Here is a 72,089-nt window from a genome sequence, read left to right on the forward strand (position 1 = left end):
CCAATCATTAATACATTAATACAGCCCCTTCTTATACTTAGACACTGGTGCTACGGTGTCGTATACATCGATTATATGATTCATGAGAAGAGCGCTTTGGGACGCCTGATTGCCACAGTGCGGTCCTGCCCAGTTCCCTCTCACAGTCTCAATACAAGGTAAAACTTTATCTGTGTCATCACATTGGTCTGGTCTTCGCTTGACCCTGATCCTTATATCCATGAGTTTTCGAATTGATCCCATGAGGCAAGTAGACAAGTTAAACAACTTTCTCCCAACACTGAAGTTCGTTTTTGTTGTTTTGATTACACTTCATAGGGAATAATACCCATGTCCAAGAACGGGACCTACACATGACATATAGGCCCTCATTACGAGTTCGGCCGGTAGCCATGCCACTATTGGCGGCATGGCTGCCGCCGAAATCGCATCTGTGTCCGGGTCCTCGGAATGAGGACTTACCGGGCCATTCTGAGTTCAGATGGCCCGGTAATTCCTCCCTCAAGGACCCGGACACAATCCTTCCCCATTCCCATTTCAGCCCCCATAGGGCTGAATGAGAATGGGAGAGGGAGCAAACAACGGGCCATAACGAGATGGCCCGTTGTTTGCTCCCTCTTCCCCTTGCGGGACCCGGTAAGCACGGCTGGTTTTCCCAGGCGTGCTTAACGTGTCCCGCGAGGGGACCTCGTAATGTGGCGGAACGGGTTGAACAGCGCCGTCACCTTTTACGGCGCTGTTTAACCCGTTCCGCTAGGGTCGTAATGAGGCCCATAGTCTTTATCCCGCTGAGAGTCCGCCCAAGGGACAAATACTACCCTCCCCCCGGCAGAAGAGGCGTACATCAACACTGAATTGCCATTTTTCCACCCCTCACTTCAGAGGCATACTGTGGTACACATAGGTAAAACCACCACATTCCTTCTGAACATGTGTACATTTTACGAATATGTGTCCATCACTGGCTATATAGGCATGGAACTAAAAGGAGTCATTATTTGTAGATTGGACCACCTTTCATGAAACCTGGAGTTTCACCAGAGATCACCTAATTTGTGACAGGTGCCACCCTCTGTCAAAAGAACATGCAGCATTGTTACACTGACACAGTAAGTTATGTATACATTCAGTGGGATTTAATTTAATAATTAGTTTTACTTTCTTCTGACCCATTTTACTTGACCAAAGTTCTGACACTGCCGCTTAATTTTTTCTTGAAGGCAACACACACATAGAACACTCTACCTTTGAAGGTTTATCCATCCTGATGAAGGCCCGCCCAAGAAAGGCTTAAAACTGCAACCCACTAGGGCCGAAACACTCTTGTGTAGACCTCTTTCAACCTTAGTGCTTTCCATAGCACTATCCTCAATTTGCAACGTTGTGTTGTGTATTTACATTGTATAACTGTGACCCCTGTTTTGTCATTACAGAGCAGTAGGCCACATTAGAATGTTAGTATTGATGCTCAAGTCCCATGTAGCTCGATATTCCATGTACTTCAGCATTTAGCCTTCACTGCATGTTTGTTGTTAATTGTAATGATCAGTGTTGTGTATACAATTAGACCATTCGGTCTTGTCCTCTGACTATAAAAAGTCATCTGCTAATTCGGAGATGTGTCTTTTACACTAGAGAGTATAACTTCTTGGGTTTTGTGAATGGGGCAGATTGACCCTGTTAATTTTTTTTTTTCGACTATAGAGCCCTCCTGGGCAGAATAGGGTCTCAACCAGGAGCCTGTGTAGATTTCCCTTCTAGTTTTAATACAAGGACCCCATTTCTTGGTTAATGTGGCAGCCTGGCCCATCATCCTGTGGTTTAGATCTACCTGCCGTGCCAGCCATGAGCAAGGGGTCCGACGTAGTTGGTTGTTCTCCTAATGATTTCCCAGGGTGCATTTCGATTTTGATGCATTGCCATCCTCCAAGCACATATGGGTATAATACCTGGCGCACTGTCAGGGTTAGTTCCAGGTGCAAGTTGCTGGAGTGACTGCCGGGGTCCTCCATGTGTGCTTGGCATTCCACACTGAGGCAGAACAAGACTGTTTAAGAATGAAGAGGCTAGTGGCTGAGGTGGGCAGGTGGGGGAGTGGGTGGGCGGAGGTGAAAGGGGGGACTGCTGGCTGAAATGGGTGTGTGATGGGTAGGGAGTGGGCATGGGGGAGGTGGGGATCATGAGGTCTGGGGGAACAGCTAGGTTTTGAGGGCTTGCCTGAAGGCCAGGTGATCCTCTACGAGGAAGAGTTCAAGGGGAAGGGAGTTCCAGAAGCAGGCACTTCCTAATCTGTAGAACTTGAAATGAGGGACTACAAGGAGGTGTGCAGATCCTAATCCGAGGTTTCTGGTTGGGTGGTAGCGGGAGACCCTCTTTTGTATCAGGAAAACAGGATCGAATCCTGTAGTTTTGCTCTGTGTATCCTCAAAAACACAGGATCATAGCAACTCTAGAACCTCCAGATACCTTGAAAGAATTGCTCTCTGAGACAGAAAACAGGGTGCAAAGACTTGTTCAAACGGAGGTGTGCGCGACTAGAAACTAAATGCAGCAGTGACCCACTACGTTTACTGTTATTTGTAGAAAGAGCCGTTTCAGCCAAATCTCTCATGACGCAGGTGCACCCATTAGCCATAGCTGGAACTTCACCCTCAATGCAGCACCACATGAGCAATATTTTACAACCAAAATGACACTTTGGGAAACGTTCTTTTTATTGTGAAAGCACAGCTAATGACATTACTGGATAGACTGTTTAAAGCTCAGCACAACCAGGTCCCCACAAAACTCAAGGGCAGTCAAACAATGCTCAAAGCCCTATTAAGTTCGGTTTTCTGGCTCCTGCTCACATGTGCATGGGAGAGCAGAGAAAGCGTGTTCTGTTTAAAGAGCCACATTTTGGCAACAGTGCACACAAGCGGACAAGCACATATTCATCTGAATATTGATTATGTTGCTCTTCTGAAATGCCCTGACACCATGTTTTCTTCGGTGTACTATTGTTTGCTATTAATGTGTGCCCTTTCCAGATATGTGGTGACTGAAAGGTGCATTGCTCACATAAACACAACTACTCAAGAACCACTTTGGGGCATTATCAGCATCTTCTCCACAACCTCCCTGAAGACACAGACAAAAAGGCAAAGATTCAATAAAATCGCTGTGTTGCATGTAGGGTGGGAATGTTCCTGCTCCGCTGGAATGTATTGGTTTGAAAACATAGAGATCCTTGTACCACTTGTTTTCTTTACCAATGAACCATCGTACACCTTGAAATTTCCTTGGCTGTATAGGCACATTATGAATTCCCTATAAATATCCCACAAATCATACGTTTAAGGAGTGTGGAACTGAAGTACAAACATATAAAATGTCATTTTACGTTGGACAACAAAAGCAAATTGTGAATGGCTATCTCCACCACGCTTTTTCTTTAATTTAGAGAATTTGCAAAAGGGAAATATCCCTCAGCCCTCATAGCAGATATTCCTAATAACAATCTAGGGGATGCTCTCAATTGCCCCAGCCACCCTCTGGACTGTCTGCATGCCTTACCAGCTAACCATGTTGCTTCATGCTCCAGCAGACCCTTCCAATCCCCACTCATGACGGGTCTCAGTTCCACTACAATTTGTCATTACAGTACTACCTCTGTCTTTAATATATTAAATTATCCTAAGATGATAAGGGTGGTGAATCCAGCTGACCACCCCATGTTGAAATAGAAAACCTCTAGAGGAATTATCAGGTGCAGCATTCAATTATCATCATGGTGAAGTGTAAATACAATACAAAAAATGCCAGTTTGTCAGAAAGTCCCTGTGAATGCCATCAGCACCTTCACCTGTAGACATAGTACTTTGGGGTTAACAGAGCCGGTAGAGCATTCATAGGGCTCAATGGGAATGGGGAAGGCGCAAATTGCGGTACCGTTATTGGCTCTGATTTCCCTTAACGGGTCCCATCCATTACGCCTGGTCAGACCAGGCGATAAAGGAGGGACCCACTAAGGGAACTCATAGTAGGGCGGTAAGGGATTACCGGCACCAGTCTCCTTACTGGTGCCCGGTATCCCTTATTGCCCTACTCGTAATGAGGCCCCCTGTATATCTTTAACTAAAACATTGAAAGCCTGGTATTTGAAACAATGGGTGCCTATAGGGCTCAATGGGAATGGGGAGGATGGTAGCAGCGGTATCGTTCATAACGGTACCGTTACTAACATCAAGTTCGGCTTGCGGGTGCCAGTACGGCCACCTGGTCAGACCAGGTGGCTGCAAGGGCACCCTCGAGCAGAACTTATAGTATGGCGGTATGGTAACAACGGTGCCAGTAGCGATACCGGTGCCATTGTTGCCTTACCGCCATATTCCTAATGAGGCCCAAGTGTATCTCAAAATTCAAAATTAATTTCAAAGAAAAAAGAAACTTCAACTAAGGTGATCTCCAGCTTTACACCATGGCGATCACCTCAATGTTATAGGCTCAATTACAAATTGTCATTCAAACTAATATTGCCTGCCTATGAGAATCTCACTACTGGCTCTCACACATGCATTGAAGGCAACTTAATAAAACATATAAATTCTAAAGGATACTAGGCATTATAAACATGTGTATTGCGTCTGTCTAAACAACAGAATATATTTCAACGATAACATTGCTGCTTTCCGGCCAGTGTTTTCATATATTTCAACTTCATCAAAACATAATTTTCTCCAGTGTCAAAACAAGTATGGTATCAGAAAAAAGGTACATTTAATATTTATGAACGCCAGTACATTCAACTTGGCTAATTTGTATAAGTGTGAGATAGTGACTGTCTAGGCTATGTGCACGTTTTTTAAATTTAGAGAATAGCCAGCATACATTTGACTCACAAAGGTCAGAAATACTTTGAATACAGCTGTGTGTGTAGCTTTAAATGCACATGTGTGTGCCCACTGCTGTTCACCTATTCCTACTGAGCTTTGCTTGAGATCAAAATGTTAGGTCTGGAGATGTAGGGCCGATTCATGTACAAGTGTGCATAAACACTGAAAAGCTGCACGCAGAGAATGACCTTGTGCGAGCCTGCACGCATAAGATCCTCTGCGCTCTCCACGTATCTGGGATTCCAAAGACCATTACAACCAGACCCGCCATGAAAATCGAGCTGTGCGAGCAATGCCCACAAAACACCCCCACGCAAACCAAACACCAAGCCATATCCCAACCTAAGCACAAACCTCTGCATCTACCCCTGACCCTGACACACCATCAAGCACTTCTGCAAAAACGTGCAAGCTCTCTTGCAATTCAAGGCTACACCCCCTGCGTAAACATGGGCGCACCCTTGTAAGTCAAGGTGCAGCCCTACACAAACAGGTGAGCTCCCTCGTAAGTCAAGGCTGAAACCTCTGCGAAAACTCGTGAGCTCACTCATAAGTCAAGGCTGCCACAATATGAAATGTGCAAGCTTCCTTGTAAGTCAAGGTTACACCCCTGGAAAAACACTGGAGCTCCCTCGTGAGTCAAGGCTGCACCCCTGCAAAAATGTGTGAGCTCCCTCATATGTCAAGGTGCCACTCCTGTAAAACTGTGAGTACTCCCCAAACTCCCAAAGCACCCAAACTGCCACCATATACACCTACTGCACATAACCAGTCAAGTCCAGACACCACCCACCAGCCCCTCTCACCTCCTAGTCTACCTCAGGCAGGACGCTGACAGTACACCTCCCTCCCCACACCACTCTCACCTCTAACACTACCCCCAGGCAGCACTGTGACAGTACACAACCCTCCCCCACCACCCTCACCTCCGACACTAACCCCATGCATCACTCTAACAGTGCACACCCCTCCCCACACTGCCCTCACCTCAGACACTATCCCCAGGCAGCACCCTGACAGTACAACCCCTGGCCCACACCGCCCTGACCTCTGACACTACCCCCAGGCCGCACCGTGACAGTACACCCCCTCATCACACTGCCCTCACATCCAACAATACCCCAGGTATCCTCCTCAAGGTCAGAAACCACCCACCAGCCCCCATCACCAGCAACACTTCCCCCAGGCTGCACCCTGACAGTACACCCCCTTCCCCACACCACCCTCACTAGCCCCAGGCAGCACCCTGACAGTACACACCCTCCCCACACTGCCCTCACCTCGGACACCACCCCCAGGCAGCACCCTGACAGTACAACCCCCTCCCACATTGCCCTGACCTCTGACACTACTCCCAGGCAGCACCCTGACAGTACACACCTCTCCCCACACTGCCCACACCTACACCACTACCCCCTAGCAGCACCCTGACAGTACACACCTCTCCCCACATTGCCCTGACCTCTGACACTGCCCCCAGGCAGCATCCTGACAGTACAACCCCCTCCCCACACTGTCCTCACCTCTAACACTATCCCCAGGCAGCACCCTGACAGTACACCTGCCTCCCCACACCTCCCTCACCTTTGACACTACCCCCAGGCAGTACCCTGACAATACATCCCCTCCCCAGACTGCCCTCACATCTGACAATAACCCAGACAGCCCCCTCAAGTCCAGCCACCAACCGCCCTCACCTCCGACACTACCCCAAGGCAGCACCCTGACAGTACACCCCCTCCCCACACTGCCCTCACCTTGGACACCACCCCCAGGCAGCACCCTGACAGTACACACCCCTCCCTGCACCGCCCTCTCCTCCAACACTACCCCTGGCAGCACCCTGACAGTACACACCCCTCCCTGCACGCCCTCTCCTCCAACACTACCCCCGGCAGCACTCTGACAGTCTCCCACACAACCAGTCCAATGCATGGCTGCAACTCACCTGAACCTCTGTGGTCTGCCTCCAACATGAAGCACACCTCTAACATGTCCACCGCCAACATTAACAATTGGAATAACGGAAGATCAATCCAGGACCGGAGAATCCGCTGTCTCTCCCTGGTAGACATGAATCTGCAGCACCACAACCAGATAGCACTATATTGCTCCAACAGCACGTGGCAACCCCAAGCACATGTGACAAGTGAAAGCAATGCAAAGTGGCATGTGCATATTGGCCATGGGTCATTGCAACAGGAGTAAACCAAATCAAACATCAGCCTGATCCACAGATAATGACCGGGCACGTCACAGCCGAAGCATAAGTGACCCAGGTGAAAGGGGTGGCAAAGTCCCTGTCGGGGACAAAAACATGACTGGCCTGTGCATGAGTGATGGAAGGGCAGTCAGAGAGTGCATAAGTCACTGAGAGAGGAAATGTGGGCTGCCACACAGAAAGAACACACATGGGACACAACTGCATTCCAGTGGCAGAGGTGTAGCAAGACATGAGAGCAGGCAGTGTGTGATTGCACATGCTGGTGGGCGTGTGAGCATAACATGGGAATGGCACAGAAATGAAAAATAAAATGTGCAAGTGATGTGACCAGGCCACCCATACACTGTGAGCCCACTTCCCACTGCAGCACCCACACTGCCAAATACGCACTACAGTCAACAGAGTGTATACACATACACAATCCCAATCATGTGCAAAGGGGACACATGAACAACAGTGGGCCTGAAATGAAAACAATGTGAACAAGTGCAAATACACATGAACAGGTGGCTGTCCATTCACCATCAGAGTCAAACAAAAAATGCAAAACATAACCACACATCTTTTTTTTAATTTTATTTCATGTTTGTGATTAGTTTATTGCAAACTTTTGACACTTTTAAACATTATCTTACTGATAATTCTGATGCACTCATTATGACTGCTGTATATGTGGATATACATGAGAGCACAATTATTGGCAAAATATGAAGATTTCATTGTTAAATTCTCACAATTACGGTTAACACTTTGTCGAAAAAGTTTATGCCAGCGTACACCCGGGATGGGTTTTCTCCTAAGAGAAATAACCTCCAGCACTCAACGAGTGATAATGAGGTTACATTAACCATGTGTGTTTTTAGATATAGTGTTCTCTCCCCGGCTAAAGCAGGGCAAAATGTTATAAGGTGTTTCGTTGACTCTATAAGCTGGAGGTTTTTACAGAAGCAGCATTGTTTGTCACCCCAACCTTCCTGTTTTTCAGCAAATAGTTCTTTTGTGGGGTACAGATTTAGTCTTGCTCAGAAATTGATTGTGATGGTACCGGCCGGGAAACCTCATCAGATATCTTGCTGTTGTGTTGGGCTCTCAGGTGTTGAGTTTTTATTCAGTCTTATGTCCTCAACTTCTTTTTTTACGCACTAGGGTTACTCATTATGGTCTCCAAAGACAAGTCCAGATAATGCAGGTGGGCCAGGCATTTGTCACGCCACACTGTCAATGGCCATGATTGTTTCTCGTGCAACAGAGCCTTTAATATTTTGTATGTAGGGCAGATTCGGTCATTGAAAGTTTCCTTAATAGGGAGAATGCTTTCCACAATGGGACAGAGTGTAGTGATTGTGGCCCCAACTCATATTTAATGGCCACCGCAGGAAGGCTTCTTGGTAGGCGTAAGATGTTCTTCCAGAATTGCCCTTCTAAAGAGGTCCAGATTTTCCATGAAATATTCAAACCAGCTTCCCCTATGTGTGTTAGAGTGGGGACACATTTTTGATTGTAGAATGTAATCAAGGGCATCAATGTGAACTTTACATAACTTGTGTGTAAGATCATGCCCTGAATAGCGAGCATTTTGACATTTGATTTCAATTCTAATATCCAGGGTAGTTCACTAATGCTCTTGTTATATCGGATTCCCAAGTAGAATATGGAGTCTACTTGCTGTAAGTGCTCTTATCCTACCTTCCATTGAAAAGGAGTTTTACGTTTTTCACTTACGCGTTCAAGACTTTGAATTTGGACTTTTTTGTGTTTATTGTTAGATCATTGGCAGACATATATTCTTGCGGGCTGTTTGTGTTTCGCTGGAGCCCATTTTGGGTCTGGTCAACAAGGACCTGATCATCGACGTAGATTAGCCATGAAATATGCTGTCCATTTATCTTGGCTGAAAGGCTTTAGCCTGATTTAATGTCACATGTAAGTCCAACAATAACGCAGACGCTAATGGGCATTCCTGTTTTACTCCACTTTCTGTCTTGATGTTTCTTGAGAGGGCTCCTTGATTGTTGTGTCTGATACATATTGAGGTGTTGGTTTGAACGGCTTCAATAACTTGAAGTAAGTCAGTGGGACAATTCAAAGATCGAAGTTCGTCCCATAGTTTCACTCTATTTACACATTCAAATGTCTGTTGGAGATCAATGAATGCCAAAATTAGATTAGATTTGGTTTTGATGGCTCAGAGTTTTTCAGCTTTCAACAGGTCAAGGTTGAGCTCTGTACCGATCCCTTTTGGTAAACCCTGTCTGTCACTGTTAGTGGGGTTTTCCTTGTTTGCCCAAGCTCTGATTGATTTCAGAAGAAAGGATGCGAAGAATTTACCTATCACATCTGGGAATGCTATAGGTCTGTAGTTTCTGGGGTCTGATCTGTCTCCTTTCTTGAAAATTGGTACTATGAAGGCTGTTGTCCAAGACCGAGGTAGATCACCTATAATCATGATCTGTTTTAATATCGCTAGAATAAAGCCAGACCATGCGTTGGGGACAGCTTTTAGCATACATACAATTTGTGAGTCCATCAGGACATGGCGCGTGTGAGGATCTTAATTTCATAATGGTGTCATGATCTCTGCTTCCAAAAGGTCAGGGTTTTCCCAACTCCCTTGGAAGCAGATCCATAATCCAGGTTCCGAGTGCCAACCAGTCCCAATTGGGACCTTTTGGACCCAGTCCTGGCGCCAGTGGCACCAGGCTCATAAATATGCCCAGTCCCAGCGCTGGAAGCGCCAGGCTCATAATGCTTGGGTGGACTTACCTGCAGCAGACCATGCTGCTTACTTGCCTGCCAGTTGAGCCTCTGATCCTCTTCTGTTTGGAACTACTTTTCCTGTTGGGTGGGGCAGGAGCCACTCCCTAGATTCAGAACACTGGAACTCTTCTGGAAAGCAGGAACTCTTTTCTTACCTAGGCGTGGCTGTGGAAGGAGACACCTAAGCACTACAGGAGGCTATTTAAACCACACCAGATGGATGAATCTTGCTTTGCGTTATTCTGCATCCTCTGCAGCAGAACGCTCATCGTGTCTTCTGCATCTGATCCTGGGCCTAGGAAAAAAGGCTTACCATCCTGAATCCAGTCTTCAGCAACACCTATAAAGACAAGAAAGAACAGGTTAGCATTACGGTCTTCAGTGACAGCTCTTCACTTACCTGGTCCATCGGCTGTCACCAACGCCTCGCGCTGCATTCCGGCATCTGAAAGACAAAGGCTTACCTACTCTTCGTGCGCTCCGGAGGTCTTCACACTGCATTCCGGCATCTGAAAGACAAAAGCTTACCAACTCTTCGCACGCTCCGGAGGCCTTCGGCGCTGCATCCCGCATCTGAAAGACAAAACAAGGTGCGTTTAAAGACATTGGGGAACTTTAATACTCACGTGCCATTACTCCTTTCCACATCTAACCCAGTGGGTATTCCGGCACCCTGCAGCCGCTCCGAACTTGTACCTGCAAAATAAAAAGACAGTTAGAGCGCATCGTGAAGCAGGCAACAAGCGCTTACTTACGTGCTTCCAGGCGCTTCTATTCATCACACGGGCTCCATCTTCAACTCACTTCAGCCCGTCATCCGCCATCGCCGGAACCCTGCAAAACAAGAGACATCATTACTAAAGACTTTAAAGACATTAGAATTACTCGAAACTTACCGTTCGTGCAGTAAACGACGGACAGCAGTCCTCTGAAGTCAAGAGGCCTGCTCCCCTTATCCAGTGAAGAAACTGGTTACAGCACCCTGCCCCGAGGCAGATGGGGAGCACAGCATTCACTTACCTAAGGTGAGAGCGTTAACCTTTGGGGTTCTACAGGAGAAGAGAAAGGGAAGAAGAGAGAGACATTCAATAACCCAGTTCCTTAATCCCATATTTTCTATCTGCAGACATCTTACCCTTCGAGTCAGACATACAGTGCACAGAGGTCCAGCCCAAAGAGCCAGCCGTGTGTTACACATCACCTTTGAAGATACGGTATACGCCCAGTCAAGACCGGCGCCTCTACGGGAATCAGGTGAGCGTTACAGAACGCAAAGCCTACCACAAAACTCCCGTCCAGGCGCTATGGAAACCTCGGATACCGACCAGCTAGCCCAGTTACTTGGGGAACTAAGGGCAGAAGTGCATGCAGCCCGTCAGGAAACGAACGCTCTAAGAAGGGAACTGATTATTTCTAAGGAGCGAACAGATGATCTCGCTAGACAATTGCTACAGTCACAAGCCGGACAGACCCCGTTACCCGCATCTGGGGGAAATCTTCCTTCTACATCCTCTATGAATCCAGTGCAGATCAACCTACCTGGATTGTACCTCTGGCTCCGCCCGAACGATTTTCTGGTGACCCAAAGAGGTTTGCAGTATTTATCAATCAGTGCCGGTTGCATTTCTTATGCCGGCCAGCAGCCTTTCCAACTGATCAAGCTAAAGTAGCTTTCGTGCTTTCGTACCTTAGTGGCAATGCGGCAGACTGGTCGATCCCTCTAGTAAATCAAGATGATCCGGTCCTCCATGATTTTCAAGCTTTTCAGCTCAGTATGGAAAAACTGTTCGCAAGACATTCACAGGGGCAGGCCTTGGACAATGAGCTTCTTTCGTTGCGACAAGGTAATCAAGACCTTTTGGCTTATATTGCGTCTTTCAACAGACTGATAGTGGAAACTCAATGGCCTGAGGACAAAAGGATTACGCTGTTTTATAGAGGTCTACGTGGAGAGCTCAAAGATGTGTTAGCCCAAGTAGTGAATCCCCCACAAGATTGTTCGGACTATATAGACTTAGTCGTTCAAATAGATCACAGACTGCAGAACTTGAAGGCCGATCGTTCCAAGTTTGATGCTCGAGTATTTTCCAAACCGCCAACTCCTTCCAAAGGAGTAGACTCCGGGGAACCCATGCAAATAGGGGGTCTGAAAGGTCCTCTAACACAAAAGGAGCGGGAAAGGAGAAAACAGTTGCAATTATGCCTCTATTGCGGAACCTCAGGGCACTTTCTTCGAGACTGTCCTGTCAAGGCGTCTTCAAACTTGCCCGGCGCAGAGGCAGCACGAACTCCTGCCTCCCCGTAGGGTCTTGGCACCTGGACCTGATAGGAAACTCAGGCTACCGCAACCCGCCAGGGAAAGAGGGTTAGGGTCCGTTGAATGGATGGGTAAGGGGTTGTAGGTTCACCGGGAAAAGGTTTAGGGAGAGGTTCTGGATGGGAATGGGAATTATAGGGAAAAATGCTCCTCAGCTCCTGCCGCCCCATCCACTGGTCGTTCTCGTGGTGAGTTCTCCGCCCACTCATTCAATCCAGTCATACCATAACCAGTTATTAGGAGCCTTTGTAGTGGAGCTTAGAACCACTGCAGGAGCTTTTGCTTGGAGCTCTAACCACAACTGTTGCACCAAAACAATGTTAGCATGGGCTTTATATTCCTCACTGCCTTCTCTCTGCAGTTACCAAAAGCCCGTGCTAACGTGCGCAATTACACGATATTTCTTGTCATTCTCTTGTCATACAGGGTACTTGGCAGCTTAGACAATACTTTAGTAAGGAACCAGAAATGTACTTAGCTGCGGGTCGTGAGCTTGTTCTCCTTGACGTGGCATGGGAAGTCCCCAAAAGTTCGTAGCAAGCTCCGCTGGAAAATACCAAAAAATACAATGAGCACGTGCAAGATCTGACTACACCTTCTAGCGCTGACTTGTGCTCCCAAAGCACTACGTGACCCGGTGGTGTGCTCGAATCGGGTTGCCTTCACCCGTGTTTCTGCACACGTGCCTCCTGCCCTGCCCCGTAGGAGACTCGCAACTGTACGTGCGGGTTGCCTCACCCGGAACGTTACCCTCAGAGTATGCTCGGATCGGGTTATCTTCACCCGTGGTTCCGCACACGTGCCTCCGTAGGAGACTTGAAACTGTACGAGTCGGGTTGCCTCACCCGAACGTTTTCCTCAGTCACCCCCACATAAGCACTCAGCATGCGGGTTATTGTTCAGCCATACGTTGCGGTCCAAACCGCCTGAATCCTAAGTCTAAGCACCGCGACCTCAGCCGCTTCGTTAGTCTTTCTCCCTGCACGCGGATTTAATAGTAGAAGCAAAAGCACTTATCTCAAGTTGGCGCGGGGCCTGTGAGTTCAGGTGGGCGAAGTGCCCCGCGAAGGCTGGCCCTGAGCAGAGCGCTGGGAAACACGTCCGTCCTCCACTGAAGCCGGAATAGCAAGCGGGGAAGCGTGGGCGCGGTTCGCGCATGCGCTGTTCGTTGGGCGTTGCCCGCGTGCAGATATTTTCCTCCCAGCTGGCTTGTGAAGCACACGGCCTGCTGGGATTTGTGGTCTCTTGATGTTTCTTAGTCCCTGCATACTTTGCCTACAATAGGGATGAAACATCCTCCTTATGTACAGTGTATAAGGCTCACAGAAAGGGTTCACAAGGCTTTGGTGACTGTGGGACACTAGTTTCTTACATGACGTGCTGCCAATCCGCCCAGCCCTGACAGTACTCCCCCTCCCTCTCGCAGGCCCAGGTTTAGAGGGGTGCACATGATGAAACCGGCGGAGGAGCCGAGGAGCATGTAGATTAGAAGCTGGTTCCCAGGATTGTTCCTCCGGGCCATACCCCTTCCAGTCTACCAGGTACCAGAGTGCATTCTGTTTAACACGTGAGTCAAGAATAGCTTTAACTTCAAACTCGGGATTGCCGTCAACCATCAGAGGTGGGGGTTTTTTGGGTTTTAGGGACGAGGGTGCTGCCTTTAGAAGAGATACGTGAAAGACTGGATGTATGTGCATGTGTTTTGGTAGTGTCAAACGTACTGCCACGGGACTTATCACTCTTTCTATTGGGTATGGGCCAATGAATCTGGGTTGGAGTTTTCTTGGTCCTTGGAGGTGTAGATTTCGCGTAGACAGCCAGACGGTATCCCCAATATGGTAAAGTGGGCTTGGTCTACGTTTCTTGTCGGCGTGTTTCTTATAGCTTTGTTTTGCTGAAAACAGGTTGTTTTGCATGACCTGCCAAGTGTCGATGAGTTGTTTCTTTCGTGCTTCCACGGCTGGTGCTATTGGAGCAAGGTCGGGTACTGGTTGAAATCTCGGATGAAATCCGTACGTACCATAAAAAGGAGTCACCTTAGTGGATGCGTGAACTGCATTGTTGTATGCAAACTCGGCCAGCCATACCACCTCGGCCCAAGATTTTCCCTGGCTGTGTATCATACATCGTAAGTACTGTTCTAAAGTTTGGTTTAGGCGCTCAGTTTGACCGTCCGTCTCGGGATGGTAACTTGTAGACAGACGCATTTCAATTCCAACTGCTTTACAAAAGGCCTTCCAGAAGTGGGACGTGAACTGCGGACCTCTGTCAGAAATAATTCCTTGAGGGATACCATGGAATCGCACTATATTCCTCAAAAATAACTCGGTGAGTCCGCTGGCGGAGGGTGTTCCAGTACATGGTATAAAGTGTCCCAATTTAGTTAAGTAGTCTATGACCACTAAAATTGACGTGAAACCTAAACTCTCAGGTAATTCGACGATAAGATCTAATGAAACCGTATGCCAAGGTCTCGGTGGTGTTGGTAAGGGTTGAAGCAAGCCTGCAGGGCGTTGATGATCAGCCTTATTACGTAGACAGTTCTCACATTGCTTCAAATATGCTTGGACATCTCGGGTCATGTGAGGCCACCAGAAATGCCTATGCAATAGTTCAAGTGTTTTAGATACTCCAGGATGTCCCACGAATGGTGAGTCATGACACCACCGAAGGGCCTTTTTTCGTAGTGGAGCAGTGGGCAGATAAAGACAGTCTTTGTAGAATGGTAAACCCTCTTTCACAGTTTGGTTCTCGTTTTGCGCTTTCCATTGTGCTAGTTCTTGTGCAGTCATAGCTTCTCTGATGCCTTGGAACATATCATCCACAGTAATACTTCCGACTATTCGAGCTGGGTCAACTAAGGGTTTTGTTTCAATCGGATTTTCTGCCAAGGCCGATGAAGTCTCTGGATATCTAGACATGATGTCGGCTTTTCTATTTTCTGCGCCAGGCCGAAATGTGACTATGAAGTCGAACTCTGCAAAGTACATTGCCCATCTTAATTGTCGTGGACTTAGCGCTCTAGCTGACCTCAGAAATTGCAAATTCTGGTGGTCTGTGTAAATGGTGATGGTATGCCTGGCTCCCATTAAATAGTGTCGCCATTCACTGAATGCAGTTTTGATTGCCAATAATTCTCGGTCAGCTATTATGTAGTTTTGTTCAGCTGGTAGTAAAGTTCTTGAATAATAAGCTACAGGGTGTAGTTGCCCATGGTCGTCGCGCTGCGACAAGACAGCCCCAATAGCATAGCTTGATGCGTCCGTTTCAACGATAAAGGGTTTGGCCGGATCCGGGTGTAGAAGTACTGGGGCTGTGGTGAAGGCCTTTTTAAGTGCTTGAAAACTTTCCTCGGCAGCTGAATCCCAACTGAAGACCACTCCTTTCTTGAGAAGACGAGTGATTGGAAGTACTTTTTGAGCAAAACCATCAATAAATCGCCTATAAAAATTGGCGAATCCTAATATGGTTTGAACTTCCTTAACCGAGCTAGGGGATGGCCAATCCACTATGGCCTGTACCTTTCGCTTGTCCATGGTGACTCCCTGAGGTGATAGGACATATCCTAGGAATTCTATTGTTGACCGATGGAACTCACATTTCTCTAGCTTTGCATACAGTTGGTGTTTCCTTAACCTGTGCAAGACAGCTCGTACATGCTCTCGATGTTCTTCCATGCTTTGTGAATATATCAGTATGTCATCGATATATACAACTACGAAGACATCTAGGTAACCTCGCAGGACTTCGTCCAAAAAGTGTTGGAACGCTGCTGGGGCGTTGCAGAGTCCAAACGGCATCACTTGATATTCGTATAGACCAAATTTGGTCCGAAATGCGGTCTTCCATTCATCGCCTTGTTTTACGCGAACTAAATGGTACGCTCCACGCAGGTCTAGTTTCGTATACACCGTGGACCCCCTTACTTGATCTAGCAACACTGGTATCAGAGGTAACGGGTAACGGTTTTTGATAGTTATCCGATTTATTGCTCTGTAGTCGATGCAAGTACGTAAATCTCCTGTCTTCTTAGGGACAAAAAATAACGGGGAAGAGGCTGGTGAAGTCGAATGTCGGATAAATCCGTTTGCCAGGTTGGTGTCAATATAAGACTTGAGGTGTTCATTTTCTGCCTCCGTGAGGGCGTAAATTCTGCTACATGGCAGCACTGCTCCTGCTTCCAAATCAATGCGGCAGTCGAACGATCTATGCGGTGGTAGAGTCTCTGCCGCAGCCTTACTGAAGACATCCCTGAACTCGGTGTATTCTGCAGGTACCGCCATGTCCGTACTTCCGATGATCTGCGTGCGCAGTGGCTCCAAACAGTGTTTTTCACAAAAGTCTGATGAGAACTGGACTAAACCTAAGGTCCAGTTTATCCTAGGATTATGTATGCGTAACCATGGTAAGCCTAAGATAAATCCGAAATGCGGAGCTGCTATGACGTCAAATCGTACCTGTTCACGATGGTAGTCTCCGCATGTCAACTGTAGATCTTGTGTCTGTTGCGTGATGAGTCCTGAAGATAAGGGAGACCCATCCACAGCCTTCACTTCTTCTTCCGGTCTTTTCTTGACTAGGGGAAGTCCTAACTTCTGTGCCAACTGTGCATCAACGAAATTACCCGTAGCACCTGAATCGACCATGAGAGTTACTGAGACCAGTTCGCCCTGCCATCGCAACTCTCCTTTAAGCAAAACATGAGCTCCCTGTTTCTGATAGGTGTTAGCTAAGCTCTTTGGGGTGTCTTCAACTAGGCTCGCCTGGACCACCCTCACTGGCGAGCGGTGGAGCTTCCCGATTGGCTGCTTCTTGGCTTTGTGGGACACTCTTTCACAAAATGCCCTGCTTTACCACAATATAAGCAGAGCTTGTCTCGTCTCCTCTTGTCCTTCTCCTCCTTGGACAATGGTCCCCGTATTGTCCCAATTTGCATAGGTTCTTCTGAGCCAGTGCTTCTTTCAAAGGGTTTACTGGGTTTTTGCTGATCTAAACGGACCATGGGCTTGGCATCCCATTTCCTTCTTTCTTGTCGTCGATCAATTTGGCGTTGATCTAAGCGCAATGCTAGATCGATCATCCCTGAACAGTCACATGGCTGTGGGTCTACTTGCGCAATTAAATCCTTAAGGTCTTCTCGTAGGCCTTGATAAAAAAGCGCCATTCTTTTATCCTGAGGCCAGTCCGTTTCTACGGCTAACCTGTTGAATGCGGTGACATAAGTGACTAGCTCCTTACTTCCCTGTCGTAGAGTTAACAACTCCCGGTCCTTCTGCAGGGCGGCTGAACGCCGATTGAATATCCGGCCGAATTCTTCCAGAAAATCTTCCCAAGAATACAAAAGGGCATCATCCTTACGAACCAATGGTGTAGCCCAAGAAGCTGCATCCCCACTTAAGTACGATATTACAAAGGCAGTGCGAGCCTGTTCTGTCCGGAACACCGTGGGTTTAGTTAAAAAATGTAATTGGCATTGCATGATGAATTGGTTATACTTCTGGGGGTCACCTTGGTACCGTTCTGGGGCTGCCAATGGTAGCGGAGGTTCGCTAGAGACATGCACTTGGACTGGTGTCGAGGGTTCACGGGGTAATGGGGTTGCTTGGGCTTGACTTTGAACTGTTAGGGTATGGACCTGCCCTGCAAGGGTTAAATATTCCTGCCTAGTTGCTGCGAGCTCCTGTTTGAGCTCTTGTAATAAAACTACCACCTCAGCCATGGTTGGTCGTGCTGCCCGGGCGCCTGAATATACGTGGGCTTGCTATTCTGTCAAGGCGTCTTCAAACTTGCCCGGCGCAGAGGCAGCACGAACTCCTGCCTCCCCGTAGGGTCTTGGCACCTGGACCTGATAGGAAACTCAGGCTACCGCAACCCGCCGGGGAAAGAGGGTTAGGGTCCGTTGAATGGATGGGTAAGGGGTTGTAGGTTCACCGGGAAAAGGTTTAGGGAGAGGTTCTGGATGGGAATGGGAATTATAGGGAAAAATGCTCCTCAGCTCCTGCCGCCCCATCCACTGGTCGTTCTCGTGGTGAGTTCTCCGCCCACTCATTCAATCCAGTCATACCATAACCAGTTATTAGGAGCCTTTGTAGTGGAGCTTAGAACCACTGCAGGAGCTTTTGCTTGGAGCTCTAACCACAACTGTTGCACCAAAACAATGTTAGCATGGGCTTTATATTCCTCACTGCCTTCTCTCTGCAGTTACCAAAAGCCCGTGCTAACGTGCGCAATTACACGATATTTCTTGTCATTCTCTTGTCATACAGGGTACTTGGCAGCTTAGACAATACTTTAGTAAGGAACCAGAAATGTACTTAGCTGCGGGTCGTGAGCTTGTTCTCCTTGACGTGGCATGGGAAGTCCCCAAAAGTTCGTAGCAAGCTCCGCTGGAAAATACCAAAAAATACAATGAGCACGTGCAAGATCTGACTACACCTTCTAGCGCTGACTTGTGCTCCCAAAGCACTACGTGACCCGGTGGTGTGCTCGAATCGGGTTGCCTTCACCCGTGTTTCTGCACACGTGCCTCCTGCCCTGCCCCGTAGGAGACTCGCAACTGTACGTGCGGGTTGCCTCACCCGGAACGTTACCCTCAGAGTATGCTCGGATCGGGTTATCTTCACCCGTGGTTCCGCACACGTGCCTCCGTAGGAGACTTGAAACTGTACGAGTCGGGTTGCCTCACCCGAACGTTTTCCTCAGTCACCCCCACATAAGCACTCTGCATGCGGGTTATTGTTCAGCCATACGTTGCGGTCCAAACCGCCTGAATCCTAAGTCTAAGTCAGCATGCACCGCGACCTCAGCCGCTTCGTTAGTCTTTCTCCCTGCACGCGGATTTAATAGTAGAAGCAAAAGCACTTATCTCAAGTTGGCGCGGGGCCTGTGAGTTCAGGTGGGCGAAGTGCCCCGCGAAGGCTGGCCCTGAGCAGAGCGCTGGGAAACACGTCCGTCCTCCACTGAAGCCGGAATAGCAAGCGGGGAAGCGTGGGCGCGGTTCGCACATGCGCTGTTCGTTGGGCGTTGCCCGCGTGCAGATATTTTCCTCCCAGCTGGCTTGTGAAGCACACGGCCTGCTGGGATTTGTGGTCTCTTGATGTTTCTTAGTCCCTGCATACTTTGCCTACAATAGGGATGAAACATCCTCCTTATGTACAGTGTATAAGGCTCACAGAAAGGGTTCACAAGGCTTTGGTGACTGTGGGACACTAGTTTCTTACATGACGTGCTGCCAATCCGCCCAGCCCTGACATGTCCGGTGAAACCTGCCAAGAAGGCAGTAGGAGCTGCAGTTACCAAAGTTACAAACTCTGAGCGGGAAACGACCTTGCCCGACAAGAATAGAGGTCCTCTTGCCGAGCGTGAAAACCAGTTCCGTGACCTCGCATTTCGTGATACCTATGGTCCTCATTAGCCCTGATAATCCGGATCGATTACATGCAATTGAAGCTTACGTCGACAGCGGTGCCATCGGCAATTATGTGGATCATGAAATGGTTTTGAGGATGAATCTAACTCTTTGTCCCAAGGCTGTAAAGGACGTCATTACTACGGTGGATGGTACGGAGATAGCCTCCGGGCCAGTAACGCATACCACTCAAGAGGTGACGCTAGTAAGTCAAGATGGACACCATGAGAAGATCGTGTTCGATGTGATCAAGGCCCCTCAGTTTCAGATTATTCTAGGAATACCTTGGTTAGAGAAACACAATCCTCTGATCGATTGGCGAGCAAGAACGGTCCAGTTTCGAGAATGTGTCTCTACTTGTCACCCTCCACCTGGTGTTGCACTGGCAGCAATTTCTTCAGAGACTCCCCAGTTACCTCCCGAATACCTAGAATACCAAGATGTTTTCCGGAAGGATCAGGCTAACTCTCTACCTCCTCATAGGTCTTATGACTGCCAGATAGACCTGATACCTGGATCTACTCCTCCTTGTAGTAGAATTTATGCCCTCACCGAGCCTGAGAACCTTCACCTTCGACAATACCTGGATCAATACCTGGCAAATGGATTTATTCGTCCTTCCAAGTCCCCTGCTTCTTCAGCTTTGTTCTTCGTTCCAAAAAAGGAAGGAGACCTAAGAACTTGTATAGATTATCGCTCCCTGAACCAGATCACCGTTAAGAATAGATATCCGTTACCTTTGATCCCTGAACTCCTGGACCAAGTCAGAAATGCCTGCATATATACAAAGCTGGATCTTAGAGGAGCTTACCACTTGGTACGAGTAAAAGAGGGCGATGAATGGAAGACGGCCTTCCGCACCAAGTATGGGCTATTTGAATATCAGGTCATGCCCTTCGGACTTTGCAATGCCCCGGCCGCCTTTCAATATTTTATGAACGATGTCCTCAGAGAGCTCATAGATGTGTGTGTTGTTGTTTACATTGACGACATCCTCGTTTATTCTTCATCGGAATCTGAACATCGGAAACACGTGAAAATGGTCCTCGAAAGATTGCGTCAACACAAACTTTTCGCTAAGTTGGAAAAATGTGTTTTCAACGTGACTGAAGTTGAATTCTTGGGATTCATATTATCACCTGGCGGAGTGCGTATGGATTCAAAGAAGGTCGATGCAGTTCTCAAATGGCCATCACCATCCTCCGTAAAAGGTGTGCAAAGCATGTTAGGCTTCGCTAACTTTTACCGCAGGTTTATCCCCGAATTCTCTCGAATAGTCCAGCCCATCACTGCCTTGTTAAAGAAAAACAAACGTTTTGAATGGTCTACCGAGGCAGAACAAGCTTTCCAGGATTTGAAGACTAAATTTATCTCTGCACCAATCTTAAAACACCCTCGCCCCGAACTCCCCTACATCGTGGAAACTGATGCTTCAAGCCTTGCCATGGGGGCAGTTCTATCACAAAAGGACCCGGTAACCAATCAGTTGCATCCCGTGGCATTTTGGTCCCGCAAATTCTCGCCTCCTGAAATCAATCACACGATTACTGACAAGGAACTTCTGGCTATCAAGTCTGCCTTTAAGGCTTGGCGGCATTATCTGCTGGGGGCCCGACACACCGTTACTGTGATTACGGATCACCGAAACCTGCAATATTTGAAAACCGCAAAAGCCCAAACCTCTATACAACTCCGTTGGGCATTATTCTTTGCCGAGTTTGACTTCATAATTACCTATCGACCTGGTACAAAGAACGGTAAAGCTGATGCCCTTTCTCGGATGGGAGTGGAAGAACACTTGATCAACCCTAAACCTGTACCAATCATTCCCGAACAAAGAATTCTGGGTGTAATCGCCACAGAATCCATAGAGGAAGTTAAGGATAAAGCCAGGCAACTTGTAACTCCAGCAGACATACAGAATTGGCATCTGCAGGGAAAGGACTTCGCAGTAAAGGACAACTTATTGTATTTCCAAGAACGATTATACCTACCCAGCACAGATTTACAGAAAAAAGTAATCTCTTGTTATCACGATTCTTTAATGGAAGGACATCCCGGTATGGCCAAGACCTCAGAAAAGATCAAGCGCTACTTCTGGTGGCCGTCTTGGAAAAAAGATATCAGAGACTTTATAATGTCCTGTGGAGTATGCGCCCAAAACAAGAGTCAAAAGGAAAGACCAGCAGGCCTCTTACGCCCTATTGACATCCCACCTCGCCCTTGGCATACGCTTTCTATGGACTTCATCACCGATCTACCTCCATGCTCCGGATACAATACGATTCTAGTAATCGTGGACTTATTCTCCAAGATGGCGCATTTCATTCCGCTCAAAGGCTTGCCAACAGCAGCAACTCTGGCCCGAGAATTTCTCGAAAACATCGTCCGACTGCACGGTTTTCCTTCGGTTCTAATTTCGGATCGAGGTAGTCAATTTATTTCTCATTTTTGGCGAAGTTGCTGTCGGTCGGCTCAAATTGATGTGAGACTATCGACCATTCACCACCCTCAGACCGACGGACAAACCGAGAGGACCAATCAAACTCTGGAACAGTATTTACGCTGCATGCTGCAACAAACTGAAAAAACTTGGAAAGACATCCTTTGGATAGCCGAATATGCCTACAATAACTCTGTCCATTCGGGAACTGGGAAAACCCCGTTTTTTCTTTTGTACGGCAGTCACCGTCGAACCTCGGAGTTGGATCCCCTCCAAGATCTTGAAACACCAGCAGTAGACTACCTGCATTCTACAATCACCCAAGCCTTTAAGGAAGCTGTTTCTCACCTTCAAAGGGCTAAAGAACAATACAAGAAAGGAGCAGATCAACATTGGAAGGAAGCCCCTCAATATCAAGTAGGGGATCAAGTCTGGTTATCCACCAAATATCTACCTCTAAAAGGGCCACGCACATTCAACCCAAGATACCTTGGTCCCTATTCCATCACTACCATAGTAAACCCAGTAGCGGTCAAGTTGGACTTGCCCCCGCACATGAAGATACATCCGGTCTTCCACGTCACTCTATTAAAACCCGTGCAACCTCAAACCCGACTAACTAAATCTCCAAAACCTATCCTAGTTGATGGAGAACTCGAGTTTGAAGTCAAAAGCATTCTGGACTCCAAGATCTCCAAATCTAAACTATTTTACCTAATTGACTGGAAAGGCTACGGCCCCCAAGAGAGATCCTGGGAACCTGCTGAATATGTCCACGCTCCTCGCCTAATCAAAAGATTTCACCGAACATTTCCTGACAAGCCAAAACCCCCGGAGAAGCCCGGTTTGGGAGGGGCCTTGAGGGGGGGTACTGTCATGATCTCTGCTTCCAAAAGGTCAGGGTTTTCCCAACTCCCTTGGAAGCAGATCCATAACCCAGGTTCCGAGTGCCAACCAGTCCCAATTGGGACCTTTTGGACCCAGTCCTGGCGCCAGTGGCACCAGGCTCATAAATATGCCCAGTCCCAGCGCTGGAAGCGCCGGGCTCATAATGCTTGGGTGGACTTACCTGCAGCAGACCATGCTGCTTACTTGCCTGCCAGTTGAGCCTCTGATCCTCTTCTGTTTGGAACTACTTTTCCTGTTGGGTGGGGCAGGAGCCACTCCCTAGATTCAGAACACTGGAACTCTTCTGGAAAGCAGGAACTCTTTTCTTACCTAGGCGTGGCTGTGGAAGGAGACACCTAAGCACTACAGGAGGCTATTTAAACCACACCCGATGGATGAATCTTGCGGTCTTCAGTGACAGCTCTTCACTTACCTGGTCCATCGGCTGTCACCAACGCCTCGCGCTGCATTCCGGCATCTGAAAGACAAAGGCTTACCTACTCTTCGTGCGCTCCGGAGGTCTTCACACTGCATTCCGGCATCTGAAAGACAAAAGCTTACCAACTCTTCGCACGCTCCGGAGGCCTTCGGCGCTGCATCCCGCATCTGAAAGACAAAACAAGGTGCGTTTAAAGACATTGGGGAACTTTAATACTCACGTGCCATTACTCCTTTCCACATCTAACCCAGTGGGTATTCCGGCACCCTGCAGCCGCTCCGAACTTGTACCTGCAAAATAAAAAGACAGTTAGAGCGCATCGTGAAGCAGGCAACAAGCGCTTACTTACGTGCTTCCAGGCGCTTCTATTCATCACACGGGCTCCATCTTCAACTCACTTCAGCCCGTCATCCGCCATCGCCGGAACCCTGCAAAACAAGAGACATCATTACTAAAGACTTTAAAGACATTAGAGTTACTCGAAACTTACCGTTCGTGCAGTAAACGACGGACAGCAGTCCTCTGAAGTCAAGAGGCCTGCTCCCCTTATCCAGTGAAGAAACTGGTTACAGCGTCCTGCCCCGAGGCAGATGGAGAGCACAGCGTTCACTTACTTAAGGTGAGAGCGTTAACCTTTGGGGTTCTACAGGAGAAGAGAAAGGGAAGAAGAGAGAGACATTCAATAACCCAGTTCCTTAATCCCATATTTTCTATCTGCAGACATCTTACCCTTCGAGTCAGACATACAGTGCACAGAGGTCCAGCCCAAAGAGCCAGCCGTGTGTTACACATCACCTTTGAAGATACGGTATACGCCCAGTCAAGACCGGCGCCTCTACGGGAATCAGGTGAGCGTTACAAATGGCATCTATGATGTCATTTATGTCAATGTCGAAAGACCATGATTTAGCAACCTTTTTGGTCGCAATTCTATTGGTTGAAGAGAACACTTTGGTATAGAGAACAACCCACTTGTCTCCATGACCCCACTGCTTGTTGCTGGGCAGTGATGTGGTTAATGAGTGACCTTGTGTCTCTAGGATTTGTTTTGCAGATAGCTCTCAACATTATTACTGCCTGTTCTTGGCATCAAATTATTTTGAATGCTAGTAGCCAATTTTGATATCGGTGTTTCCTGTGTTTTAGCACGTCATGCATTGATGTACTTTAAGTTCTTTTTAGTCGTCTGAGATCTGATAGAAAGCATTTTCTCTGTTTGATCAATACTTTTCTGTATTGGTGCTTAGGCTTGAATGGTAGTTGTCTAAATCCAGTTTTCACCTCTTCATAGGTTGCTAGGAGTGGAGAATAACACAATCCCAAATTTCCCACATTCAGTATTTCCATGTACTGTGATGTAATTGATTACACATATGTATGTGGTATTTTTTTAAGCAATTACTTCCTTAATTTATCATTACCAATACCAATGGGAGATGTGATGACTCACTAAACCATGGATTCCAAGTAAGTGTTAAGAGAGCATGATCGCAAAATTTCACAGGGGTGATCACTAAGGTGTCAACGTTATGGAGACAATTTCAGGAGAAGAAGATGCAGTCTAGTGTGAAATAGTTACGTCTCTAAATGTGTCTTCCCGGAACATCACCATTTACCTGCCCATTGAGCACATAACCATTTGTTTGGATCATTTCTTGTAGCCAAAAATGTTCTCTCTTATCTTCCGCATAGTTTACAGTCTTTGGTGGATGGAAGGATTTGCCGTTTGTATCCAGGCAGTTTATATTAAGATCACCACAGAAGACAAAACAAGGATTGATTATTACTGTGTAGCACTCATCCAGAATATTAGTCACACTTTCAAGACATTTCTGTGTGTTAATCATGGCTGAATTTCAATATAAATTCAGCACTACATTAGGTGTCGCACCACTGGAATCAAATTGATCATGTTGGAGAAGTGTCCACTGAACAAAAGGATTTGGGTTTCCAGACTTAACGATTGCCAACCCCTGACTATGTTTTATCATGGTTAGGAGCCCCAAATACGGTATTCCCTGTTGACCTTTTGGCGCAGGATTTGAGTATGTTGAATATTCATCTCATAATGGGGAACAGCGAAGTCAGGTTTCTTCTAGGCATATAATGTTATGAGGCTCCATATTTAAGGGTGAATTGTTAAACAGATGTTTAAATCCTCTTGTGTTCCAGGATACTAGGGTTCCTCAAACTTTAGTTTCCTTAACTATTGGCTGGTGAATGATGGAGATTGCCATCACCCTTGTTAACCATGACCAGTCTGGGTTGTCATCAGGCCCTGTGGAAGCGAGTTTTTCTTCAGTACCATGGTGACTGGATGCAGCATCAGAATTGCGACTTTCAGTGAATTTTGGTTTGTGTTGGTTTGGTTTTGAAAGCTGCATTTAATGAGCTCATGGGACAATCATAGGTTCTTACTTTTGAAGGTTGTTGTGTATGTCTGTGTTTCCTTGTTTCATTCTGTCGCCATTGGGTGAATAGGCGCTGGGCCATCTTTGAGCTCATAACCAAACGGTAATAAGGCAGTTTTAGCATCTAGCAAGGTGTCTTTAATTAACAATGACTTCACATGTTGAATTACCCAGTAGCTTCTTGAATCGTTCACATACTCTATAATTTTAATATCATCCGAGTCAATTAGTCTAAGTAAGGGTATGCAGAGCAGAAGCTGCAAGACGTTACTTCGGTTTAGGTTGACCTTGTACCCTGTCAATAGTATGTTTTATAAATACACTTTTTCCATGTTTGCTATTGATCAATGTGCTCATGCAGCTTGTTGTTGTCTGGCAGGATGTTTAGGATTGAGGTTCTTGGTTTGTTTGTTGTCTCGTGGCCCTGTTGGATTATACAAATCCTTGTTAAGTTCTTTTTTGTTGTTCGATTCATTGAATGCCACTGACGAATATCTTGTGTGGAGCTGATGTCGTTTTTGTGACAAGGTTAGGAATATGGGTGATGAGTTTTCTTCACATTGGGCCTCATTACACGGATGGCGCCAAGGGATTACCGGCACCGGTAAGGGCACCGGTGCCAGTAATCCCTTAGCGCCATACTACGAGGTCCCTCAGCGGGTCCCGTCCTTAATGTGTGGCCAGACCACACGTTAAGGAAGGGACCCGCTGAGGGACTCTAATAGTGGTACCGTTATTTGCTCCTTCCCCATTCCCATTGAGCCCTATGGGGGCTCAAATGGGAATAGGGAAGGGCCTTGGTGAATGGGGAATTACCGCCCCGCCAACCTTGGAATGGGGCGGTAATTCCCCCATTCACCAGGCGGACTCTGTAAAATACCGGCGGCAACCATGGCACTAATAGCGCCATGGTTACCACCGTCCGTGTAATGAGGCCCATTGTCTGTTAAGTGAGCCAGTGTAGTTACGTCACCTTGTTTCTTGTTTATTAGTGGTGTGTAGTGGATTTACTAGAGGAGCTCCGAAGTCTGAGGGCCTCATTACGAGTATGGAGGCAGCCATGCCCTTAATAAGGGCATGGCTGCCTCCAAACTTGGGTCTGGGTTCCCTGAATGGGGAAATACTGGGCTATTCCGACCTTGGAGGGCCCGGTATTTCCCCATTTAGGGAACCCTGACCCGGACCAATGGGAATGGGGAGCATGCAGACAACGGGCCCGTTAATGACGGGCCCGTTGTTAGCATGCTGGCCCCTTGCGGGACCCGCTAAGGACGTCTGGTAAAAGCAGACGTCAAGAGCAGGTCCCGCAAGGGGACCTCGTAAGAGGGCGCTATGGGGTTAACGGCTCCGGCGCCTTTACTGACGCAGTTAGCCCCTAACCACCCACCTCGTAATGAGGTCCTGAGTGTTTAGGAGTGTCTTGCCGTGTTTCAGAGGTCTCCTCATTCCCATTTATATAATATGAGACATCTTGGTCATTCGAGATGTTTGTTTCACAGGTTTCTTGATCAACGATGTTCAATTCTTTGACTGACTCAAATGAGACTCGACTTCTGATCTTTTGAGTGACATTTGCTACTTGAGTTTACGGCATTTTTGTGATGTGTTCTCTTGTGTTGCAACAATAGGTTCAGGAATATGGGGATGGAGTGGAGGGAGTCTGTAAAAATGATCTTAAACCGTTTGTTTTGGGTTTCGGTCCCCTCAAGCATTTTTCGATTTTGTTTTGGTATTTGCTGATTTACTTTGGTTGAGTGATAAAGGATTTGTTAAATATTGAAAACACCTTTTAATTTGCTCGGTACAGTTCAGTTTGACAGCTAGCAGTAGAGACTGCGATCCGTTTGGAGGTTGTCTAGCTTGAATTTCTGCCATCTGCAATTTGGTCTGTAAATATTGGAGGCTCACCTTTGTCTGTATTTTGCACTGGTTGTGTTTGGTCTCGAGAGGGAGCAGGAAGAGCTTTCAGTGCTGTTCCTGGAGCAGGTGGGGTGCGCTGCTAGAAGCCCTGACGGGAGGAAGAGACGTGCCCGGGACCCAGAACTCGTCCTGAAGAAGGACCTTGGACCGAAATGCATCAGCACTAGAAGCTTCTGCTGATTTACATGAAGGAATGAACTTTGATTAAAACAAGTTATTTTGCACGAACTACCACAGCTTCACTTTTTGTGGCTCGATTTAAATAACTAAGTGAAAGAAGATAATCAGTAGTTTTTACTACACCATTTGGTGACTACAGGTCTGGTGAATCCTTCACCAGACAAATGTCTTGTTCTGCGTTGCTTCTCGCTCCAGTATACTGGCCGCACTTGTCTCAGTTTCCTCATGTATGGGCTTGTCAATGGTAGAGTTAGTTTCCGGTTTCCCTGCGTCTGGCCTTGCTTGGTTAATGTGAGCAGCATTCTTTGCCATCTTTGTATATTGGTCTGAGTTGTATTCAAATTGAGTAGCTATTGGTAGGCTCATATCTCACAAGGTGGTCCATTTGTGAGTTTTGTGGCATCACTTTAAATCGTTTTCTCATCCATTTGATGGAGTCAAGGAGAGCTTCCATCACAATTGCCTTGTCTGAAAGATTGCTGCTTCAAAAAAGTCACACTGTTGAGATTGCAACCTTGTTGAGGCTTCTGCTTGGTGGTCAAGGGTCCAGACGCGTCTGTACTGTTGTAGTGAAAGACTAAAAAAAAAATCTGTTGGAGTGTATCACCACAAGTAACGTGGCATGATCCTTGAGCTTTTCGTGGAGCGATTCATACCTTTTTAGAAATGGAGCCAGCGTTATAGATAAAGCGGCCATCACATTATTGTGGATTCGAATTTCTGCTGCTACTGACAAATGGGATTTGTGTCCGTTCGTCTCCCGTTGTGATGGCTGATCACTCGATGGACTTGATGAACTTGATGAATTGGAAAGGGGGGTCTGGCTTAGAGTGTTGTGAGCTGGGATGGTGTGGGAGGAAGTTGATTAATATATGTTGACGCTCTGTGCAGCAAAAACAGGACTGTTTAAATCGCCCCATGATTTTAATGACTGCCCTTTACTTTCATGGTTGGGGTAGAGAAATAATGGTTGTTGAAATTACGTCCGACAGTTTGTTCAACAGAAGTCATTTGTGAGGTACTTTGGCCAAGCCGCTGTTTCAACTCTGATATGTCTCTAATCAGTCTTGCTGCAAGTAAATCAACAGTATCAGTCTTCTTCGCCTCGCCTCTGTGTTCGTAACCTTTTTGCTCATTGTTGTATGTTTTATGCAATGGAGAGGGAACTTGTGTTGGAGGAGTATCTGGAAGACAGGGCTCGACTGTGTGAGGCAGTGTCACTTTTGGAATGAGGGCAGAAGTGTCCTCCTTTTCTTTTTCGTTTTCTGTCCGCAAAGTGTGTGATGGGTCACAGCTTTCGCGGCCTCTGGCGTCGTTATGTGCAGACATTGTTTGAGACAGTATTTGTGCATCCACTCAGCTTGCAGGTGCGTTTGCTGCTGGTCTTGCAGACTCAAAACACTATCTGCATCTAACAGCTCAGTGTCAGTTACATCTAGGCTGGTGATATGAGACATTGGTGTAGAATGTAAAACTGCAGTCCCAATAATAAAGGACAGGGTACCCACCTCTGACTCCCTGTGGGACTCCTTGTGTGTTTCTGTTGATGCAATATCTTGCAGGCGTTGTTGGCATTGTGTACATGGGCTCATTTGTTGTCCGATTGTGGTTACAGATGCATCAGAGGGGGACTGGGAATCCTGAGATGTCTTGTAATATCCTGGGACGTAGGCCGTGACTTCATGTAACTGGGGTGAGACTGGATTCAATGGCGGATGACTCATGCGCCAGCGCTACGTGCCTTCCAGACAGTTTGTAGGAGTGGCAAGCTCTTAAAGATATATGCATAATTCAAAATCTGTGGTTCACAGTAGAAGGCACAGTGGGAAGCGCATCCAATCAGCAGAGTAGCAGGGTGAGACTGGACTCAACGCCGGACTCAAGCGTCGGCACTACTCGTGTTCCAGAGATTATGTAGGAGAGGACAAGCTCTTAAAGATGTATGCAAAATTCACAATCCACAGTTCACAGTAGAAAGCACAGCAAGAAGCACATCCAATCAGCAGAGTAGCAGGGTGATCCTAGACTCAATGCCGGAATCACGCACCGGCGCTATGTGCCTTCTGGAGATTATGTAGGAGCAGCCAAGCCCTTACAGATGTATGCACAGTTCACAATGCACGGTTCACAGTAGGAAGCACAGTGGGAAGCCCATGCGATCAGCAGAGTAGCAGGGTGAGAGTGGACTCAACGCCAGACTCACACCATATGACTGAAACCATACTCGGATGTACATCATCTCACACACACCAAAGCCTTCCTACCCAATCACACTGACACTAAAAACACAGTGTTGCTGCACATGTAAAGGAAAAGGAAAACATCCAGTTGTCTGATGGCTTCAGCCCCACATGTCAAGCACATCTGCATCCCTCCATACGCAAACATCACTGCAACAATATCACACACAAACAGGCACCCCACAATACACATGACCTGGAATGGAGAGATGCACTGGGTGAAATGTCAAGAATCAAAGGTGCAGACACACAAATGAACTGCATTAAGTGTGGAATGTAACCATATATAAAACCTATATTGAGGAAACATTAAATTAACTATATGTATGAAAAACAGGGAAGGAAATTCATTGAACTGAGAGGAACTGCCTTTGTGTGTATTGGGCAACCGTATTGCCTTTGAAGACACATTGCTTGATTGCCTGTTTGCTGAAATTAGTGCTAAAGGAAATGCTTAGTTTTAACTGACAAACTAATTGTCATAGAAGACGCAATGCTTTGAGCATGCAATTTATTTAAACTGTGCTAAAGGAACGGCTTTGTGCGTACGTTAATTAACAACCTCATTGTGTTTGAAAACTCTGTCGGTGCACTAACCAAACCAAACGAGCCTTCCTTGTAACTAAGCTTCCGCTTGGAAACAGCTTCTTAACAAACATTAACACTTTGCTTGGAACTAAACCCTTTGTACCAATGTTTGTTTGTTTGTTTGTTTAGTATTTATTGTGCGCCCCGGACCCTGGGGTATAAAGGCGCAGAAGGCAAGAAGATGTACAGCTTAGAGCACGGTTACAGGTTACAAGTTACAATAGTTGTAGGTTTACAGGCGAAAAACATGGTAACAGACAGGTAGGAACACATTCATGCATTTATTTATCATTTGTTGTTGTCAACCAGTTGATCACATATTGTCTGAATTTGGTGAAAGATTGTTCTAGCCTTGCAGTGATAGGTAGTTCATTCCACAATTGAGCAGCTTTGACTGGGAAGCTAGATCCCCCTATGGTGGCGAGTTTGAATCGGGGTACTTGGAGGCGATTGGTGTTGGCTAGTCTAGTTTGTCTAGTGGAGCGTGTTCTGGTGAATCTGTCCTTTAAGTAATGTGGGGCTTTATTATAAAGTGATTTGTATGTGAGGGATGCAGTTTTGAGTCTGATTTTCTCGTAGGTGGAGAGCCATTTGTGTTTCCTTCTTGTTTCTGAGATGTGTTCTCTCTTGGGAATGTTCAATGCTGCTCGGAGGGCATTGTTTAGCTGTATCTGAATTTTGTTGATATTGGATTTAGTAGCTCCTATGTACAATGCGTTGCAGTAGTCTAGTTTGAAGATGATTAGGGCTCTGGCTAGTGTTAGACAACTGTGCTGAGATAATAATTGTTTTCCTGCTCTGATTAGTTTACATGTGTAAGCTGTTGATGAGGCTAGGGAATTTACTTGTTTGGAGAAGATAAGGTGGAGTCAAGGTATATACCTAACGTTTTTACTTCTTTGGCTACTTGTATGCAGTTCTCATTGATGATGAAGGAGGAGTAGTTTGTATTTAGTTTTTTAATGAGGGAAGCAGTGCCTAGGATAAGTAGCTCGGTTTTATCATCGTTCAGGCATAGGCCATGGGTTGCCATCCATGCCTGAACGATGCTGTAGATTTTGTTCACTAGTGCTGAGTCCTTTTCGTAGTCCCCTGTGAGTGGTAGGAGGATCTGGGTATCATCAGCGTAGTTAGTATACACGATACCCAGGTGGCTAAAGTCATCAAACAGGGGCTTAGTGAAAATGTTATAAAGCGTTGGTGAAACGCAAGATCCCTGTGGCACGCCGCAGGTGATGGGGTCTGCAGCTGCGGTAGGTGAGAAGACCCTCATGGTGCTGTCGCTAAGGAATGATTGGATCCACACTATAGCCTCAGTGCTGCTGTATCTAAGTGGTTACACAAGACTTTATGATCTACTAAGTCAAATGCGGCAGATAAATCTAATAGGAGGAGAAGTGCTGGTTTACCAGAATCTCGTACTTTATCTATTTGGGCTTTTAGATCAATCAATGCAGTTTCTGTGCCGTGTAGTGGACGGAAACCGGATTGACAGGAGCCAAGTTGTTGGTTTTGTTCCAGGAAGTTCTGGATTTGGATATATGCTACCTTGTCTAGAATCTTCAGTAGGAACGGTACGGTAGTAATCGGTTTGTAATTAGTGGGAATAGCTGGGTCTAAGGTTGCCTTTTTGAGGAGTGGGAGCACCCAGGACTCTTTTAGGTTGCTCGGGATGGTACCTGTGGTAAAGGAGGCATTAATCAGCTTTGTGATAAACGGTGCTAGGTCTCGTGCAGCATCTTTGATAAGTTGTGCTGGGTGAGGTCTTCTTTGCAATTGGATGGATTTAGACCAAGTATTACTTTCTCCACCTCTAGTATAGAGACTTTGAAGAAGTGGAATTGGGTGGTTGGATTAAGGTTGGGAAGCGTTTTAGTAGAGAGTGATGTGGCCGATGCTAATTTCTCTCGTTTGAGTTCTATTTTCTTTTGGAGGTTTAGGACTTTATTGGATAATGCATGCTGGATTTCAGAGCACCATTTTTATCTTTAGTGCAGTTATCTTGAGGTTTTATGGTATTTTCCAGTTCTCTGAGTATGGAGAACAGTTCTTTTGTGCTTGAATTAGCTTGTGTAATTCTGTTGTTGTAGGTCTCTTGTTTAGCAGAGATGATTTCTTATTTATATTGAGATGAGATGTTAGTTAATTTCAGTTTATTTTCCGGAGTGGGTTGGGCTTTCCACGTATTTTCCCATTTCCTTTTTTCTAACCTGAGATTTTTTAGGAGAGGGGTGAACCAGTTGTTCAGGTGGCTCTGTGGTTTACTGTTTCTAAACTTAAGTGGAGCGATATCATTGAGGGTTTTGTTCATAATGTTGTTAAGTTCTTCCACTAATTCGTTGGGGTTTAGGTTGTTAGGTAAAGCATTCAAAGTGGGCATGATACCGGGGAGTAGTTTGTCTAGTGTCATTTTTTTTTGTTTCTGGTAAGTGCAGGTGGTGCACAAGGTTGTTGCAGTTTAGGAGTAGTAGCGTCCAATGAGAATGAAATTAGATGGTGATCTGTCCATATTTGGGGTGAGATAGTGAGGGTGGAGATTTTGCAGTTATGGTCAGCAATCCAATCTAGGGTTCTCCCTTTGATATGTGTTGGCTCAAACACTCTTTGGGTGTAGCCCAGTTCAGTCAGAATGCTGGAGGCAGCTATGGCTTGTGGGTCATTGATATCATTGAAGCCAATGTTAAGGTCGCCAAGTAATATTGATTGGGTGGTGTCCTTGAGATTTTCTGGTAGAAAGAGAACGTTTGTGCAGCAGTTATATTGAACCTTGCTGTGTGTTCATATTCCTTGACACAGCTAGATTCGATTTTGCTTGGAAGTTCCAGTTTTGCCCCAATTAAACTGCATCACACAGTTAATACATGTGTGCAACCTTAACTTGGGCAGATAACACTTTTGTGAAGAAAACTACATCTCCCGCAGTCCCGAAGAATTCTTAATTGGTGACCAGGTGCACCAGTGCCGCTGCACCCAAGTCAAGCCGGTCTTCGCTGGTCCTCAACATCTCTCTGCGTCTCCAGCGGCACGCTGTTCTGTCCATGAGGTTAATCCATGGTGCAGTAACTTTTTTCTGTTGACTAGTTGGCATATTATTAGGAAACTTTCCTTCGCACTTCAGGGTTGACTAGTCTTTTTTATCCTAGCCACTTTTTGATTTCAAAACTCGGGCAGGCCAGAGCACTCATATCATAATCGTTTCTTGATTAGCAGTTATGGGTCTCCCAGCCAAACCTAACCTGTTGTTGGCAGTTCAACGTGCAAATGACCTTTCCACTGTAAATATATACAAATTAATGAAGCTTGACACCGTTAATGAACCCCCAGCCATCTGAAGACCCCTTCCACCATAACATGAACACTGCGTTAACCACACTGCAGCCTCTAACTCCGACTTCCTCAGAACAGAGCCCACATCTACAGGAAGATTCGGTGAAGCCTCTCTTGGCTCCGGAAGACCCAGTGTCCAGCAAGCACCTTCAGACCTCCCCAGTGAGCTGTTTCCTCACATCACATGCAGGATTTTGCTCTTTTGCTCCCTCCATAATAGCAAAAGTGGTCGGTCAGACTTTCCATGCCACCGCTCCGTTGAAGGAAATATGCAAAAAATGCACTCCCCTCTTAGGGGCAGGGACAAAAATAAAATGACCCTCCTTAACACTAGGTCTCCAAACAACCATGGCTGTGACATCCATGATCTTATAGTAGACAGGAATTTAGACATAATGTGCTTCACCAGAACATGAATTAGGGATACTAGTGGCCTTATGATCAATCTGGCTGTCCCTGACAGAAGAATCTGTCTTCTGTAAAAACAGGGAACATGGCCACGGAGGGGTAGTTGCATTCATCGCTAAAAATACCTTTCAGTTTTTCACCTCACCTTCTTTCTGTCAAGACTGCGCGATCCTGCACATTAAGATGACCTAGACAAATCAGAACTGCATTAATTTTATTCTTATCTACCGTCTGCCATCTGTGATGTCAGGATTTAACAACAGAATTGTTCAGTTATTGAGCAAATTTACTGGCCCAAACTGTGCCACACTCTTTTAAGAGGAAGAGGACCTCAACCGGTAGCGAGGAAATCCTTCTGATGAAGATGCTGTAGACCTGTAGACTTGGAATTAGCCCTGAATAATATCAACTACCAAGTGCATAATAATGAGCCTACCATTGCCAAAAACAATATTTTTGACTGATTTGCCACCAGAAATCTTACGACATACATTGATTGCACTACCCCGTGTATCTCGTCTGACCATCACACCATAGAGTTCTATATTCAGCTGCAAGACATTTCTACAAAAATTCAAAACAACACTAAAAAAGTCACTAACCAGAAATTTAGCAAGGTGCCTACCCCAGACATCCAAGCTTGACTGGAATGACTCATGATCGGCACAACGGCACAGACTCGGCCAAGTATCTGGTGACTTCTTTCTCCAGAACAGCCCTGTTTCGATGAAAGCTGGCCAGGACCAACATCGGGCACCAACAATGGTTTACACCATTGCTCAGTGTTAAAAAAGAGACAATCTAAACCTCGAAACCTGGTGACTAAAATGCCTTTCCGAAGTACACAAGAATGCCCGAAAAGCTTTAGAAAAATCATATAAGATTAATATAGTGGAAACTAAGAATAACTATTTTAATACCCAGATCAACAAGGCCACAAATAGCGCTGGAAAATGTTTTAAGATTCTAAAATCACTGTAGAAACCCAAGGCACACTTGAGACCCCTCACTCCAACAGATCAGGACTGCTTTTTTTTTGTTTTGTTATTTGGCTTTATTGTTTTTAACAAAATAAACAAACAGGATGGAATGCATGTTACATTTAACTCCATCGTAGTCATGTGATTGCACGAAAAAGACAATAAGCATTATATCAAAATATCTTTACGGCGTCAATCTGGTTGTTTTATGTAATGGTATGTCCATCTCAACTTAAAGACCCCAACTCCCCCCCCCCTTTCCTTGATTGAGCACTCATCTGTCGAATAGTATACAAGCGCGAAGATTTCAATAATGTTTTATTCACTTTTCCATTGGCTGGTTGGTCTGGGGTCATCAAACAGAATTTCACCTTCTATGGTTTCTATCAGAGATTGCGTTTTTGTTATGGTTCGGCAAGTTCTTCCGATTGGGACTCGGAATCTGTCGCAAGATGTTTGTTTTTAAAGTCCATCCATAGAGCTTCACATTGTGCGGCTTTGCCATGTAGAGAGGCAGTTATTGTCTCCATTAGGTAGTTATTTGTGGCGAGATTGATCCATTCCTTTTTGCCAGGCACCATTGTAGACTTCCATTTAATCACCAGAAGAGCACTGGCTGCTAACAGTAGGTGGGGGGTCAAGCCCTTTAATCTAATCCATTCATCTTCATCTTTTTCCAGGCCAAAAAGTATCAAGTAGGGATCAGCATCTCTGTGAACCCCTTCTATCTCTTTAATCCACCCCAAGACCTCATTCCAGAATACCTTTATGTGCGGGCAGCCCCACCACATGTGCCAGTAATTGGCTATTTCCCCGCATTTTCTCCAGCATGTTGTGCTCATTGTCTGGGACATTTTGGAGAGTCTGAAGGGGTTGTATTGCCATCTGTGCAGGAGTTTGATGGTGTGAAGCTTGTATTGACTGGATACAGACGTTTTGGAGGCCGCCCTACACATAGTTTCCCATAGGTCAGGATGTATTTCTTCTCCAAAGTTTTTTTCCCACCTTGCTCGTGGGGGTTCCGTTGATCCGTCACCTGCCGCTATCAATTCCTGATACATCACCGATATGAGGCCTTTCCTCTCTTATTTGGAGTCCAGAAGTTTCTCGAATGGAGTAAGGTCCCTGTTCAGTTTGTCTCTCCATTTTGCCTGCATTAAAACTCCTTTCAGTTGGATATATTGAAATGTGGAGAGGGTGCCTATGCCCAAAGCTTCCGTCAGGTCTGGTAATGAAATGAACACATCTTTCTTCTGGAGCCGTCCTACTTGCTCCAGGCCCGCCTCATACCACGCCTGGAACCTACTTACGTTAGGTATATGATTATTCATGCCAGGTCACCATAGATGACTGAGTGGAGATGGCCAGGTGGTGATTCTGTGCATTTCCTTGCCTGGGCGCCATATGCTCCAAATAGTACTCAAGATAGGGTGGTCTCGGATTCTTTGATATACCCTTTTGTGTGGGGTCCAGAGCCATTCCGATACTGTGGCAGGGGAGAAATAGTGATTGTCCATTGGAGGTTTTTCTGAGCCCTGAGGTATGGGATCAGGACACGCAACTGGGCGGCTTTGTAATAGGTCCACAGATCAGGGAGTCCAACCCCTCCCTTGTCTTTGGGAAGCGTTAGCGTATTGTATGGAATTCTTGCTTTCTTCCCCTGCCATAAGAATCTAACCATGACCTTTTTGGCTTCAGTAAAGAATTCTTTTGGGATCTCCACCGGGAGCATTTGGAAAGGATACAGAAAACGGGGGAGGCATACCATCTTGACTGCATTGACTCGGCCGAGCCATGAGATTGTGAGTTTTTCCCATTTTTTTAGATCAGTTGTGAATCGCTGGAGGAGTCGAGGAAAGTTGGCTTCAAAGAGGCCGCAAAGGTTTTTGGTGATTTGTATGCCCAGGTATTGTAACGTAGCATGCTCGAGCTTAGGGCCCAGCAGGCGAAACCTGGCGTCATTTGCTTCTACAGTTCCCTGCAGGGGGAACAAAATGGACTTAGTCTTGTTTACTTTAAATCCGGAGAACTGGCCATATTCGTCCATTAGTTTAAGGGCTTGAGGGACAGAATCTATGGGATTAGTTACGTGAAGGAGGATATCATCTGCGTAGAGCGCTACCTTGTATTCTGTTGATCCTAGCTGCATCCCCTCTATCAAGGGGTCCGCTCTCATTTTTTGCGCCAGGGGTTCCAGCGAGAGTGCGAATAGGATCGCAGAGAGGGGGCATCCCTGTCTGGTCCCACGTTCCAGTTCGAACCATCTGGAGTATTCCCCGTTAACGAATATCGCTGCCTTTGGGGATGTATATATTGCTCGTATGCCCTTTCTGATCCCTGGACCTATCCCAACCTTCTGCAGGACCGCTCCCAGAAAGTCCCATTCAACCGTATCAAAGGCCTTCTTCGCATCTATTTATAATAGGGCAGGGTCGTTGGGAAGGTGCTGGGCTGCATGAATGAGGTGCAATGTCTTACGCATGGTGTCAGCTCCCTGTCTCTCCAATATGAACCCGACCTGGTCCGGGTGGATCAGACGGGGCATTATTGTTTCCAATCTGGCCGCTATTACCCTTGCATAGATTTTGGCATCAAGGTTGAGGAGGGAAATGGGACGATACGATCCGCAACACTTAGGGTCTCTTCCTTCTTTAGGGATCACTGCGATCAGTGCCTTTTTGAAGGAGTCTGGTGCAATGCCTGTCTCCATTATTCCATTGAATAATTCCGTTAGAAAGGGTGTCAGCTGTTTGGCAAAAGTTTTGTAGAACCCAGCAGTGTAGCCATCCTCCCCCGGAGATTTGCCCAGCGTCAGTCTTTTAATCGCTTCTTGGATCTCCAGTTCGGTGATTGGGGAGTCAAGGAGCTCAGTTTCTTCAAGCGTTATGGTAGGCATAGCAATCTGGGATAGGTATGAGTTCATTTCTAACTGGCACATAGCTATTTCAGAGGAATATAGGTTCTCATAGAAGTTGGCAAAGGATTCAGGGATAGTACACAGAGCCTGGGCGGAGAGGACGGGGTCCTGGAGTATTTCGGTTACTTTGCGCTCCGCTCTTTGTTCTCTGAGCCTGGCTGCTAGTAAGGCATCGGCCTTATCCCCTTTTTCATAAAATTTCTGTTTTAGGAACTGCAGTTTGTGCACTACTTGGCCATGTTCCAACAGTCTTCTCTTTTTTGCCGGCGCTGATCTTATTTTGTCCAGGTCTACCTCTGGGTTGTTCCTTACCACTGCCTCCAATTGACATATTTCAGTCCGTAGCATCTGCTCTATGATCTTCCGCTCCCTTTTCTTGGTGAACCCTTCTCTTATTAGGATACCTCGCCACGTGGCCTTACCCGCTTCCCAAATTATCTGTTTAGAGACCTCCCCATCATTGTTCAGTTTGAAGTATTCATCGATTTCCGCCGCCATAGTAGTTTTGAAAGCGAGATCTTTCCAAAGGGTCTCGTTACACCGCCATTCCCCTCCGCTGAGAGGGAGGTCTGCCCAGTTGATATCGACCAGGATCATATCATGGTCGGACCAAGTTATCGGGACAATGTCTGAGTGGTGTGTCGTGATGGCAAGGTCATTTGATAAGTATATGTAGTCGATACGGGTGAATGTACGGTGGGGATTTGAGTAGAAGGTATAACCGATTTCGGCGGGGTGCATAATTCTCCACACATCCTTCATGTTATAAAGATCCAGCAGTGTGGCTAGTTCGGTGCCGTCGCTTCTGTATTGATTTTTCGTTTCGGGTTTACCCGGTTTCCAGTCTTTATTCGGGTCGACCCATTGGTTGAAATCTCTCCCCAGAATGACATGCCCTGTGGCCTCTAACATTATCTTAGGGATCATCTTCTTGAAGAATGCGGTCTGTCCAGAATTAGGTGCATAAAGAGTGGCAATAGTTACCTGTACCTTTGTCACTTTCCCAGTTATGAGGAGAGTATGGCCCCCAATATCAGACCATGTTTTGTCCAAGTCAAATTTGAGTCCTTTCCTGATTAGAATTCCAACCCCACCTCTCCTTAGAGGTCCCGACCCCCAGAACTCCTGGCCTCCCCTCTTCCCCAATATGCTCCGTTCTTCGGCCTTGGCATATTTAGTCTCCTGCACAAGGAGTATGTCAATATTAGATCTACGGAATTCCCTATGAACTAAGGATCTTTTGGTAGGTGAATTTAGACCTTTCACATTAATAGTCCCGATCCTGAGCGAGACCCTTGTCTCATGATGATCAGGAGATGCCATCGTCAGGTATCTTTGTAGGGTCGCTCACTGCAGGTGGCCAGACCGGTATTTTATTTTTCAGTCTTTTGACTTTAAAGATTTTATAGGTTCATTCAGATGTGAGTGCTACTGATCTTGAGGTTCTCATTTTCATTCCCCCCCCTAACCCCCCTCCCTGAGTCGATTGAGTTCAAACAAACCCAAGAACTGCAAATGTGCTATTCTTGGCACCTTGGTGGCGTCCGATTCGGACTTGATGGAAATGTTCAGTCCAATACAGGACCACCAGTAGAGACCGACATCTCAAGGTCTCTGTCAAGTATAGAATAATAACTTCTAAATGAGCCCCCCCTCCTGTCCCCCCCAACACCATATGATGCAACTTTAACCATGAAAAGAAAACAAAGGTGTAACATTATGTGCGACCTCCGGCACACTCTTCAGATGTTCATTTTGCTCCCTACTTCAGAAGGGAGTCTTCCCACTGGGAGCCACAGTTGTGCCAATGGTTCTTTTGCTGTGCGGCTGTGGATATCAATTCACTGACCTTTCCGGTGCAGGTTTCATTCCATTAGCTTGTGAGGTTTATGCAGATCCCAATTCTTTTCACTTTTCGGGCGTATTGTTTGGTCGTCTGTATTTCCTTGATCCTTTCAATCGTCTTCTCTTAGGACCCTGGAGCTCTCATTGCATCCCCACCTGTGCAGGTTCGTCTCCCTTGCCCCCTCCCGGGGCCGAACCCAAAATGTCTGCCGTGCAGTCCTTGATTTCTTGTTCGGACCGAAGGGTTATCTTCGTGCTACCGTGCTCAAATGTAAGGGAAAAGGGGTATCCCCATCTGTATCTTGTACCCCTTTCCTTAAGCCACTTGGTCAGGGGGCTGCAGAGGCACCTCAATGCCAGCGTGAGGGAGGATAGGTCATGAAATATAGTGATTCGGGCACCTCCTAGCGAGAGCGAGTCTCCAGATCGGGCCTTGGCTAGGATCCTACTCCTGTCCTGATATCTGTGGAATCTTGCAAGGACGGAGCGTGGTCCACCAGGGGGTCCGCCTGCCCTATGGATCTGCTCCGTCTTGGGTTTGTCTATCTCCTCATCCGCCATTAGGATTTTTATGATGTTGTGCATTGTGGTTTTAAGTGAGTCCTCTCTTTCTCCGTCGGATTCTGGAATTCCAAAAAATCGGAGGTTGTTCCTTCTTTCTTTGTTTTACAAATCATCCATTTTCAAGCGTATATCCTCTTCCCTCCATTCACTATTGTGAATTCTCATGTCCATTTGGGTTTCAAGGGTGTCAATTGAGGCCTGGTTGTTCTCCACACCTTCCAGTCTCACTTCAATGTTGTCCATTCTCTGAGTGATCTTATCTATCTTTCCGCTCAGATTGGCTCCCATAATTTTATTTCACTTAGCAGTGCAGCGATGTCCCCCTTGGTGGCGGCTGCTCCCACTTCCACGGTGTCTGTTGACATTGTGACTTTATATTCAAGGTCGGATGGGGATGGGGAGTAGGCGTATCTGGCTAGCCTGCTTTTTATGTCCATAGAATAGTTATTGGCTCAGAGGAGGCACACGCCCCTGGGTCGGGGACCTTACCCTTTGGGCGTTACGTGGTTCGGGTCTATCAAGATAGACCTTAGTACAAGGATCGATGCGCAGTCGGTTGTACGGATGATGGGATGCTTAGAGGGGTCTATGGGCTCTTTGCGGTGTTGGAGGCCCTGACCTCAGGGTAGAGATCCACCTCCGGTTGCCTCTCGTGGAGGGGACCTGCCGGGTCACCGTCTTATTCTCTGGCTATGTGTAAGGAGCTGTTTTTCTGGTCCAAGTCACTTGTGAGTTATTTTGGGGTGCCTGTGGATCTGTGGCACCACAACCGTCCAGAACTTTGAAAACGTTGGACTAGGGTGGGGTACGGTGCTCCGGGGCGTCTATGGGAGGCCCAAATATCAAGTCAGTTGTGGCACTCGACTCCCCACTTCAGTGGTGCGGCGGTCCATGCTTGCTTCACACCAGGGGGGGGCCATAAGCGTTTGTAGGAGCCGGGTCCTGTTCCTATTCCATAAGGCCCAATTCCCACATGGGGCGTGGGGAGGCTGTATTGTACTGGGCTGCTTGACTAGTCCTGCATTGGCTGACTCGTTGGGGATGGGTCACATGGAGATCCGTTGGTTATTTCCTCTATTGTTTTTATTTATTATTATTATTTTTTTTTTTTAAATTTCATCTCCCCCCCACCCTTTTATATTGAAGGGGGGGCTTCAGGCCCGTGTGCCTTGGCTTTGTCCGGGGGTGGCCGGGAGTATTTAGTATCCAGGCCGAAATGCTTTGAAATCCGCAGGAGCAGCTGGTGTAGCGCAGCTCCTCACCGCCCTGGTCCGGCGGGCGGCGTGCGCTGTTTCTCTGAGGTGCGGCCGCCTACGTCGCAGGAATCCTCCCGCTCATTGGAGCCGGAGCCTCCGCACCACACGGCACTGGGCACAGTTCTGATGCCACGGGTGCGGTGGAACGGGAGGTTCGAGACCCGCTCCGCACGCCGATGAAAGCACCTCGGGGGCCTGGCCAGGATCCAGGGGCAGAGATCTCGAGCGGAGGGCATCCAGGGAAGGGGTGTGGGTCCTCTGCTTCGCAGGTGGGTGACTCGGATCTCCACTCACCAGCAGCCGGGGGAGGTGGGCGGGCAGGGGGAGGGCAGGACGCCTCACTCTTCATCGGGGTGCTTCGGTTTCAGTGGTCGTCGCGTATGCCTCGTGTTCCCTGATCACTGACACACGTCACCTTGGGAAATTTCAAGTGCGGTTTTCTCCCGATATTCTTGTCAGATTTTCGTCGGGTTTGCTCGTGTGCAGGCAGGGGGTCTTCAGACAGCCACAGGGTCCCCGGGGGGGGGGCGTAATATGGGGGCTCAGTTCACATTACAGACCTGTGATGACGGAGCTTACACGGGCAGCTTGCTCATCCATGCGCCCCTGGTGGCTGTTCATCAGGACTGCTTTTGAAGCAAAAATCACAATGGCTCTCTAAATGGGTGTCCAGAATCCACCGGGTAGAAGCTTTCTCCCCCCATTCAATGTGGGGTACATCAGGGAGCCAGCCAATCCACCGTGCTGTTTAATCTGTACCTAAGACCACTTTGCTCGCTCATTGATGACTCAGGTGTATTCTTTACAAACTACGCTGATGACACACAGCTAATTATCGAAGTCAGCAGTGACTAATCCCTAGACTCTGCCAATCTCCTCTGCACGTACAATCTAATTGAGTCTTGGATGTCCAGGAACCGGCTGTGCCTAAATAGCAGCTAAACCAAGCTCCTCACCTTTGGCTTTCTACAGGTTCTTTTTAAACTGAACCCCGCCTATAAAAGCTTTAAAATGACAAGTGTGCCATTCCAGTGCAGAGAAAATAGAAACCCTGGGCATCCTTCTGGAGGCCTCTTTGCATTTGGAGGCCTATGTTAACCAGGTTAGCTGAAACTGCAACTACTATCTCTGCCTATTAAAGAACATCCGGCCTTTCTTGGAGAAAATAACTGCAACAATACTCTCAAGGCTAGATTACTGCAATGGCTTGTTCATCGATGCCTCCAGCTCCTGCCTGTCAAATGTCAAGTCATACAAAAGAACACTGTGCGCTTTATCAAGATAATTCCAAAACAGGACCATATCTCGGACCACAGAAGGGACCTCCACTGGTTGCCGGTGCGGGATGCATAAACTTCAAAGCCGGCACCCCTGTGCATCACTGCCTCTTTGGAAAAGCTCCACCATACCTGAAGTCCTTAGTGTTCATTATGTCCAACAGATCATTACGCTCCTCAAACCAGATGCAGGTTAGCTGTCCAAGACATGAACGATTACATGGACTGGGTAGGTCGTTTCCAGTATGCGCTTCCAAACTCTGGAGCTCCCTTCCATAATCGCTTATACTGGAAGAAAATTCAAGGGCTTTCAGAGGATTAAAGACACTTCTCTTCAAGTAACAGAACACTCAACTCTTATGAGGCCCTCCTAGGATCTTGATTGTCCTGTTTATTTTCTGTTTGTACTATTGTGTAACTGTTGCACCCCAATGCCTTTGGGCTTTCAGCACATTACAGATAAACAGAAAAGTCTGCGGCAAAAGAAAAAGAAAACGTGAATTAAACCTATACCTAAATAATTACATACAAAAGGCAGCAGGCTATTCCTCATCTTCAATCTCTAATAACTGCAGACCAGGGCTGTTTCAGACGCCACGTCCTCCTCCCTCAGGTGGGCATCTGTTGTTTCCTGGAGGGCTTGCAGTCCTGCACCAAACTGCTATTGGCCTCCAGATTGAAGATGAGGAATTAATTTATAGGTGCCATTTATATACCACTGCAGATTTATGAGATATCAGACACCCTGGCATCTCTCCAACACAACAGCACCTCGAGATGGCAGTTAACTCAGCAAATCTCCAGCACTACAGCCATCTTCTCTCTAGGACTGTAGGCCTCTAAGCTCTCATCCATCCCAGCCCCACTATAGCGCTTTAGCCAGCCCCTCTCAATCATTGCAGCCAGCAACTTTCTAGCACTGCATCTAGCATATTTCTAGCACTGCAGCCCTATGAGCTATCATCCGGAACAAACCCTCTCTAGCACTGCAGCCAGCATCTCTTCAGCAATGCAGCCAGCATGTATCTACCACTGCAGTCCACTGAGATATCACCCAACCCAGAACCTCTGTGCCACTGGAGCCAGCACCTGTCTAGTACACTGCACACTGAGCTATCAGCCTGTCCAGGACCTCACAAGCCAGCAACTCTTTGCCACTGCAGCCCTCTGCGGCCCAGCACCTTTCTACCAATACAGCACTGTGTGGTGGTATTTCCCAGCCTTCCACCTCTCTAGCATTCAAGCAACTTGGAGCTATCAGCCTGTCCAGTGCCTCTCTACCACTGTGGCACACACAAAGCTTTGAAATAGCTTTCATGTCTGCAGCACCCTGAGCAATCAGCCAGCCTAGCACCTCTTTACCACTGCAGCACTGTTGGGAATCTACCATCTTTCCTTTTACTTAGCATTGCAGCACCTTCAGCTATCAGTTCAACCAGTTCCTCTCTATCACCATGGCACACCACATGTTCAACTAGTCCAGCACCTCCCTTCCACTGCAACACCCTGTTATACTAGTTAGCCCAGCAACTCTCTACCACTGCAGCACTGTGTTTTTTTTTAAATTGTATTTTTAAATGATTGTCATAAATCAAACACGTTAATAGATATAGTACCTGTCAATGAGGGTCATTTGTGGCAAGTAATACATTTGTATTTGGTGTGAGGGCGGTTAGACATGGCTGCAATGCCAGTCACGTCCAAATGTCCCTTGTGCCAAATCGACTGCAACTTAAATACTTCTGCGCTGAAATGGCTGCGGTCATAATAAGCACTGCACTGAAGCAGCCACGCCAAAGCGGCCCATTACAAAATGGTGGCACCGAACCAGAGTGTAGAGCAGAAGAGATGATGTTTAACACGCCTGCATAATCTTCCTGCCCGAAAGCACTGCTCTGAGGTATGGCCTGCTCATCCATTGTCTGTGCCCCTGTGTGTACACGAGAAGCCACAGTGACCACCTCAGCCTACGTATTTGGGACTTCCACCATGGGTGGGGATGTTAGCTCCACCAGACAGGGCTTTGGGGTGGGACTGGTGCACAGGGGGCCATGCTGGTATGTGGCCTGAAAGGCACGCCAGAGTATGACTGGTGCACAGAGGAGGAAGCGGTTTCAGCAGTGAACAGCACATGGAGCCCACCAGAGGACAGGACAGCTGCCAGCAATGCCACAAGGCGGTACAGTTCACTGTGATGATGGGCAAGCATACCACATGTAGCCTGCCCATCATCACGTATGACAGCATTATGCCTCATCAGGCCGGCCAGCAGGGGCAGCACCTGAACCCAGCTGACAAAGGGATTCTGGTGTGGGTGGTGGCATCCCGGAAGACGTGCACTGCTCAATCCAATGGCCCAGGGACAGGATTTTTCACAGGCACTTCAATGGTGGCGTGCACAGCATCATGCCCCTGGGACAGCATGCACACCCACCACAAAACCCCCACCTGGGCTGCTATGTCCTCCCCCTCCATCAATTTGGATGACTCGACGGTGTCTTCCACTATGGATGGACCCTCTGTGGCATCACCCTGTCCCACCACTGTTGAGGAGTCCCCTGACACCTTCACCTCTTCCAACTTACACCCAGCAGCCACGCCCGATCATCGGGAACTACCTCAGCCATGTCGCTCCGTGAAGAAGAGCTGTCATGGGGGATTAGCTTGGGCCTGCACCTTTGTCTGGTGTAATGGTCCCGCATCCATGCACGCTTCCACCTGCTTCTTCAGCTGCAGCAACTGCGGTAAAGGAGACACAGAAGAGCAACATCAGTGTACTGCCTGTGTGGCACAACAACATTTACAGATATATGAATTGGCCAAGGTACAACCAGTAACATCCACACTCACAAACATGGACATGCAATTCATATTCAAACAGACACAACAACCCAGGTTCAATGACAACCACAGTCATGACACATCCACATTTAAATGCAGCACAATGTGGGCAGTGCACAGACACATACCACGAGAAATGACATTGCACAATGGGAAAGACTACATGAGCCAACTGCAACCTGATGCATGTCCATGGGAGACATGCCACAGGGGCACATACGTGGGCAGGCAGTAAACTGGTATGGTGAACATACACGTGAAGCATGTAAGCACACAATTGCTGGGCCACCAATGTGGACACATTGTTGGCAAGACACGCAGTGGATTCCTGGCCACCTGTAGTCACTCACGATTGCACCACTCACAGCATGGCCATACCAACACCTGCTTGAGCATCTCTCCACACAATCACATCAAACAACATGCCTCCCTCACAACCCGACCTAGGCGCATGCATCACATACATGCACCAATGGCAGAGGCACACATGAGAATTTCATAGCCCCAGCCAGTCCGATAGCACAGCGAGTAGATAGCACAGCTAGTAGAGTGCTCGCTTTGACATTTGTGCAGAGCCTGCTGATGCATCGAATCCCAGCAGGGCCAAACTCAGCCGTTCATCCTTCTGAGGTAGATATATGAGCACCACACACCGTAAGCAGTGCTCAGATGCCTGAGCGTTTGTAACGCTATATAAATGCTAAATTATTATTAAGCACATACACATGTCATGCTTTCATATCAACTCTGAGTACACAAACATCACCATGACAGATCACAAACAAAAGGGTGTCATTACAAAAATGCAGACACTTGCACAACACATATGCACCATAGAGCACTGCACCACATGCCTACTCACCAGCAGACTCCACACGTTGACTCAGATTGCTGACCTGGTGTTCAGCTTCAGGCAGAGCCTCGCCAGGACCAGCATGTTGTTAGCAGAGAACCTGACCGCACAGTGCACCTCCAGGGTTGCATCGACCTTCAGGGTGTGCAAGGCCTTGATGTGGGTCCTGGATTTTAGGTACTCCCAGTGCTTATGGACAGTCTTGATGCAGTGGACTGCCACCCCCTCCACGTTGATGACAGCCGTTATGTCCCCGCAGATATGCTTACGTCCTTCCTTGTCACGTTGCTTAACAAAATGCACTGCGCTTACAACTACTAATTTCAGCACCATTTGAAGGAAAGCAGACAAATGCATGTATACAGTGGCACAGTGCTATCTGTCAATTGTGATAACTAAATGAAAGCAACTACAAAGGATTTCTACAACATGCTGTAATGGCACTCATGTAGCAAGCATTTATGTCTGCTTGTTTGTTTGTTTGTGTGGGAAAGTTCTAATCTGTACATCCTTCTGGGCGTCTACCTTTTTCTCACCATACTAGGACTTTCACTGCTCCATTTCCAATGCAGGTAGTGCAACAACAACTCACACACTTGCAAGTCCTGTAGGGCATACTTATCACTGCACCACTGACCCCCATACCAACGATGATGATGCTCCCAAGTCCCCATTCCTATGCAATGCCATTCAATTGCACACACAAACTGACTAACATTTGCCAACACCTGACTTTCCAGGCCAACACGGCCTGTAATATCCTAGTGACGCTGGGAAGCTTGCAGCCAAACAAGAGTTAGGAAAGTAGTGCCAACCTATCTGCACCAACAGCAGTGTTACAACCATATTCGTAATCTCATGCAATATTACTAACTCTGCCTCCCAACAAATCCTACTACAATGTGTAATAATATGTTCTCGTACTGCAATTATTGTGCCATCAACACACATACCCAGTATCTTCCTTCTTTCGCAATTGCGGTGAATAACATCTCCCTGAAAGACAGAAACATCTCTACTGGAAGATAAAACCCAGAGGAAACCTGCTCTTCACATCCAACAAAGTAAGTGGCTCCAAGTGCCTCCCTGCAGACCTGCCTGCCTGCATATGATTGGTGCAGCTGTCCCTCATTTGCACCAATCGGGCGAGCTGGCAGCGAATGCCGGCCCACCTCCAAGGCTCGCTCCTAAGGCTCCTGTTCGTTTCCTGTTTTCTTCTTCTGCTGCCTTTCTTCGACCCTAGAGGACCCTTCTCCTTCACATCGTGTGGCCAGGAGGCCTTTGCGATCCCACTCCCTGACTATCATAGAAGGTAAGCCCACTGTGGCTTATAATGTACTGAACGCTTTGCTGGGAGAATTTGAGCTCCATATTCCATCAGGAACATCAAATTGACTTTTATGGTTTATGTAGCCTGCGCTACGTTGTTCCCCTCACTGCTTTACATCGTGTGTTGTACATTATCTGCATTTTCTCAATGAGCCCTGTGTTACCGAAGGCCTGTCCAACATGGACAACCCCTTCCTCGTGGCTCCAAGTGCCTCCCTGCAGCCCTGCCTGCCTGCATATGATTGGTGCAGCTGTCCCTCATTTGCACCAATCGGGTGAGCCAGCAGGCGAATGTCGGCCCACCTCCAAGGCTCGCTCCTAAGGCTCCTGTTCGTTTCCTGTTCGGTGCCGGTTCTGCGGTGATCCCGCCCGCTCATATCCCGTGTGCTCTCCTGTCTCCCCCTACCCTCCGCTCATGCCCTGTGTGTTCTCCTAGTCCCCGCACCCCCACTCATGCCTGTGTGTTCTCCTGTCTCCCCCACCCCCCTGCTCAAGGCCCATGTTGTTCTCCTGTTTCCCCCCACCCCTATGATGCCCCTTGTTGTCTCTCCTGTTCCCCCCGAACCCCAGAATGCCCCGTGTTGTCTCCTTCTACCCTCACCCACCTCAGAATCCCCATGTTCTCTCTGTATCCTCTCCTCCTATACCCTGTGCTGTCTCTTTGTGTCCCCCACCCACTTGCATTCAATATAGTCTTGTGTCTGTGCCCCCGGGCCCACCCCTCATTATTTTGTTGGCTCAGTGCCCTTTTGTACATCTTGTTTGCCCCCACTGCCTCTTGCGTCTCTATGTGTTCCCCCCGTTTGCCCCTGCATCCACTGTTGCTTGTCCACCCCTGCCACATGTTCATCTTTGTTCCCCCTTGTATCCCTCTGACTCCCCCTCTGGCTCATCTTCCTTTTTCCTCCCCCTTCCCCTTTCTTCCTCCTGCTCCCTTATCCTTGCCTTTGCCTCCTCTTGTCTCCCCCCCCCCTGTTTATTCTCCAGCACTACCCCCAATTGCCATCAGGCATATTAAGTGTAGCACCTGCGTTCTGCTTCCATCCTCCCTTCTCCCCTTTTTTTCCCTTCTACTTTACAAGCACTTACTCTTATCACTGTCCTTGACTTCTGATAAAGAGCTGTCTGTTTTCCCTCCCCCTTCTTGTTTTCTCCTCCCCTCCCCCTAGAACTACCTTGATTGTTCATTGACCCTCAAGATAGTTCTCCTGTTTGTTCCTCTCCCCTCCCACTCCGTCTCCTCCCTCACCTCCTCCCCTCCTCCCCCTCCTTTTGTCATTTTTGCACTGCAACAATTGCTGTCAGGCATAGTAATGATACTGCTTGTATTGCCTCCTGTGTTCCTCCCTTAACTCTCCGTTATTTGTTCCATGCACTTATTCTATCAGTTATGAAAAGATAGTTATTTCTCACATTCTGATTTGCTTCAAGGACCTGTAAGAATGTATTGTATTTTCCCTTGTTTCCTTCCCTCCTTGAAGCGCTTTGAAACACATTGTTTATAGGCGCTATACAAACAATCAATCAATCAATCAATCAATCAATCAATCAATCAAGTGCAGTACTGTAGTGGTATGTTTCTTTCCTGCTACTCAGACAGTGCAGTGTTGTTCTGTTGTAGCCTACAAAATTATATCCAATCCAACAGCATTTGCATCACTATTACTCATTGCACCTCAGCTTACCCACTCGTTGTGTTCTCATATGTACACCAGTATCATAGCACCCACTAGTTTTGTAAAACATTGTAATGTCCTTACTTATTCATGCACAGTACACTGTCATAGGCACTGAACCAAACCTTTCACATAGCAACACACGCAGATACAAGTAAAACCTTCCCAACCAAAAGTAACAGCCAATAGCACAATCACACACCCCGCTACTTATGCCTACACTGATATTCAGAAACTCATTCACAGTGCACAACTTTGAAACCCACACATTCCTTTTTAATACAACAGACAAAAGAGAATGCCTACCAAAAAACAACTCTGTAGAAAACAACGAAAACATAGAGCAGATAAAACGAAAACTGTGCAAAATAGTCACCCGCCTCTAGCTGATTTTGTACAAAATGTTCAAACAAAACAGCTAATACAGTCACTGAGCAAAACTGAACCAGCTAGCAGGAAAAAAGTGTGGCTCCTCTTCCAAAATGTCAAACTAAAAAGAAATGTAGTAAGACAAAAAACAAAATGTTCCACTGTATAGAGAAGAGAAATCACGCTCAACCCATGAAATTTACTGCAGAAAACTGATCATGGAAGCTCTCATAGAAGGTACAATGCTCCTCAAAAGGAAATTGTTCATATTTATTTTAAACAGAATGAAACCAGTAACAAAATGAATTAGTAAACTACAAAAAGTACTTCACAACATGCGCAATATCACCCTAGATACCTTTGCAAACGTCTGTGCAGGTGAGTGGATTTACAAAACAGCACAGAGCCATGTTTCAATGAAGAGTCATACAAACAAGAGCAGAGAAACCCATTTGCCCTAAATAGCAGTGGCTGAGGGTATGAAATGGTAGACAACACTATTATAGCAGAAGAAACGCTCATTGAAAGAATATCCCCAACAAACTTACAATCAACTCTCCATTCCACCGAAACAATCCGTCCCGTCTACAAATGGCCATGCACCTCAATGTGTAACATACAAAAACAATCCTTCAAATCTTTATGGCAATTCCTCAATCAATATTTGAAAGCGAAAGAGAAATGAAAATGTTACAAACCATGGACTCCTGTCCAGTGCTCAAATACACAGGACTGTGAGGACAATCATTAGACTGCATTGTTAGCAACACACCATTCCACTGTATGGAATCTCGTTCATAGACTGTACTATGCAAAAAGTCCTGCTTTAGAACTGGAGCATTTAAATCACATTCTCCTACATGGCACAAGAACTCCTGCAAGAAATAGACCACATCCAAAGCAAACATTTTTTAAGTGAAGTGGTAACAACGGGACACTTGTAATGTGACTGTTGTTACCTCCCTCCCCATTCCCATTGAGCCTTATGGGGGCGCAAATATGAATGGGTAATGGTTCCTGCAAGGAGGAATTACTGTGTCCTCCTATGTCAGAATGACTCCGTTATTCCTCATTACAGGAAACGGGTAATGGAGCCCGGTTTGCTCCATGGCTGCCTCCAAACTCGTAATGAGGCCCTGTGTGTGTTGTCACAGAAAATTTTATACAAAGAGTACCACACCTGTAGACATAGCGTACACAATAGAAGACAATAAGGTATCCCAATGGTTCCAACTAGGTCTCTAACTTATAGCAGAAAACAAATACAAAATTACTAATCCCTCAATACTTTGCACACACTGCACTGCACATCTTGATAATAACCAAATGCCTTCACAGGTTATCATTAAATACCTGGAAATATGCCCACTTCCAAAACCACGCCAACAGCTACATTTGTATGAGAGCATTATAATCCAAACAGTACACCCATGTCAAGCGATAATAGGTCTTCAACCGAAAATAGCGAAGTTGCCTCCTTCTGAACTACTAAAAGGCCTCCCTCTGGAACAGCCTCCCTGCCTCCCTGAAACTTGGGGAGAACCATCTTCGGTACCGGAAGCACCTCAAAATCTTCCTCTTTGCTTCTGCTTTCACTCCTCCTCTCCCCTGCTTAACTTCTGGCTGAAATTGCACTGCTTACCTGGCCACCCTCTGATCTTGGGCCCAGGTCCGCTCCCTGCCAGTTGCACATCTGCATTGCCTCCCTGGCAACCCTTGCACTTAGGGACTGTTTTCTATGTCCCTACTGTCCCACACCAGCACTTGACACCTGATGCCTGCACTTATTGTTTGCACTTGCTACCAGCTGGCCACACTTCTCTTATTGTTTTATTTATTCCTTTTTTCCCCATGTAATGCACTGTCCCTCCCCGTGCACTTTTCCCCTTCTGCCTTCCCCTGCACTTGCGTGATCTGAGTGACCCCTGGCCTAGTAGGATCGTTATCTTTGTATTTGTATTTATTTAGATTTAAATAGCGCTTTAAGCCAAAGCTCCCCCTCCCTCTCCTCCTCCTCTGCTCCCCCTCCCTTGCTGGGCAGCACCTGGAACACTTGTTTATAGGTGTGCAATCGTCAATAGATCAATCTTTGATTATCCTAGTGAATTGTGTACCTATGAAAGAAAAAATAATTGGCAGCAAACTAGTAGACATAACCAAAGTTAGAGAAGCCCTACAATATCTTAAAGAGAACAATGAATACTACAAATAAATAAACATTGAAGAAAACCTAAGAGAAACCACTGAAATAATTCAGGATTCCTCATCAACTGGCCAATTTGAATTTGTAGATCCTATTACAGCATCCAATATTTTAGACCAGTATAAAATTCACCCACTGCACTCCAAAGACAGCATAGATGATGCACTAGAAACATATCAAATGCGGCAAGCCAAAGGATCCCCAATCAGCATAGGAGTAAAAAGTGTAGAAGCACAAGCCTTTCCTCTACTCTTTCCTACTGGAAAAAGGGGGCAGGTATGATGAAAGATGCACTCAAGTAACAGCATCAGAATCCCACTCTTTACAAATGTATTCTGAGGACCCCAGATTCAGAAAAAAACTTTGAATACATATTCCACCTCCTTTTTGAAAGTGAATTAGCAACTCTTTGTTACGGAATTGCGCACACATTGAAAACAGGTTCCAATTTTTCAAACATGTCTACTATGCAACTACTTCAAAAGGTGCAAGACAAAGGTGATGTTTGGCAGTCAAGTATCACAAATCTCTTGGCAAACATGTGTGGTACAAAAGAATACTGGTTCCGACGTCACCCAGATGTACAGTGTATGCTATGCAACCTTGGGCCAACCACATGGTTTGTCACTTTAAGTTGTGCAGAGTATGCATGGAAAGACTTGCACGATATCCTACACGTAGCAAATGAAAACAAAGCAGGGATAGACATGAAAACACCAGGAGAACTCTGCTCTCTTGACCCTGCAAATGTGTCAAGGTACTGCCATCACGTCTTTATTGCCATGCTGCGCATCTGCAATATAACAATTACTTCACTTGGAAGAGTGCAACACTTCTTTTAGAGAAAAGAAAATCAATCCAGAGGATCACCACACATCCACATGCTTTTGTGGATAAAAGATGCTCCTAACTTTGTTCAGGACAGTGATGCCACTGTTTTTCAGTTCATTCACAAATTTGCCACTTGCGAAATTCCTTCAGAATGCGCACATAGTGAGCTACATGCACACATTTTGCGGTTTCAAAGACATAAATGTGTCAAGTATTGTCGACGCAGATATAAAAACCAAGGAAATACTATACCAAATGCTGCTTTGGTTTCCCGAGACCAGTTTCAGCAAAAGGACAAGTAAACAGCTTCATGTATTCTGCTAGACACAGAATGATAAGCAAATCAGCTAAGAACACATAGGCCCTCATTACGACCCTGGCGGAGTGGGTTTACGCCAGCGTTATTCGCGGCGGACCCGTCCGCCCTACTACGAGTTCCCGTAGCGCCATGGAACGTTTTCCGCCTGGTTTTTCCGGGCGGAGAAATCCATGGCGCTACGGGACCTTGATGTTAATTACGCCACCGTATTTTGCGGTGGCGCAATTAACGCCTTCCCCACTCCCATTATACCCTATGGGGCAAAAATGGGAATGGGGAAGGGTAAAATGGGGAATGGGGATTTACCGCCCCGCCAAGGTCGGCATGGGGCGGAAAATCCGCCAACCTCCATGGCGCTATCGGCAGCTTTCCGCCGTGCTCCGCGGTGCATTTAGCACCGCGATTTCCGCCAGGGTCGTAATGAGGGCCATAGTGCATTAAAACAAGCGAAGCATCAAAGTACATCAATGATTACAATGCAATCATTGCCCTCTTATGGAATCCAAACATAGATGTGCAGTACATTGTAGATAATTCCACTGTTGTTTATTTAAAATGTATTTATTTAACATTTATAAAGCGCTCACATAGCCCGCAGGCATCGAGGCGCTGTTACAGAAATTGTTTGTTTTTCTTGGTTGCGTAATTGTGTTTTTTTTGTCTTAGTTACGTATTTATAACGCGCTTAAACACCCAGAGGTTTCTCAGGGCGGACCCGGGGATCGAACCTGTTGTTGCTTCGTGTCGTCTTGCTTCCAAGACGCGCACGCTGCTGCTGAGCTATCCTCCTGGGATTGTTGCATAATATGTCACATCCTACATAACCAAATCTGAGAAAACAGAGCTCAAAGACCTCTAGGATGACATATCATCTGTAAAAACACTGTCACAAACATTATACAGCTTTGACATAAAACTGCTCTCCCATTGAGAATGTGGTTGCTATGAAGCTTCAGACCATTTAATAGCCTTATATGGGAAATCTAAAAACATAGTCTGGCTAAGCCTTGGTCCTGCTGCATCCAGAAAAAGAGTGCTCAAATCATACCAAGGCATAGAAATAGCCATAAATGATCCCAACATCCAGGAAATTTGAAAAACAATTTATTGGACACAAACTATCCGAACAGGAGTACTGCTTTGGAAACTCTGGGCCTCATTACGACCCAGGCAGAATGGGTTTAACAGCGCCGGTAAAGGTGCCGGTGCTGTGAAACCCATTCTGCCCTATTACGAGGTTCCCTTGCGGGACCTGCTCTGGACGTCTGGTCGAGGGGACCAAAGAGCTAATAACAGGCCTGTTATTAACGGACCCATTGTTAGCCCCCTCCCCATTCCCATTGAGCCCTATGGGGGCTCAAATGGGATTGGGGATCTGTTCCCTGAATGGGGAAATATCGGGTCCTCCAAGGTTGGAATGGCCCAGTATTTCCCCATTCAAGGAACATGGACCCTGAGTTTGGAGGCAGCCATTAAGGGCATGGCTACCTCCAAACTCGTAATGAGGCCCTATGTGTTTATACCACATTGCCCAACATTTCTCCTAGAAGAAGAGTGAGGGCTGTTACCAAGGTTACTGACGCCATCCCCTCCAACATGGTACTTCACAGCAGCGGTCGTAAGCCCAGAGAGCACAAACTTACTTTGGGTGATCACTTTACTCGACGTGTGTGGTCACCTAGGAAACAGATGTCATTAACCACAGCATTTTCTGCAGCAGCCTTCATGAACAGATGAGGTAACTCCTATTGTGAGATGACTCGTACCGTGAAATGTAGAGGCACACTGGGAACTAGGTGTGTGAGGTGGACAATATTCCGCTCTTTTCTAACTCAACAGTGGAGATAATAAGTACAGCTAAATCTAAAACAGGGGTGGTGGCGTTCTCTGACAATCTATCTGAACATATGGATATTGAAATTCCATGAGGACATCTCAATCCAGATAAGGAACACAAGCATGCTGAGAGGATTCTAAGGAAAGTATGCAAGGCTCAAGAAGAAGTACAAATACCGAAACACGTCAGCCAAAGGAATTTGACTTGCATACTGTCTTGTTTAAATGTTCTTTTCTATTAAAACTTCATATATTCTTTTGTATTCAAATTGGATATGTCCTTTTTTGTTGATTAATGATCTAGACTAGAATGTAGGTGATTTCATAGTAAATATTTTACTGTTTTTGTACAGTTCCTGAAAGTGTGCAAGGGCCGGGAGGATTAGACCTTTGGATCGTCTTCTTTTTCCCTTAAAAAGGCAAATGCACATCCAACTGCACAAACAAAGAGAGGTATGTCTTCAAAAAAGCAAGTAGAGTTCCAGCAAATGACTCAGACATAGAACTGTCAGGTCCATTCACATTTTCCAATACAACTGGTGTAAATTGCTATGGAAATGGAGCAATCAATGTTCTATTCCAATTGCCACTAATTGTTGAAAACATTTACTTGAACAGTGCAGACCGGTTGTGTTTGCAAATGCTACTCCTTCATAAAAATGCAACAAACAATCCTGACAACATGTACAGTGTCTCAGGACTAAGTCAGGAATTGGACTCCTGTGCGGGAATGGTGAGATTCACCATAAACGCACAAGAAGATCCACAAGAATGTATAATGTACTTACTGCAAGTGCTCGAAAGCAAAAACAAACGTATGAATGAAATCATCCAGAATTCATATATGTGGAAACATGCATGCACTCTCTGAAGCCATGTGGTGCAAGAGCAAGTCTCTAATGAGCGCTTTGTGTATGTATCTATACCAAACTGTGAATCCATTCCATTTCAGCAGCTGATGCAAAATGCAAATCAAGGCATATTGTGTACTACTTGCAATTCAGACAATTGTTCCGCCTTACACATAAACTCACATAGCTAATGCATAATAGTAATGCTTTTACGATACAACACAGATACTTCCAAAAACAACTGAAAGCTTACTAGCTTCACACACAGGCAAGTATCGCTTGGAAAGAAAACCTTCACAACAGTAGGCATAATCTACCACATGGATGCCACAACCAGTGCTGGTCACTATAATGCATACATTAAAAAGAAATGTGAGTGGTGTGAATGCAATGATACTTCCATTACTCTGACGCAGAGATTACCAGCAAATCTTGAAAATACCTACTTAATATTCCTGAAATCAAAATATACTCCCTGACCTACAAAAGTAGCATAGCCTACTGCCCAATTGCCACCAACAGGTATGTAACTGCAAAAGAAAAATAACCTTCTGCCCTGTGAAACGGTAACAATTAGCATACACCAACTGGCCCGTGAGTACATCAGTTGTGCTGCTATATAGTTTTTTCCCCAATGACCCAATGATTATAAGCACTGAAACAAGGACTGTGGAAAACACACTAACATTGGTTCACATATAATACTTTAAAAAGTGCTGAGTATGAGAGTCTACAAACTGTCCTCACTAACCTGTAACACGCCCAACTATTAGAATAAGTCAACGGCTGTCTAACTGTACCCATACCACTGCAATGAATATGGCAACTGGCATCTAACTTCACCCATAATACTACAATGGCACTTGGCAATAGTGAAAAACAGAAATCTGCCAACAAGAATGAAGGTGCTTTAAAACATACCCTGCTAAACTGTGAAACTGTGAACAGTTAGACTACGCCAACTGGTATCTAACTGCAACCATGATACTGCAATATTACTTCCCATTATTGCAAAAGTTAAAATCCACCAGCAAAAATGAAAGTTCTTCTGAAGAAGCCCTTCAAGACGTATTAAGTATCAACAGCCAGAATACGCCAACTGGTATCTCAGTACACCCACAGTACTACAATGTTACTTACAGCGATCAAACTGCTAAAACCCACCTTCAACACTGAAACTGCCACAAAACATACCCTCGAGAACTGTCAAACTGGCAACAGTTATAATACACCTATAGGTATCTAATTGCCCCCACAATACTGCAATATTAGTTTTCAATAGTACAGTACTTACAATAGTACGGTACTTACAATACACCAACTGGAATGAAACTGCATATATGGAAAGTTTTAAAAAATGAAAACGGATAAATACTTAGAATATGCCAACTGGTATCTAACTGCAACCATGCCACCAACACTTCCAAAAAGCAAAACACATACACCATTTCAATTCCTCCTACTCCAACAGTGTGTGTTACAGGAAAGCCACATAGATGTGCATTTGTGTAAGTGCTGCACACTTCAATGAAACATAGTGTGACACATAACATCAAAAAAAAGTACTCGTTTTTTTTTTTTATCCTGCATGTTTTTTTTCCCACAGTCCCAATGATTATGCAATCGAATACAGGAACTGAACACATTGCACAGTAATCTTGTTTGAAGCATAGTTCTTGTAATGTACTAATTATGAGGGTACAATAAGTACATGAATATGTGAAATTACATACCATACGAGAGTTAGAAGTACCTTCCCTAACATGTTATGCTGTTTTTTTCACAGACAATGAAACAAAGATGTCTCTCCTGCATTTCCACAAGCAACAAACAAAATGTGTGCCCGCAGTGGACACAATATGCAAAAGTGCTATTTCCTCTCCAATGGTATTCTGTCACTGTGTTCCAGAAAGTGTGCAGTGTCTGCACAGTATGTACAGTGAGTATATACTTATTCCTGTCATGCTTCTTTGTAATGGGCAAATTGCATTTCTACACACATGTTTCTGCAATACTTATGCCACTGGCCAGATTCTTGGTGCATGGGCGTATTGTGCTGTGGTGGTTGTGGTCAGCCCCTAGACTCTTGGGTGCATGGTATGGGTGTTTTTTGCTGTGGTGATTTTGGCCCACCCCTAGACTCTTGGGTGCATTGCCTACGGCCTACGGCCTCCAGCCATGCACCCACGAGTCTAGGGGCTGTCCACAACCACCACAGCATAATACAACCATGCACCCAAGAATGTGGCCAGTAGCTACAACCCACACACATAAGCCAGGTGCCTGAGGCCCTGTCCACTTCTGTACAAATAGTATTACAGGTCTTGCAAGTGGTGGGCAGACTCATGCACCCAAGAGTCTAGGTGCAGTCCACAACATCACACCATAATACAGCCATGCACCCAAGAATCTGGCCAGTGCCACAACCCACACACATAAGCCAGCCGCCAGAGAACCTGTCCACCTCCGTACACATACTGGTGCAGTACTTGCAACCAGTGGGAAGACTCTTGGATGCATGTGTAGGGGCTCGCCACAACCACCACAGCAAAATATACCCATGCACCCAAGAACCTGGCTAGTGGCCACAACCTACACACATACACCAGTCACTCAAGGCCCTGTCCACTTCTGTACACATACTATTGCAGTACTTGCAACCAGTGGCCCATGCACCCAAGAACCTGGCTAGTTGCTACAACCCACACACATACGCCAGCCGCTGGAGGCCCTGCTCACTTCTGTATACATATTATTGCAGTACTTGCAGCCAGTGGCCAAACACTCATGCACCCAAGAGTGTAGGGGCAGGCCACAACCATCACACTATAATACAGCCATGCGCCCAAGAATCTGGACACTACCCACAACCCACACACATAAGCCAGCCTCCACAGGCCCTGTCCAATTCTGTACACATACTATTGCAGTACTTGCAAACCGTGGGCAAACTCTTGGGTGCATGGCCTCTGGCCATGCACCCAATAGTCTAGGGGCAAGCCACAACCACAACAGCATAATACAGCCATGTACCCAAGAATATGGCCAGTGACCATAACCCACACACATAAGGCAGCCACCCGAGGCCCTGTCCACTTCTGTACACATATTATTACAGTACTGGCAGCCAGTGGGCAGAATCTGGCCAGTGGGCAAATATCTGGCCAGTGGCCACAACCCACACACATAAGCCAGCTGCCAAAAGGCCCTGTCAAATTATGTACACATACTACTACAGTACTTGCAACCAGTGGGCAGCCTCCTAGAGTCTAGGGACTGGCCACAACCACCACATCATAATACAGCCTATACAAACATCCTCATATCATCCCCTAATGAAGCCTGCCTGCAGTCACCAGATAAGGTGCTCGCCCGAGGTCCTGACTGCGTTCTACGATGTTGTCCCCAGACTGCCGCACTCTAAAGTCTTCTTCCACCTAAACAAATACATTGTATCAACCATCTTTCACTCCCCATCCTTGCCAGTCCCTCTTCCCAACACAGAATACCCCAAAACCTGTTTCCCAGCCCTGTTCGGATATCCGCGGATACAACATGGAGGGCGTTTCAGGTAAATATGATGCACATCATGCTTTCCTCCAGCCAATCAGTGGGTGTTGGGTGTCCGCGGACATCACGCGGCCCTCCAAACCAATTGGAGTTCTGTTCGCTGAATGAACATGGATATGGGTCCACAGAGCGGACACATTTATTGGGACCTACATTTTGCCTGTTTTAAAAAAAATACTGGATGGATTATCAACAAATTTACAAATGCACACTTTTGGGACCACACTGGCGCTCCTGCCACACATTTATATTCATAATCCATCCAGCGGTTTGGGCTGCAGGCGTGAGCAAAATGTTTTTCCATTGTTTCTATTGGGACCCCCCTACAACTTTGCCCCCCTTCATGAAACCTCACCAAACTTACCAAAAGAATTCAGAGCGGGCTGTATACATTTTTTAAAATACCCACTGAAGGCTTGTGATCTGTCACAATAAAGCATTTTCTTCGCCACACAAATTCATTAAAATGATCCACTCCCCATACACATGCAAGAGCCTTCCTTTCCACTACAGAGTGCCGTTGTCCCGTATCCTTAATCACTCGTGGAACAAATGCCACTGTTTGAATATCACTCTCTCTTTGTTGCATCAAAACACATCGCAGGCCATTCTCACTCCATTTATAGATGTACCTCCCAGTCATCATTTCACCCCTTTAGAATGGGTGCACTTAAACTCAACCTTATGTCTTCAAACTCATTGTTACACTACTCCCTCCACTTGAACCTCAGCTCTTTTTTCACCTCTCATGGCCTTGGTCCTCTCCACCAAATTCTTTATGAATTTCCCATACAATTCCACCAGGCACAAATATGAAGTCAATTCTACTTTGTCATTTGGTGGCTTCTTCGGCTTTATTGCCTCCACCATAGCAAATGTATGCCTTATTCCGTGTGCGGGCAACTCATGTCCCAAATACTGAACTTTCTCTAGTCTAAATTTACATTTCTTTACAGAAATCATTAAGCCAACTTCACAAATCCTCTGCAACACCTCTCTTAACTGGGTATCACGTTCTTCCATATTCTTTTCCCATACCAAATGTTGTCCTGGTGACAACAAACTCATGCTACACCATTAAACAACTTACTCATTACCCTCTGGAACACACTCGATGACAATACTAATCCAAACACTATTATCTTTAACAAATACAAACCAAGTAGAGTTATAAATTATGTAATCTCCACTGATTATGGTTGAAATCTCACTTGGTGATCTGCCGCCTTCAACTCTATCATAGAAAATACTCCTGTACCTGCAATTCCCATCAATTACCTCTTGTGTAAAGGAATCCTGTCTGGTACCACACACTTGTTAAGTGCCCTGAGGTCAATGCATAATCTCTCATTCCCATTTGGTTTGCGTACTGCAACAATAGGACATATCCACTCAGCAGCCTCAGTCTCCTTCATGAGCCCCTCACTCAAAATTTGCTTCAGTTCACTTTCAATATCTGCTTGCAAAGCAAATTGTATAATTTTGGCTATAGCCCTGACTGGTATCGGTCTGGGTTTCATCTCAATGAGATAAATAAACCAGTTTAGGCAACCAGTCTCTTGCCCAAATACACTTGGATAGCATTGTGTCACATACAGCTCATTATGCTGCACCATATCCACCTTTCCCATTCCTTTATGAATAACCACAACCAAGAGAGATGATCTGGGCCCCGTGTAAATCCCAAATCAGCCTAAGCATCCCAAGCCACAAATTGCCACCTTTGGTTGTGACCCTCACCATGCCTTACGCACTGCATCCTTCGTACAAAAATTGTGCCCAAAAGTCATCCACAATATCGACTGGAACTTCCTGATATGCAGTATCCTCCTGTGAATCACATTTGAATTTTGTTTTCCACTTGTCCATATTCATGCGCATGTAATCTGCCCCACTGTCTATCAATAACTTCATGGGCACACTACTCACACTTATATCAGCGTGTGGCTTCTATTGCATTCACAACACACACATCATCCTCCTCTCATCCCTTGACACTCTGCCAACAGCTCGAATCGTCTTGCACATATTTCACACTCCCAAACTTGGTCCAGTGTTTGCAACAATGGGCTGAATGCCCCTTCTTCCCACAGTCTCTGTTAATCGCATGTTGGACAAAACAATGTTTATTACTGGCCAAATGATCTGTATTCCCTCATCTGAAAGATCTTCTAGGAATTATTTCTGGTTGAAATTCTGTTTCACCTCTGCTTTCTTCTTGAAGGATTGGTTGACCTCCTCCTTTTGTCCTTGATCAATCTGCACTTTTGCTCGCTCAACCTGGTTAGTAGTGGGTCCAGCCACCTTCACTGCCTCCACATCGAACACCTTAATGGAATTCGTTGTGTACTCCATCATCTTTGCTATCTTGATTGACCGTCCAGATAAATGTCTGCACCGCTACCACCTTCACGCCATATCACATCTCTCACCTTATGGTTACTGCACATTATCATTAGTTAATCCCTTATATGTTCATCCCTGCAATTGTCATAGTCACATTTTATGATCAGCCCTGAAGTACGGTAACAAACTCCACAATAGATTCACCTGGTGTTCAATATCTGGCCAATAATGTATTTCCCTTCACCGTAAAACGATTGTCCAGCTAAACCAAACTCTGTTAAAAATGGTTAATCCATCTGCAACTTCTATTGGTAAATCTGGCAATTTCCGATGTTTTTGCCTGATCCTCTTGGACCAAACAGTGGTATAACAATTAGTATTTTCGGTCTGAGGCAATATTACTGCCATGCACACCATGTAGATACCTAAAAAAAACCTCTTTCCAGGCACACCACTTTATCAAGGGCTCACCTGGTGCAGGTAGGAACAATGTAGGCCCTGGAATGTTTATTCTCCTCAAGAAACAATCCAAACACAATAGTGACAAAGTAGTTACCTCACTGGATAATGGTCAACTTACCCCCCAAAGTGTTGTATGCTTCATGAGCTTATTTCAACAATGGCCACCGCTGGGGGCAGTAAGTAAATAACCTTTAGTAAAGGCCTAATCCAATGATGGTCACCACCTGAAATAGTAGGCAGCATGATCACAATATGCCCTCCCAAGTGTTAGTCTTTGCAAATGTCTGATGTCTGCCTATCCCAATGATGACCACCGGCAAAGGCCACACAACCTCACGGTCAGTCAGTGCTTTCCCAATCAGACATGGGACACTCCAGCGATCACTGATGTTGCTGTGCCCCACACACTCAGCTGCTCTGAGCGCTGCAGGGTTCACACCCAAACTCACGCTTGTGAGGGGGTCAGGGCAGAGCAGCTCCCCTGGTTGATGCCTACATCCACAGATGCCACCTGACAGGGCATCACAGTGGGTCCCTGCAAACACTGCTTGCAGACGTGGTGGGCAGGTCCTCACAAACATTAACCACACTTGGTGCACAAAAATTCTGTTAGCAGGATGGTCAGTGCACAGGCTGAGGCTGCTTAGATCCTCGTTGCCAGTATTTGAAATGGTCCTCACATGGTAACTGCCATTGAAGATGATGGAGAAAGTGTAAGTCCTAAGTAAAAGGACAGAGTTGATGGAAAGCAATCAAGATGATGGTGGATTCAGGTGTGATAGTCACTATACTGTCCAGAAAAAAGCACTGAAAAGAAAAGACATCAACTTTGTGGCATATGAGAGCAAGCACATATGGCTATTATCAGTCAATGCTGAATTAAGATTGAAGGGCAGAATTGTGTGAGAAAAAATCTATGTAACTCACATGGTTACAAGGTGGTAAGGGCAGTTGGGAATGAGGCAAGTGAAGAGAAACATGCATTCAGTAAAGGAATTGAACGTGTCAAGAGGTTTAAGTACCATATCAATGATAATGATTTGTTTTTTATGTATTGCTTATGCCTAATTGCTAAACATAATATATATTTACTTACATTAATCTTCCCAACCGAAGTTGGTACTTATTTATCAACCTTGGAGCGATGAAAGGATGAGTTGGCCTTGCCAGGATTCAAACCTGCGACCTGCAGATGAAACATAGATTGGAGCAGCAAGTGTTCAACTCTCAGATCTATCTTATCGGCTGCTGAGCTATCTTACTGGTTGCTGAGCTATCTTACCAGCTACAGTATAAAACTGAAACCATCCGTGAAGCCAGTTTAATCAGAGTGAATAATATGTTGATCACCATGACATGTGAAGTGAAAACGAAAATGATGGCATGGAACAGCAAGGAATAATTGAGACTGTTAAACTGGTATGGCTGTTAATGGGGAACCAGCCTATTTAAATGGCGTCCCTTAAGTTAAGGGATGCGCCGACAATCACTTTCCCGAAATCACACGAGTATATGAACAAGGCGTCTCTTACCTGGTCTTCGGAGGGTATTCGGAGGAAGGGAGTGATTCACCTGACACCCTCTCTCGGCGCTGACCAGTCGGCGCAGAGTGAAGACGCCAGGGAAACCCTCAAGGGGGAAAAAACCCTCGCTGATGGAGTCCAAGGGAGGAGGAGCTGGGCGGGACAGGATACAGATGCGTGTCTCCGTAGAGTAGGTTTGGCGTCTTATTCCTTTGTGTTGAATTCAACGTCTCCTTCCCTCAGCTGTCCGTGTCAGCTAAAAATGAGAGGGGAGAGGTTATACCTGATAGAAAGGTAGGTGAGAAAGGAAAGTAGGTTCAAGAAAGTGAAACCTACCCTAGGAATCAGACTGTACGGAGAAGTGGAGAGATTGGATCCCACGTGTAGGACGAAGGTAAATATCTATGTGAAAACAGACACGTTGGTAAATGAATGCAGTTTCAAACAGAGAGAGTATTGTGATTACGGAAGTCTATCTTCCTTCCCGTACCGTAATGCCGACTGCGTGTTGGAACAAGTATCTGAGGGCAATGATTTGGATTCTAACCGCAGTGGCAGTCGGGAGGTGTGGTCCGTGTGCGTGCAAGACGCGGGTTGAGCTGTGCAGAGAAAACAGAGGAGAGGGTAAACAAGCGCTAGTGGAGGGAGTATATAATGGATGACTGATGAAGAATGCTGCCTACTTAAAGTGGATGGGTTCCCGAGGTTTCAGTGTCGTGTTGAGCTATGAGAGGGCTGGCTCAGGAGTTCTGGGGGGTGAACGTGAGGGTTCCTAACGGAAGGGAGTAAAGAATAAAGGCAGTGAGATAAAGTCCTCTTGATATTCGGCGTCCGTGAAATCTAGAAGCGATACTCACGAAGCATGGCTTCTGTGTACAGTAGCAACGCGATGCTGTGATGGATCCAGGACCGGAAATACATTCCTGTGATGAATGGGAGGAGCTTGGTCTGCGGTCTCCCGAAATACTGCACTGTCCACTGGTAAAACCCCAGCCATCTTGGATTGGGGAGTTTGGATATTCGAGATACGCCGCCAACGGCGCCAGAATGACCATCTGCCTAAAATACTATGATTGTTCGTAACATAAACCAACAGAATTAATGTTGCTCTTAGTCATCATCCTTTTAATGTGGCCATAAAATCCAAGATCAGCCCAGAGTAATCAGAGTCAATCCAAAATAGACTCAATGACAGAGTAGACAAAGTGCATGGCAAAAACGCGCATTGAGTTAAACATTTTATGAATTACTTACGATCAATTCACAATATGGGTCCTCTCTACCTCCAAACTAAACTTCAGCGCTACGTGACCACTTGGTGCTTGGGTTCTGAGTCCCAACTGCTGATCCAAATTCCTTGCTTTAAGAAAGCCCAGATGAGAGGCCAGTCATTTTCAATCCTAGTGCCCACACTCTGGAATGCAATGCCATTTTCTCTACAGGCGATCAGAGGATTACTCCAGTTTCATAAAGCTTTAAGAACACACATCTTTAAAGAAATGCTGACAGTTCCTTAGCCCACTAATGTCGCTCTCCTAACCCTTAGATGCCCTTGGTCCTTAGTCTGAGCTCTAAACATTCAGCACGTTACATTACATTACAGAACCCAACTTTATTCACATTGAAACAAAGTGGAGGCAGCATACATGCATTGAAATCTTGTCACTCTCGACATGCTTGTCAAAAACAATTAAGTACTACAAACTCATCATCACTGACATTGTAAAATAATATCAGTTTACAAAACCTATGGGCAATGGGGATAGGTTAGTGGGTTTGGCTACATATGTATTCCATAACGTTTAAACATTTTAGTGGGTTACAAATATCTGATGTCTCCATCTGGAACCACCCCTATATTGTTTAAGGTTAAACAACATCATATTCATGGCAAGCGGTTGGTTGCCATACTACTTGATCAGTGGAATAGCTCTAAGGATTTTGATATGTTGTCACATTGCTAACCAACCTTGGACACTTGACAGGTTGTCAGGATATGAGCCCGGCATAGAGTAGAGGGAGAGAGACCCAAGGAAGGTTCTTCCTTCATTTAAAAGTTACCATCCTTCATTCTCATGAGATTTGGCAATTCCTTTGTACTTGACCTTGTGTGGCACCTCATGTCTATGGGCCTCCTTACGAGTTTGGAGGTAGCCATGGTGCTATTAGCGCCATGGCTGCCTCCAAAATCGTGTCCTGGTCCGGTCTGGTGGAGAGGTGACTTACCGGGACATTCCGCCCTAGGCGGACCCAGTAAGACCCATTCCAAATGACATTCCCCATTCCCATTTGAGCCCCCATATAGCTCAATGGGAAGGGGGAAGGCGCTAATAACGGTCCTTTATGGTTCCTGCTAAGGGATCTTGGAATTGGGTGGTATGCGTTTTTCCCCCCCAAAAATGCCTCCAGGCCCCTGCGTGCCCCGAGCTCCCCAGCCCGCTTCCTGGTTCTTCCCCTCTCGCTCCCGCCTCCCATCCCGCCCCTGATTGGTTGTTTTGGCCGAGGCAGCGTCGGTGTACCAACCCGCTTCCTGCACCTGCTCCTATTTCCCATCCTAGGAGCAGGTGAGTCGGTCCCCCCTTGCGCGACCCTTTCCATGCGTTTTTCCCCCCCCAAAAATGCCTCCAGGCCCCTGCGTGCCCCGAGCTCCCCAGCCCGCTTCCTGGTTCTTCCCCTCTCGCTCCCGCCTCCCATCCCGCCCCCCGCCCCTGATTGGTTGTTTTGGCCGAGGCAGCGTCGGTGTACCAACCCGCTTCCTGCACCTGCTCCTATTTCCCATCCTAGGAGCAGGTGAGTCGGTCCCCCCTTGCGCGACCCTTTCCATGCGTTTTTCCCCCCCAAAAATGCCTCCAGGCCCCTGCGTGCCCCGAGCTCCCCAGCCCGCTTCCTGGTTCTTCCCCTCTCGCTCCCGCCTCCCATCCCGCCCCCCGCCCCTGATTGGTTGTTTTGGCCAAGGCAGCGTCGGTGTACCAACCCGCTTCCTGCACCTGCTCCTATTTCCCATCCTAGGAGCAGGTGAGTCGGTCCCCCCTTGCGTGACCCTTTCCATGCGTTTTTCCCCCCCAAAAATGCCTCCAGGCCCCTGCGTGCCCCGAGCTCCCCAGCCCGCTTCCTGGTTCTTCCCATCTCGCTCCCGCCTCCCATCCCGCCCCCCGCCCCTGATTGGTTGTTTTGGCCGAGGCAGCGTTGGTGTACCAACCCGCTTCCTGCACCTGCTCCTATTTCCCATCCTAGGAGCAGGTGAGTCGGTCCCCCCTTGCGCGACCCTTTCCATGCGTTTTTCCCCCCCAAAAATGCCTCCAGGCCCCTGCGTGCCCCGAGCTCCCCAGCCCGCTTCCTGGTTCTTCCCCTCTCGCTCCCGCCTCCCATCCCGCCCCCCGCCCCTGATTGGTTGTTTTGGCCGAGGCAGCGTCGGTGTACCAACCCGCTTCCTGCACCTGCTCCTATTTCCCATCCTAGGAGCAGGTGAGTCGGTCCCCCCTTGCGCGACCCTTTCCATGCGTTTTTCCCCCCCAAAAATGCCTCCAGGCCCCTGCGTGCCCCGAGCTCCCCAGCCCGCTTCCTGGTCTTCCCCTCTCGCTCCCGCCTCCCATCCCGCCCCCCGCCCCTGATTGGTTGTTTTGGCCGAGGCAGCGTCGGTGTACCAACCCGCTTCCTGCACCTGTTCCTATTTCCCATCCTAGGAGCAGGTGAGTCGGTCCCCCCTTGCGCGACCCTTTCCATGCGTTTTTCCCCCCCAAAAATGCCTCCAGGCCCCTGCGTGCCCCGAGCTCCCCAGCCCACTTCCTGGTTCTTCCCCTCTCGCTCCCGCCTCCCATCCCGCCCCCCGCCCCTGATTGGTTGTTTTGGCCAAGGCAGCGTCGGTGTACCAACCCGCTTCCTGCACCTGCTCCTATTTCCCATCCTAGGAGCAGGTGAGTCGGTCCCCCCTTGCGCGACCCTTTCCATGCGTTTTTCCCCCCCAAAAATGCCTCCAGGCCCCTGCGTGCCCCGAGCTCCCCAGCCCGCTTCCTGGTTCTTCCCCTCTCGCTCCCGCCTCCCATCCCGCCCCCCGCCCCTGATTGGTTGTTTTGGCCGAGGCAGCGTCGGTGTACCAACCCGCTTCCTGCACCTGCTCCTATTTCCCATCCTAGGAGCAGGTGAGTCGGTCCCCCCTTGCGCGACCCTTTCCATGCGTTTTTCCCCCCCAAAAATGCCTCCAGGCCCCTGCGTGCCCCGAGCTCCCCAGCCCGCTTCCTGGTTCTTCCCCTCTCGCTCCCGCCTCCCATCCCGCCCCCCGCCCCTGATTGGTTGTTTTGGCCGAGGCAGCGTCGGTGTACCAACCCGCTTCCTGCACCTGCTCCTATTTCCCATCCTAGGAGCAGGTGAGTCGGTCCCCCCTTGCGCGACCCTTTCCATGCGTTTTTCCCCCCCAAAAATGCCTCCAGGCCCCTGCGTGCCCCGAGCTCCCCAGCCCGCTTCCTGGTTCTTCCCCTCTCGCTCCCGCCTCCCATCCCGCCCCCGCCCCTGATTGGTTGTTTTGGCCGAGGCAGCGTCGGTGTACCAACCCGCTTCCTGCACCTGCTCCTATTTCCCATCCTAGGAGTAGGTGAGTCGGTCCCCCCTTCCCCTCCTCTAAAATCTCCTCATGGTCCCATCCCTCCCACCCCCCCCTCTGATAGGCCCCTCGTCCTTTATCACTGGTTCTCCCAGGGCAGCCCTCTGCCCGGCAGCCCCCAGCGGCTAAGGGCCCCAAGGCCAAGGGCGGCTCCAACAGAGGCGGCTCCAAGATGTGTCTGCAGGTGTCCGCAGGGGACGCCAAGGAAGCCAGCAGCTAACAGACACCACCAAAACCGTGAGTGTGGGATGGGTGGGGAGTAGAGCAATCACTCCACTCCAGAAAGCCCATGCCACTCTATCTTACCCCCAAATAACATAGACTGCCATAATATTAGCATGTCCGCACCTAGATAGAAATGTGAAATATTAGCATGTCCACTCTTAGATGGAATTGTGAATGTTAGCATGTCCGCACCTAGATGGAACTGAGAAATGTTAGCATGCCCACTCTTAGATGGAATTGTGAATGTTAGCATGTCCGCACCTAGATGGAATTGAGAAATGTTAGCATGCCCACTCTTAGATGGAATTGTGAAAAGTAGCATGCCCACTCTTAGATGGAATTGTTAGCATGTCCACACCTAGATAGAAATGTGAAATATTAGCATGTCCACTCTTAGATGGAATTGTGAATGTTAGCATGTCCACACCTAGATGGAATTGAGAATGTTAACATGTCCACTCTTAGATGGAATTGTGAATGTTAGCATGTCCGCACCTAGATGGAACTGAGAAATGTTAGCATGCCCACTCTTAGATGGAATTGTGAATGTTAGCATGTCCGCACCTAGATGGAATTGAGAAATGTTAGCATGCCCACTCTTAGATGGAATTGTGAAAAGTAGCATGCCCACTCTTAGATGGAATTGTTAGCATGTCCACACCTAGATAGAAATGTGAAATATTAGCATGTCCACTCTTAGATGGAATTGTGAATGTTAGCATGTCCGCACCTAGATGGAATTGAGAATGTTAACATGTCCACTCTTAGATGGAATTGTGAATGTTAGCATGTCCGCACCTAGATGGAACTGAGAAATGTTAGCATGCCCACTCTTAGATGGAATTGTGAATGTTAGCATGTCCGCACCTAGATGGAATTGAGAAATGTTAGCATGCCCACTCTTAGATGGAATTGTGAAAAGTAGCATGCCCACTCTTAGATGGAATTGTTAGCATGTCCACACCTAGATAGAAATGTGAAATATTAGCATGTCCACTCTTAGATGGAATTGTGAATGTTAGCATGTCCGCTCCTAGATGGACTTGTGAATATTGGCCCGCGCCCCATCTAGATGGAATTGTGAATGTTAGCATGTGAAAGTTGCATTTAGAAAGTGTGCCCTATAGCCTCTCCTTGAATTTTAGAAATGTGCCCAATAGCCTCTCTGGTAAATGGAATTTAGAAGTGTGCCCAAGATCCTCTGTGAAAGTTGCATTTAGAAGTGTGCCCAATACACACTCTCGAAAGTTGCATTTGAAGTATGCCCAATAAGCTCGCTGTGATTTTAGTGTGTCCACAATAACCACTCTGTGAAATTTAGAAGTGTACCCAATTACCCAATAACCTCTGTGAGAGTTACATTTAGAAGTGTGCCCAATAGCCCCTCTGGTAAATTGAATTTAGAAATGTTCCCAATAGCCTCACTGGAAAATTGATTTTAATAGTGCGCCCAATAGCCTCTCTGTGGAAAATTGAATTTAGATATGGGCCCAATATCCTCTGTGAAAGCCGCATTTAGAAAGTATGCCCAATAGCCACGCTTTGAAAGTTGTATCTAGAAGTACTACCAATAGCATCTGTGAAAGATGATTATAGAAGTGAATCCAATAGACACTCTGGAAAGTTGCATTTAGAAGTTTGACCAATAGCCTCTCTGAAAACTTGAATTTAGAAGTGTGCACAGTAGATGCTCCGTGAAAATTGCATTTAGAAGTGTACCCAATAGCCTCTGTGAGAGTTACATTTAGAAGTGTGCCAAATACCCTCTCTGATAAATTGAATTTAGAAGTGTACCCAATTGCCTCTGTGTGGAAAATTGTACTTAGAAGTTTTGCCCAGTAGCCTCTCTGGGAAAGTTGCATTTAGAAGTTTGCACATTGAAAAGCATACAACCCATCATATCACACCACCACGCTTACTCTCTCCTTTACGTCACCACTCAACTAGAATACAGAGATACTATGACACCATTCGGTATAACTGTTCTCATACGAACATCCGCCGCATACTCCACATCATTCTATGTAAACACTGCTGGTCTCACACCCTCAGCCAGGCGTTTTCCTCAGGCCTAACGCAGCCACATCCGTTCCGGATAAATCCTGCCAGAACTAACACATTCTCCTGATCTCTCAACCACCACACCTACCGATAAGAAGCAGCTATTACACAAGTACCGCACGAGCTGCACACATATCCGGTGCTCACACGCACCTTTTGACTCTCCCTACTCTCTCTACTGATCTGAACTGCGGTTCCCAAGGGCGTTCAACCTACCAGCGCCTTCAGACCATACCAATGGTATATAAGGCGCTATATAAGTGCAAAATAACAATAACAATAACAAGGGATTACCGGCACCGGTCTCCTTACCGGTGCCCGGTATCCCTTGCCTCCCACCTCAGAATGAGGCTCTATGTTTGAATTTAAAGACTACGACACTTGTCCCATCTGTATTCACTTCTAATGAATGCCACTGTTCTCAAATTATGGGTTGTGTGTGATGGGACGATGTTTGGAATAGATTTACTTTCAATGTATTAATATTTCAGCTAATATTAATGTGTGTGGCATGTTTTCTATTGCCACTGGGTCACTCTTGATTTATTGAGTATTTTGGATAACAAAGCCCGGTTGTGCACTTATATAACTTTAATTAATCTGGGAGCACACTGCTTGTGTCTTGGGAATTGCCATATTGTGTATTCAATCAGTTGTTCCGATCCTCCCTAATTTCACTTTAACCATGGCACTAGCTGTCACCCACTGTCTGAGCTCTGCACGGATTTGAATTTCTGTGGATTCAGTCTTTTGAGTTTTCCTGAGGCTTTGAGGTGTATGCACATACAGAGACAAGCTGCAGCTTTCATTTTTAATAAGATGGCTGCCCAACTACACTTTTGCTTCTGTGTTTACAAGCTATATTTGCATGTCATTCATGGTGCATTTACCTTTTACATTGGTAATGTTAGCATTATTCATGTCTGTGTATGCT

This window comes from Ambystoma mexicanum, chromosome 6p (genome assembly GCF_040938575.1).
Source record: "Ambystoma mexicanum isolate Mex_15411 chromosome 6p, UKY_AmexF1_1, whole genome shotgun sequence".
Classification (NCBI taxonomy): Eukaryota; Metazoa; Chordata; class Amphibia; order Caudata; family Ambystomatidae; genus Ambystoma; species Ambystoma mexicanum.